Raw genomic sequence first — 72,089 nt, 5'->3', positions numbered from 1 at the left:
AAGGGACCACAAGAGCCAAGGCATGTGGGCAGCTTGTCTTTGTCTGGCTTACTTTACTTACTGTGATAATCTCTAGGCCTATCCATATTGCTGCAATTGGCATTATTTCATTCTAGAACCTGGAAAAGGCGAGAAAATGGATTCTCCTCAAGAGCCTCCAGAAATGAGAATGGCCCTGATAACATTGATTTTGACCCAGTGAGAGCTGTGTTAGACTTTAAGATAATAAGCTAATACTGTAATATAATAAATTTAGAATTTTTAAATTGTAGTTGATTCACAATGTTGTATTAGTTGAAGGTATACAGCAAAGTGATTCAGTTATACATACATGTATATTTATTTTTTTTAGATTCTTTTCCTTTATAGGTTATTACAAAATATTGAGTATAGTTCCCTGTGCTATACAGTTGGTTCTTGTTGGTTATCTATTTTATATATAAAGTGTGTATACGTAAATCCCAAACTCCTAATTTATCCCTGCTCCCTTTCCCTTTGGTAACTGTAAGTTTGTTTTCTGTGTCTGTGGGTCTATTTCTGTTTTGTAAATAAGTTCATTTGTATCATTTTCTTTTTAGATTCCACATATAAGCGATGTTATGTGATATTTGTCTTTGTCTGGCTTACTTTACTTACTATGTTAATCTCTAGGTCCATCTGTATTGCTGCAAATGGCATTATTTCATTTTTTTATGGCTGAGTAGTATTCCACTGTATAAATATACCACATCTTCTTTATCCATTCATCTGTCGATGGACATTTAGGTTGCTTCCATGTCTTGGCTATTGTAAATAGTGCTGCAATGAATATTAGGGTGCATGTTTCTTTTGGAATTATGGTTTTCTGTGGATTTATGCCCAGGAGTGGGATTGCAAGATCATATGGTAGCTCTATTTTTGTTTTTTAAAGGAACCTCTATACTGTTCTTCATAGTGGGAGAAAATGGAACCCTCCTACACTGTTGATGGGTATAAATTTGGATTTTTTTAGCCACTATTTGTAATAATTTGTTATAGCAGCCATAGAAAACTAATGTACTTGACAACACCCAAAAGGGCTGGATGGCACAAGTCAGTGTGAAGGTATTGATGCCCCGTGGGGTAGATTTTGGTGAACATAGGAGGGGAGCCAATGGATAAATTCTTTCCTGCCCTTCACAGTTTGTTCTGACACATAGGATTTTTATGATCTTTTGAAGCACACTGTGAGACAGAGAAGTCAGGTGTGTTTTACACAAAGCTGCAGAGAGCTGTACCCTTGTATTTGTTCTTACTCCTTACTCCCGTTTTGCTCGCTCATGCTTCTCTGAGGTTGTACTTCCTAAGGAAGTAACAGTGTGTAAGGATGGGTCTCACTCAGGCTGATTTCTAAGAAACCTGGGAAGGTAGTGACTGCTCTCATGCAACTGGGTGAGTCCAGCCAGAAAGTGTGTACAGAGCAATCAGAAGGAGGGTCAGGAATAGGTTCCTGGGGAACCAGTGTTTAAGAACCAGATGAACCACAAGGATGTTGAAGGGAAGCCAAAGGTGGGCACAGAGGAAGAAGAACTAGGAGCGGTCAGTGTTTTAAACACAAGGGAAGGGAAAGTCTGAGAAAAGAGAAGTGGCCAATGGAATTAGAGGTGTAGTGGTGATCGGTGAGCTCAAATGATGGAATAACTGACATTTTTAAATTAATACCTGGGAGTTCATTGCCAGCCTTGGCTAAAGTTACAGACAAAGCCAGGTTTCTGGGGATTTAGGAATGAACCAGAAGAGATGAAATATAGGCAGCAGGCGTAGACAGCTCTTTAAGTGTGTTGGTTGTGAAGATAAGAAGAGAGTGCTGTAGCTAGCAAACCGTATTGGGTGGAAGGAGGATTTTTAATTTCTGTATCCTTTTGTTTTTGTTTTAAGATTGGAGACACCTGAACATGTTTATAGCCTAAAGGAAATGAGCCAGCGGAGAGGACAGCTTAAAGATTCACACAATAGGGAAGCCGCACAGACAGACACCTACTAACAGAATGCAGCATTTTTCTGCTACTTCCCTTGTATGCTGTCACAAATGCAGAAATGTGTTTTTCCTCTCCCCAATCTAGCATCAGAAAGTTGGCCACAGAGTCTGTTTGAAGAGGCTGGCAGCTCTGTTTTTAAGTGAGTCAGACAGGACAGCAGTGTGAGTTGGGCCTCTCTGAATTGTTCGGGAGAGCAGTGTGAAGTCAGTGGACTTGCTCCTTTAGCCTCCTGGCTTGAAACAAAGTTAGATCTCAGCACCCAACAGAGTAACTTAAAACCAGCGAAAGTTAAGGTACACATATGCTTCTAGAAAGGAAAGGGATTCTTGTGTGTGAGCCCTTCTGAATTCTCCTGTGGATTCTCCCAGAGGAATGCAGTCACTGAGTTTGATGAATACTAGGCTAAGACAACTCAGGAACCTTCTTTCCATTAATGTTCTCTGAAACATACACACACGCACGCACGCACGCACACACACACTCTAAATAAGAATCAAATGAAAGAGAAAGGCTGTACAACTCTTGCTTTTTAAGAATCACAGATTTTTAGTGCTTAGAGGACATTTTAAGAATGATTTAGTTCAATACTCTCATTTTACAGTTGAAGAAATTGAGGCATAATAAAAACTTATAATAATAATAGCATAGCAATAGCAAATTTTAGTTATAATGTGCTCTCACATAAATTAACTCATTTGATCCTCAGAAAGACTTTGGAAGAAAGAGAACAAAACAAACCAAAAACAATTGAAATTGTACCCTAAAAGCACTCTGATTTTTTAATACTAACACTTCTATAAAACAGGAGTATTTCTCTTCCCCTTTATCCTGCTACAGGTTAAATATATTATTTTCATTTTACAGGTAAGGAAATAAAATTGAGATAGAAAAGGATATGCTTGATGTCTGGCAAATATCCTGGGTCTAAAACTCATGTCAGAATCCACAAGAGAACTCAGGATTCTTCGATTTCAGAGACTGTTTTCATATCTTTTTCATTTTATATTTTTACAGCATTCTATGCTTATGAGGGTAGTTTCACTTACATGGTTTAATTAATCTCTATGACAACTGTGTATGATGGATGAAACCGCAAAGAAACTGAAAGAAAAATGAAGGATTCGGTGAAAGTCTCATAAGTAGCTAACAAGGTGCTAGCACTTCAGCAACAATTGGGTTCTGAAGTTTCTTTCCCACATACCAGTTGTTCTCAGTCCTGCCTGCAAATTGGAATTATCTCAGGAGCTTTTAAAAAAATACAAGTGACTGGACCCCACCCCAGACTAACTGAATCAGCCTCTCCGATGGATGGACCCTGAGTATCTTCAGTTTTTAAATCTTTCCAGGTGATTCTTATAGCCTCTGTTGAGAATCACTACAATATATAACACATTTAACATTTAAAGTTCTTAATTTTTGTACCACACAGTCCGATTCCCTCTTTACAATAATAGCTAACATTTTGGTAACATTCTGGAAGGGATGGGAGATTCATGCATTTTAGCTCTCCGCTGAACAGAAACAGTGCCACTGTGTATACAAGCATCTTGTAATACAGGTTACCAAAGTCCTATGGAATTGCCCACTCTAACAGCAGAAAGAAAGTCTTCAACATTATGCTCCTCTAAAGCAGTCAAACATTTTCTCTATTCATGTGGCTCTGGATGACTAACATCATATTGCAGGGGTAAAATACAGAGGAATAAATACTAGAAACATAATACCTTTGTTTTAATTGCTGACCATGGTGGCTACAGCGTGAGCAGAAACTCCGTTGCAGGATGAGGCTCAGAATGCAGATGAGCGCAGAGCTTGCTTGTCTCTTCTGCCGGAGCCCCCCCGTGTATTATTGCTGGTATCCATGTGTAACAGATAGTATTGTGCACTGAGCTGGAAGATAATAAATACATGTGAGATGATGATTTACAGAAGCGTGCTTAGAACTACTTGAACCAGCAGGAGAAGAAAACAGTGCTGGTACAAGGTTGTACTGTCAAACTCAAAATCCTTTTCTTCCTTTCTCTCCAGAGGGCAATTTCTCCAAGACATAACTTGCTTTCTGCATTATCATCTGGAAATTCGGTGGTTAATTACTGAAATGCCTGATCCACAAATCTCTAACTGTCATATTTTTTTCTCCCTTTTGGTTGACTTTTTTAAAAGAATGTCTCATTTTTAATGAAATAACTCTCATTAAAACTACCTGCTGTTTAGGAGTTTTTGTATAACTCTTTTTACTTCCTTTTAAAAACTTCCCTTATTTAAGCTACTGTGGCTTAATGAAATTGTACCTCTAACTAAAATCAGTATGATTTGAAATCTTAACAACAGCAACAAAAGAAATTAAATGAAAACCGAAAATGCCAGTGAGTTGTTTGCATGATTTCTTATGACACAGTTGTTTTATTTCATATTTCTCCTTGACAGAGAAAGAAAAAATTCTAGAGAAAGTGATGGTGATAGATATATTAAGGTGATTAATAATATTGTCATCTTGATGACTCATCTGCATCTGTATCATATGAAAAATAGATTGTTGATTTATCCAAGACTATAATCTTTTTTATCATTCTAATATTAAATGTAATCACAAGAGGAAAGCACTAACATTGCCAAAAAAGGAAAGTGATTGATTTAAGTGTTCATCTTATACCAGATGCTCTATGGAAACATGAGTTGCTATTAAAGGTGTTATATATAGAGGCCAAGTAAACTAGCCTTCACCTCTATATCATAGGCCCATCAGTTTAACATAGTGATTAACACACTGCCTTTGCAGTCACACTAGTGAGTACAAATCCCAGCTCCGCCATGTGCTAGCTGTGTAACCTTGGGCAAGTTATTAAACTCCATCATGCCTCAGTTTCCTCATTTATAAAAATGAGAATAAAAGCAGTACCTACTTCACAGAGTTGTCATGAAGGTTCAAGTGACTTAGTATGTGCTCCATAAATGTAAACTTTTATTACGATCATCCATCTGATGTGTCCCCTGGTCAGTTATTTTGTATTCAGAAAGCTTCTGATAAGATATATACCTTGATCAGAAAACATGAGCATGATCTACCTGACTAATTTCTCTGGTAATTCAATCAGTTCATCACCCAGGATAAGGGATGATACCAAGGTAGAGAAAAAGTGAGTCAAACTGTGTTGAAGCAAGAGTATGAGTCACTGGCTGCAGGGGCTTTGATGTGTAGAAAGCAGCATGGTGCAGGAGACAGCATGAGTGTCAGACCAACATGCATTTGAGAATATGCTCTGCCTCTCAAGATGAGATCTTCAACAACTTACTTAATCTCTCTAATTCTCAGTGCACCCTAAAGTAAAAAGTTCTAAAGATTTAAGTGTGATCGTGTATATAAAATACTTAGCTACATGTTACGCTAACTCATTATTACCGCTATTATTGTTTTTAATCCTGTGAGAGAAGATAGAGTAGGGACACTGGGTAGCTGGGTGGGGAGAGATCAGGAGCCATAGTATGAGGGCAGGGGAGAGAATTGGGACAGTTTACAAAAAGGGAAGTAGTCAGGGTCTTTGAACACCAGCTGGGCCCTTCCTACTCTCTGTGCCTCCTGGTAAATTGCCAACTACCATATTCATTCATTCGGTCAACAAGTATAAGCGAATCCTATGGGCTGGGCACTTTTCTAGGTGCCAAAGGCAATGGTCTTACTGTTAGGGAGCTTATATTCTGTAGGGACTCTATAATAAACAGGTAAACAAATAAATGAGGCAGATAATTTCAGATTGTAAAAAGACAATAGATCAGAGAATGCGGTGGGAGAGGACATCTTAGCTAAAAAAGGCCCACTGAAGAGGTAAAATTTAACTGGAGTAGAAGAAAGAGGAGCCAGCCACATAAAGCTCTGGAAAAGAACATTCCACTCAGCGGGTCCTGCACACAAAAGACCTTGAAGTAGAAATGATCTTGGCCTATGCCCAGGCTAGTGTGACTGTGGCCCATATTGGCTCATACTGAAGGGAGCAGTAGAGCCCTGGTCGTGGAGAGACTTGCAAGCCATGCGAGGGCTGGATACCCAGTGCTACGTGAAGCCGTGGGAGGCTTCCATAGGAAGCAGAGGAATGAAGTCATGGTTTTACCACACACGCTCTTGCCAAGAACTCAAAAAATCATCAACAGGTAGCCATGTTGAGCTTACAAGACTCAACCCTGTTCATTTGTTCATGACAACCAACTAGTGAGGTGGCAAGGTAGAGATTTTACTCTCTGAATTTTAGAGATAAGAATACTGAGGTTCAGAGTGCCCAACCTCCGCCAACCAGATGCCTCATTAAGACAGAGTAAAATCAGTTAGTGGCAGAGCCATGGGGTCTAGTCTAGGTTTTGCGATTCCAGTCCTGAGCTTTATCTCTTACAAGAAATTCAGATCACACTTGGCTTAGCAATCAGATTTATTCTATTAAACATAGTTTTTTAAGTTTTGATTATTTTTAATCCTGCTTGTTTTTCACACCTTGTGATTTCTATTTGATTTCCCATTAGGTTCTACCAACTAAAGGTAAATTCCTTGGGTGTATGTTAGGCTTCTGTGAGTGGTGATAACCACAGTGCTACAAGAATCACTAAACGCATAAATATGACATGACTCCCTTCTTGCCATTCCCTTCGTGGCAGTGCGGACTGAGTGTAACAAGAAGCCTAGTGAGGAGTTCAGATGGGCAATGGAGATGGAACAATATCACCAACATCTACTAAGGTTTCATAGGCCCTTCCAGACCGTCCTCACAAACTGTGCCTCTCATTAAAATAATCAGCACAACAATTTGTACTATATGCTAATTCCAGCATTTGGGATTCAATATTTGAAGTATTTACAGTTTTCCACATTACCAGACAAAAAAAATACACATGGCCCAGAATGACAGCAGTCAAAGACAGCTTTACGTACATGCTCTGACCAGGAAAATAAAAGAAACTTCTTAGAATTTAATGAGAGGCAGAAAGAAACACCGGTTCCTTTCAAAACTGTAGGATCAACAATGGTAGTGATGGTACTTATAGAGATTGAGCAACAGAAGGTCGATATACTTGGCATAATGGTAAAGAGTTAAGAAATTGAGCTGTATTAATCAGAGTAAAGAAAATTTTTATTAAGTGCATAGTTTGTAAGCACCACATGTTTTTTTACTGTTTGTTAGGAAGATGGAGGCATGCACTGGAAACACTAATTCTAATTATTACTGTATGTGGGAGTTTTTGGCATGAGGTCAAGAAATAATAGGAGAATGTGTGAATCTCACTATTGAGCTGCAGAAAGCCTAATCATTTGAATAAAGCCAGTTGTTTTTTCTTGGACCGTCTCTGGGCTGTTCAGTGTTCTGGATGAATCTAACACAATCAGGCTGTTCTCTGGTGTATAACCACTTCCTGCTGACTCAGGGCAACTTGCTTCCTCTGCTGTTTATTAAAATGAAACATTCATATTAAAACCCCATTTTTTAGTGATGACCAAATATACATTAGTAATGACATTATTAAAACTATTTTGTTTAAAATGAACTTTCACACTAGTGTGTTGCAAAGCGGCACAAACAAATCTAATTTCACTGGAGATGGTTTTAAAAGGCTTGCAGATCTTTCTGGCACTATTACAGAAGGGGATTTGATGTGTGTTTCAGGAGACAATCTAAGTTTTTATGGCTGTAAAAAATGAATACTGTTTCCACTACTCCACACAGCAAATAATGTATAATTCATGATTTTTCATTAACATGCAAATGTGAAATAGTGTCTTCTATGTTTGCATCTACTAATAATCTATTAAATATTTAGAAGCATAATAAAGAATACTAAAAATATTTGGTCTGGGTACTGTTTAAGTAGTTTTTCCCCTCATTTTTTATTTGTCCCTATATTTACACATGTAAAAACGTAGGAGAAACAGACAAACAAATAATCAATTCAGCATCTGGCATTTGTAAAATAAGACAATAACCCTAGTATTTATACAGTTCTTGGTACTTTCAATAGCATTTTCACAGAAAGGGTCTTGGCCATCCATGTAACAACAATATTAGTCTGTTGTTAGCCCCATTTCATAGATCAAGAAACCAAGACAGTGATTTACTGGCCAGGACAACATCCCAAGTGTCTTGATTTATAATTTATTGCACCTCAGGAGCACAATAGAAACTCAGGTATAAGATCATAGAATTCCAAGTGTTTGATAAATATATTTTTCTAAGACCATCACCTATAGCTTGTACTGGCTGAGGATCTGAAATTTTCAGTACTCCTTCTAAGGTGCCAAGATTCCTCACTGGTTCATTCTACAAATATTCATTGAGCAAAGCCCTATCCTCCTATGTGCTCGGCATTCTTCCAGGGACCTGATGGAAGCTAGAGATGAATCAGACACAGACATGTCATCAAGGGTAGAACTGTAGAGTCTAAAAGACAAGCTATAAGAGAAAATTGCTGTAATAAAAGGAATATTGCATCAAATGCCATTAGAAGAGTATAGAAAATGTTTAAAGGAGAGAAAGAATGCATTTCTCTGGGCAGAGAGAATCTGGGCAGACCTCATGGAGGAGTGATGGATCTAGGATGCAGTGGGTTAAAGAAGTCATTGAAGATCTAAAGCCCAATCATGTGGTGTTTTAAGTTTAATCTTGGAGGGCATGTGAGAAACTAGGGGGAATGAGGCCTATAAAGTATTTCAGAATAAGAAAATAAAGTCTCCAAAAAAAAAAGAGTAATGGAAATGAATGTAAAAGAAAAGAAAAACATAATCCAACATTTTGGAAAGATTCTTAGAATCTGGCTATTCTCAATAAGACATCAGTGGGGCAGCAATAGAAAGTCAGAGTTCAGTCAAGATATGACAGAATATTGATTCCTTCTCTTTCCTTAGTATGTTCTGGGTTCTAAAAATTTCTTTATGGTCACAATTTTACTATTATTATCTTCAGTATTAATTCTAGGGAGTCAGTCTGGTTGCATTAAGACATTTGGAAGACACAAATCTACTTAGAAACAAAATTATCCTTTCAGTTCATATTAATGACTTGATACAGTCCATGCCTTCAAGAAATTTGTCTTCAGTCACTGTACTAGGATCTCCATTCAGGAGAAGTGAAACTAAGGACTGGGTTACCTTTCTACTGTTGGTACCACTCTGTGCACAAACCTGGTCAATCACTCCTTCAACCAACCCAGGAGACTGACCTTAGTTAACACATTTTAAGCATGTTTAAACAATCTATCAAATGAAGTTGTGATAAAAGAATAGAGAAATAGCTACAAAGATCATACAAACAAAAACAATCACAATGGTCTAAAGTCCTCCCAGATGATATTATGAGTCTGCTTCAAAGACAGAGTACTCGGGCAAGGTTGGAAACCACAGGCATTGGTCATATAATCCTTGCTACCCAGATGGTGTTGTCATTCCAGCAGGTCCAGTCTCCTGTCTTGGGGATCCTCTCTAGTAGAGCTCTGGCTCTAAGGATGCTGTTTTCCCTTTACTGGTGAATAATTCTGTGCCCCAAGTACATTTTTGCTGAGTACATCATTTCTTATCCAGGTCTCAGGGAAGCTTCCATGCTGCATTACTCCCTCAGATATTGTATCACATCCACAGGCACCACGTGGTATTTTGCATGGAGGTTTAGGAATTCCTCCTGAGTCTGGCCAGTGTTTGTTTTCTTCAGTGGCCTGAGTATAGTTAAGTAGGCTCTTTGAATCTATATGTAAGTAGACTTTTTTTTCCCCTTCTGGGGTCATTTCCCATCCAGACACTGTGACTGACTCCTTTTGTGTATTACCAGTCTCTCTCCCTGTTGAAGTGAGCTCTCAACCTCTACAGGATTCTCTAGAGGACCATACTCTATTTATCTGGGGGTCAAATATGTTACAGTGAAGGGTTTACTGGAAGAAGCTATTTTCATACTTTATAAAATGGATTTTTGTACTTTGCTAATTTGATAATGATATCAAGAACTTCTGCACAGTTCATTCAAATAATCCAATTAGTTTTGCTTTGGGGTTTATTTGTTTCACTAATTCTCCATTATACATGACACTAGGTGAACAATTCAGTGTTCAACCAGAGAAGCAGAACACCTATAAGGTGCCTGGTATAGAGTGAGCTCCTGGCTAATAACAATTTAAAATAAATAAATGGTTCTCTGATACCTAAAAAACAAAACAGATTGCTAATTTCTGTGACCAAAGAAATAGCAGGAAAACCATCACAAAATGAATTTGTGGGTGTAATTACCATATGATATATCCATGTCAAACATATCAGATCTCTTTTCATGACAAAGTCCTACAAAATGAGCAGGAAGCACAGTGATGAGCTACCTTGACTTTACCAGAGGACTGACATCTTGTCCTGTACAATTTCCTTTTCTTTCAAACAGAAGAAATATAGCTGAAACAATAGTTCTCAAATGCCAATCAGGCTAGGGCTGGACTGGTTAGAAAGGGAATTTGTTAAAAAACTTTTAAAAATAATAATAACTTTCTGATCTGAGAGCCATTTCTCATATCACTGCCATGAAGATTCTAATTCAGTAGGTATGGAATAGGATATGAGAATCAGCATTTTAACATGATTCTCCTGATAATTCTGTCTCACAGCCGGGCTTAGAAATCAGGGGCCTTCAGCACATTCAGCTGGCTAATTAGGATCATGCGTGGCTAGCAGTGGATCCGTGGCAATCTGAGGCGGGGGAGAATCTGGCGAATCCATGGGATAGATCAGACCCATAAGAGACTTTTGCGTGTGTGTTGTAAATCAGAGTTGGGCACAAGAAACTATTGCTGCTGTAGCCACATTAACAATGCACTGTTTTTACAGACCAATTAGAGTTCATGAAAAAAGCTTTTTATGTGGGGCCTTTAGCATCACAGTATTTCTGTCGTGGAGTGACTTGTCAGCCCCGGACACATGGAGAGATCTCACAGAGGAGGTCACGGGATCTCAGGAGAACTAGGACAAGCGGGAGAACCTGCTCAGTAGCTAGGGGAATCAGCAAATGTTCTTAAATAACATTTAACCCTGATTCTGATAACATTTTAGAGACTCTTCAGTGTGGAAGCATGAGGGATGTGACAACTAGTGCTTCCAAGGATAGCTATTTATACAAATGTATAAATAGGTATAAAAGACGGAAGTGATAACTCAACAATGACTGGTAATTAGAGTAGATTTTGCAGTACGACACATTAACACCAGAAAAATGAATATTTGTTCATTTTTTAATAGACTGCTCAGAGGCTAAAAATGATTCCCTGCTTGGCCAAAACAAAACCATAATAGAAGGTAGTTGTTGGCATAAAGGAGAGAATGGCTGCAGGAATTCAGGTATTCACCTATCCCTCTGCGAAGTCTGTATTGTACGCAGGATTCATACAGTGAAGAGAGGGGGCACAGCTCAGGGTATTCCACAACAGTTTCAAGACCTCAGAAAGCTGAGAAAGCTGGAATATATAGCCCAGGATGACTTAGAGCAGTATGATGAAGTTGTGAATACCAGAGAACAGTATATGGAGAGTCTCAGGGAAGAATCTCAAAGCCAGATAATTTCCCTCCTGTGTAGACACAGTGAGTGAGGTGAAGGATATCTTAACTATTGGCTGTGGGGCGCATGCAGTGGGACAAGAGACAGCCTTGCCTAGCAGCCTTGACCTAACTTACTGTCAGGATATAGTGTTTTCTGTATTTAACTCCATTATATAACACTGTGCTGAAGTGTACTTCCAAGAGGATGGAAAAAGAACACTGCATGGTCCGGGATGTAGCTCCTACTCATTAAACATAAAGAGGGTGATGTCCCTAAGAATCACAATCTTAGCCCTTTGTGGCAGTGAAATGATCACAGTGATTGTTTGAAATTTACTAATGACCATTAAGATATAGGGATACCAGATACCAAAAGCTATTTCATCAACAGACTTTATCAGATGAGGTGAACAACCTAGTAGATAGGTTGAAAAAATATTTCCACTCTCTCTCTAGGCTTTCTTGTCATGCATTTCTATGATGACCTACCTAATAATCATAATTACCAGTAGTGCAACATGGATGCTTGGAATTACAATGTTGTTTAAACTCTTAAAGAGCGTAATATCTGCCAGACCTGACCTGATTTATTTATTTATTTTTAATTAATTAATTTATTTTTTATTTATTTATGGCTGTGTTGGGTCTTCGTTTCTGTGCGAGGGCTTTCTCTAGTTGTGGCAAGTGGGGACCACTCTTCATCGCGGTGCGCAGGCCTCTCACTATCGCGGCCTCTCTTGTTGCGGAGCACAGGCTCCAGACGCGCAGGCTCAGTAATTGTGGCTCACGGGCCTAGTTGCTCTGCGGCATGTGGGATCTTCCCAGACCAGGGCTCGAACCCGTGTCCCCTGCATTAGCAGGCAGATTCTCAACCACTGCGCCACCAGGGAAGCCCTGATTTATTTTTATTTGTTTATTATCATTATTTTTTTAGCTCTCAGCCCATGGACTTGTGAAGATTTACATATCTCTATTAGCTGAATCACATCTGTTCCTTAGGTCTAATTTTCAAATTCCAAGCATTAGCAGTGTGACCACAAAGATCTATGATCTTATGCTTTGATTTTTGTGTGTTTGTTTTAATGGAAGGTAGAAAGGGAGGGAAGAAGGGAGGGGAATATTTGATTTGCTGTCTAGCCAACACAATTCTAAAAAGCATTAAGCTGAAACTGCTACAAGTGTTTATTTTCTAACTCTTTCTTGTATAACGGGAACAGTCAAGATCTGAACATGAGTCGATATAAGGTTTGTGGTTTTATGATAAGCATATCAGCCAGTGGATGGAGTAAACCCCAGTGACAGCTATGATGGTTCTTGGAATAAGACATCCTTCAATAACATGTTCCCCCAAAGCTTATAGATACTGTTGTAAAATAGGGTCAAGGCTTATGGCAGATGTTGAATATCTGCGAGCTATGTGAAATTTCTCTCTGTGGATCCGTACCTAACAACCATTACATCAAACCACAGGTACAGTGAAGCCTATTTCCCTCTCTGACATGATAGTTTTGTTACTCTAGAGGCAAAGCCTTATGCTATTGCCAGCTGAAAAAAGACACCTCTCTAACAGCTGAAAGAGTGCAGACACAGAATTGGGAACAGTTGGGCTATTCCAAACATCAGAATATAAAGCAATGATTTTATCCAGCACCAACCACATAGCTCATTATAGTATGGTGTCTTGGAATGAGGATACCTGAAATAACAATGGCAATACCAAAAAATAAGTAAATAAATATTGTGCAAATTAATGTTACCAGGCCTCATAGATGTGATTCTTCCCAACTCTAATCGTTGTTATAACAGTAACTACTTGTTCTTGTCATAGAGAAAACTGATTGCTTCATCGATTGATTCACTGAATAAAATCTTGTCATTGAGCAATCAGGCTAGGTTTTCTATAAACATCTGATAAAAGAAAGTTAAGAAGCCTGTAAATAGTGTAGGTCAGATGGATTCCAAATATCAGTGAATTTCCATAATACCTGTTTTTTTATGTTTTTTTTAATAGAAGTATAGTTGATTTACAATGTGGTATTAATTACTGCTGTACAGCAAGGTGACTCAGTTATACATGTATAACATTCTTTTTCACATTCTTTTCCATTATAGTTTATTACAGGATACTGAATACAGTTCCCTGTGCTATACAGTAAGACCTCGTTGTTTATCCATTCTGTATATACCAGTTTGCATCTGCTAATCCCAAACTCCCAATTCATCCCTCTCCTACCCCCCCACACCCCGGCTTGGCAACCACCCATAATATCTGTTGAACTACTTACAATTCACCAAGAATGCTAGGTGAGTAGAAATTCTCTAGGTGCTCTGGAGAAAGCTAAAGGAAGAAAAAGTAAAATTTCTGTATTCACTAGGTATGCTGGAGAAATGAAATATATTTTAAGAATAGTGGCAAGAAAAATACAAGAGAACGCTAAGAAACCAAAATTACAGGGGTGATCCAAATTACTAATAATTTTAATATGTGAAGCTAGCACCTTAATTTTACAAAGAATATTACACTTAAGTGGTTCATTAAGGATCACTTCAAGGAGGAAATAGAACTTTCCTGAAAAACTGGCTAGTGGCCCCCAATCCACAGAAGAAGACTCTGCAGGTTGGCCTCCTTGTCTCCTTCAAGGAAGGAAATTATCTTGATGTGTTTTCAAACTGCCATCTTATCACTTTACAAGATGCATCATAACAGTATCAAGAGAAAAGAAATGGATATCCAAGAAGCTGCTAAAGAATAGATTTCTTGAAAATGCAAAAACGTATTTTGCATGATATATTTTTGTTTTACTTTATCTTGACGCCATGGTTTGTTTTTTGTTCTGCAGATACACAAGACACACACACTCCTGTGTCTATTCTTACTGGCCAGAAGTTTTTTTTTTTTTTTTTAATTCAGTTCTTTCTGAGCATAAAGGAATTTTTAGTTTCCTTTACAATCTGTGGTATGTTATTTCTCACACACAAAAAAAGGTCTATATAATAGTTTACATTTTTATTTTTCTTTGTACTTCATTTTTTAAGTATTTGTCATTCTGGATATGGGAATGAATAATTACTCAGCACTACATTTGAATAGTTTAGCAACATTAATCAGTTATCTCAAAATATTATTATAAACTGAACTTTTATGTGACCATTTATAGAAGAACAATGCATTTAAGCTACTTACCTGAGGAACTCTAGTTTGGTCTGCTGTATTCCCATGAGCAAAATTTTCTGATTCTAGAGATTAATAGACTTAGAAAATAGCCTAACATTTTACTCCCTTTTAAACACATGATATTATATATATATATATTTTTCTTTTATCATAGTTCATCTGATTAAGCTGGATATTTTAATATTAATTGTGTTCTCATGACTTGTAGCATGATAATTTGGGGTAGAACTAGCAGTCAGTTTTAAATCCAAATGTTTCCTTTCCTTGCTTTGTTTCATTTTAAATTTTTTCCCAGTATTATAACAAGACTCCCTTCATCTGAGGCATATTTTATATCTTCTTCCCAGTGATGATATTTCAGGAAAAAGATTCTCACCATTTAGACAATGTATACACAGAAAGTGAAGTGGAAGTTCAACACACATCTCAGTAAGTTGATCTATGTAGACAAGCTAAAAAGTGAACTCAATCTGAATATCCACAAAATTTCCACATATTTTGTTTCTTAAAGAAAAGTAAATATGAAGCCCAATGCCAGACAAAGTCACTTACCTCACCTACTGCAGGCATTAAATTATTTGGTTATCTACATTGATCCAATTAATGGTCAGACTGCCAAATCCACATTTCACTTTGTGTTGCATAGTCCTAGCCTTTGTTATGTGCCCTTGGGAGTTATAGTTGAAAATGAAAGCAATTAAAGAGTTGCTGGGAATTATTTTATTGTTAGGAATGGCATGCTCATCTGCCTGAAAGAGAAATGATGGTAGAAGTCTAAATAGTGGTGGCTGTAGGCATAGAGATAGAAATAAAAATAAAATGGAGAGAAGTGCAAGTTTGATTATCATTTAAACACATGCTATTTCCATTCATTCATTCAATAAATGTATATTGCATGCCTACCAGGGTCAGGCACTGGGCGTGAGAGTGCATGCTAGGCACTGGGAATACAGAAATGAAGAAGTCAAAGTCTCTATGATCATGGCACTCATATTAATAGAGGATTCCAGAAAAATCTGCGCTTATAATAGTGTTATGAGAGATGTAAAAGAAGTGTGCAATATAGGTATTATGGGAAAATCACAGAAACAAGTCCCTAAATGGCCTGGAGAACTTAGTAAATGCTTCCAAAAAAAGTAGTGCTTGCTCTGCTCATGAAAGACTGTGTTATTAGCTGGTTGCCTCTTACTGAAGAGAATTCCAGGCAGAGGGAATAAGCAATGTTTGTAAGGAGGAAGATACGTGCTAGAATGGCATATTTAGTGAAATGCTAATAAGATCTGTAAGGTAATTTTAATACAGGACACTGGTAATTCAAGAGGCAGATTATGAAGGAACATATATGCCAAGGTTTGAACTTTGTGCCAAAGGTAATGGGAGGCCATCAAATTATTTTAAGATGCAGACTGGCAGTTAGATTTCTGAATTAAAGTCTAGTGCATACACATAAATCCCTTAGTACTGAGTCTACTTTAGTGCTGCTGATGGGATTTTGTTTTACTGAATGATGAGAGTGACAGCACAGAATAGTAGGAAAGCCTTGCTTTGAACTACCTCGGGGAACCTAGACAAGAATCTCAAACTCTCCAGAGTAATTTTCTTCATTGTAAATGAAGAGGTTGACTAAGTGATCTTTAAGGTCTCTTTGGCTTGAAATTTCTGTGTTCCCTTTCTTCGTTTTGAGCTCTACCACTGTATAAACTGATGAGAGATTGCTTTTGCCCTACCTCAATACTGAAGAGACAGTGAATCACATGACTAAACTGAGCCGATCACCAAGTTAGATTTGGTGATATTATCCACTTAATGAGGCATTCTAGGAGGCAGAATTCTGGTTATAAAATCCCACAGTGTGCTGTTTTGTGACAGAAGCCACAAGAGGATGGTACACATGGGAGGAAAATAATTAATTTCCACACCTCCTACTTAAGCAGGAGTCCAGCTATGTAGAGTAAGAATAAAAGTGAAATATTATAAGTCCATCTGTAGATTTTGTTTTTTTTACTGAAGTGGGCCAATAAATTTTAACATCACTGCCAACTCCACTTTTACTTAAAAAAAAATAAAGTAAAACATTCACAATTCCAGCTTTGTGGTGGTTTCAATTTTAAAAAAAGATAAGGGAGGGATGGGGGAGTAAAGGACAGTTTCAGCCTCTGTGAGGGTGAGGTTTATTTAAATAGAATTAACAGTTTATCTGATTTAAAATTAAGATACAACAATGCAATGATAATGCAAGGTAATTTCAAATCTGCGTTCATGGGTGTATTCAGGGCACTTCTAACTATGGCTTGGCAATCTCACAGGGAGCCTTTTGAGGCTCCTATGCCAGCAGATAGCCATTTCACATTAATCGTAAAAGGTTTTCTGGAAAGTTAGGATCTTTGCTTTTTAAAGGACAATTTCAAAAGAGTTATGTACCACACTTAAACTATGAAGTGATCTAGTAAATTGAAATGGAAGCAGGACTATTGTCCACAGAGGGGCTAACATTTTAAAAGCAAAATAAAGTAAAATAAGATGCATTTGAATAGGTATTTAAGTTAGGACTAAGGAGAACTTCCAAATGCACGGAGTACATCATATGAGTTGCTCAGATACCCACACAAATAGCCAAAAGTGAACTAGGGTAGAAGAGGATGGACCAGTTAACTCTCAAACTACTTCACCTTATTCAGTCTAGAATGCTTTTATATATTAAAGTTAAATGCAAATGATAGTGCATATGTATGTCCTTTGGGTCATAAGGGTTGATACAGTGATGTAAGTCAAAATTAATTCTACTATCTGTTCATATTCAAATGAATGACAGAATTAGAAACTATAAAATAGCTAGAAAAAAATCCTTGAGATGACCCCAGCTAAATAAGATCAGCCTCATTTCAGAATTTTAGGTAATTTGCATATAGCCATATATTCCAGTCTTAATCCTCGTCTCAGTGACCCATCAGTTTAAAGAATTATCTTGACCATGGTGGGGTCAAAGGAATCAGTATAGTCGTTCTTATACCACTTTGCTTGTAACAAAGTGACTGATAGTTTCAAGTCCTACTACTAAGTAGCTGGACTCCAGACTCCCATTTGCTTCTGTCAAAATAATTCGGGAAAGTTCTGGTACCAAAAAAAAGTAGACTAAATTCTACTACAGTGATGTTCCAATTCTTTCTCTCTCTCACTCACCCCCCGGCCCCCCACATATATGATTAGCATTGAAAACTATGGAAGACGTATATATTTAAATACAATATTAGAATATACTATTAGAATTCTGTTATGATCAATTAACATAATCTTTTTCAGCATGCTGAAAGATTCATTTTTAGCTATGAACATGTCAAAGAAGTTGACTCCTTATGGAGCTGAATCTGTGATCCATTCATATACTCAGCAAATTTTATTGAGTGCCTACTATGTGCCAGACACTATTCTATCCCTTGGGTGTATTATAATAATAGATTGCATGCTTTTGTCATCATAAAGAGTTCAATAATAAGACCATATGATTGTAGCATAATAATCTGTGTAGAATATTTTTTAAATAGTCAATTAAAAACTAAGTTAATGAAGCTATTATCCCATCAACCTTACCCAACTCTCTCAGAAGCTGATCTGTGCACTGATGTTTACTCATGTATTTGTTATTTATCAGACAATTATTGAGTGCCCATTATGTGCTAGATATTGTTTTAGGCATGGGGGATGGGGTACATTTGTGAACAAATCCATCAAAGTCCCTTCCTTCACAGAGTTTATGTTCTAGTAGAAGAAAGAGTAAATTTTATAGTTGTGAATGGTGGCAGCGCTATGGGGAAAATTAGAGCAGGCTGAAGATGAGATGCAGGGAATGGGTATGAGGGTGGCAATTTAGCACAAGGGGTCAGATTGACATTTGAGCAGTAACAATATGACATTCACTTTCATTCCACTTATACTTGGTTAAGTGGTTAAAATAATTGATATTGAACAGTTGGCTAGATATTATTTGTGGTAGCCTTCCAAAGATTTCCACGTCCTAATCTCCAGAACCTGCGAATGATACCTCATAAAGTGAAGAACACTTTGTAAATGCAATTAGATTGATTAAATTAAGTATGTTGAGAAGGGCAAATTAACCTGGATTATCAAGGTGGGCCTAAATATAATCACAAGCATCCTTACAAGAGGGATATAGGAGGGTCAGCGTCACAAAAAGATGACGGAAGCAGAGGGAAGCAGAGTCAGAGACAGAAGATATTACCCACTGGTTCTGAATATGAAGGAAGGGGCTACAAACCAAGGAATACACTGGGCCTCTAGATGCTAGAAAAGACCGAAGAAGGCATTCTCTCCCGGAGAATTAAAAAGGAACGGGCCTTGCTGATTGCTTGATTTTAGTCCCATAAGATTCATTCTAGACTTCTGATCTCAGAACTGTTAGAGAATAAGTTTGTGTTGTTTTAAGTCACTAATTTGAGATAATCTATTATAGCAACCATAAGAAATGAATACATTATTTACAGTTGCTCAAATCTAAGCATCTTGCAGACAGACTGTATTTGTATAAATACAGCATAATGTATTGGTCAAGAACAAGAACACTAGAGCTCTAATACCTGGGTTTGAATCCAAGCTCTGCCCCTTGCTATTCTTGAGACATTGTACACTGATTTAATCTCTCTGTACTTCATTTTTCTCATCTATAAAATGATGATGATACTAGTACTTATGGCACAAAGGTTTTACAAGGAGCTAATATTTGTAAGTGTTAGTAGAGTTTTGATAGATAACAAATGTTAAACAAACTGGGTTTAGAGCGAAACACTGAACAGTATAGTTAGGCCATTTTATACCTCAGTAAATGTGGACAAATCATATAACTTCTCTGAGACCTCACTTTATCATCTGGCAATAATACTTACAGTACATTGCAAGGCTCTTCTGAGCATCACAAAAGAAAATGTATGAAAACGTCTTATCAGGTTTATTCATTTACAAATATTTAATGAGCATCTACCATGTGTCAGGCACTCTTACAAGTCCTAGAATGTAGTGAGAAGTATCACAGGCATATTCCTTTTCCTTATAGCAGCTTTATTTTAGTTATGGAGACAGGAAATAAGTAAGTGAATAAAGTAATTTCTGACTTTGACAAGTGTGTTAAGAAGAAAGTAAAAAGAGAAGGTATGACCTGATGCCTTGAATATTGAAGGATACCTGAATATTGAAATAAAGCCAATCATACCAAAATATGAGAAGGCAGGTTTTACTCAGTGAGAACAGTGAGGTAAATGACTTTGGTGTCAATCTTAATGTTTGAAAAATCACAAGGCCAGTTGAGCTGAAGTGTGGTGAATAAGAAAGAGAAAGGTAAAAGGTGAAATGAGAGAATTAAGCATGGTTCAAAACTGTAGTCTACTGGTAATGGCAAGCCTTAGGAGGGTTTTAATCATAGGAGGATCTGACTGGATTTGCATATTTTAAAGTTGTGCTGGCTGTGGTATGGAGATTATTTGGAGCAAAGATGTGTTCTTTATTTTTAATAGAAACCTATACTCCTTTATCATTCTCAGAGTGTATTTAGTTACAATCCGAGAAATAGGTATGTTGCTTATGAAGGGATAAAGATTTATACCTCTCTCTCTCTCTCTCCCCTTCTCTCCCATACCTAACCATCTACCCAGCAACTATCTGTATCTACCTTTCTATCTAAAGGAGTCATAGCCAAATTATAGCCTGCAGGTCAAATCCACCTGTTTCCTCTTTTTGTAAATAAAGTTTTACTGGAACACAGCTATCCCCACTTGTATATATAGTCTATGGCTGGCAGACTGCAGTACTTATGACAATGAACGTATAACCTTCAAAGCCCCAAGTATTTACTACCTAGCCCTTTGCTGAAAAAAAAATTGCCAGCCCCTGATCATATACTTTTCTCTTATACGTAGATTCTGATTTTCCACAACACGTAAGTCATCATTTCTCTTGTCCTAGTCCCTGGGTTGGGTCTCCTGGCCTGTCCTCTCCTTGTTACCCATTTACTGCCAAATTTGTCTTCAGCATATCCTCATCTTCCTTGCCAGTGGCTCCATTTTAGTTTCCATACCTTGAATTTTGGGGTAGCTGATATCCACCTTCTAGCTTTGCTTGATGATTCTTCTGACATATTCTAACTCACAGTTTACCCAGAAATAATAATATATACAAATACAAATATATATACACAGTGGGATTCCATTCTGCCATTTAACTTCATGGACTTTCAACATTTGGGTAGATTCAAAATGCAAACAAATTATCTCTCCCCGCGCCTTCATTTTCCACTATATTTTCCTTATCCATACTTTGAGGATAAGGAGACCCCATAGCCGGCAGGCATGTAGCTTCAAGCAGGGTTCTTTTTTACTGGCAGCCGTAGCATAATATGGTCTCAGAAAGAATAACTGTTTGCTGGTCCCTTCACTGATATGTCTTCTCTTCATATTCCTAATTTTAGAGAATTGACATCATGAGTCCCTTTGTTCTCTTACCAATCAGTCTGCTGCAAGGTTATGAAACAATAAATGTGTTACTTAATTTCTCTGGACTTTAGCTTCCTCTGTCACAAAATGAGGAGTAAAATCAAATTGTCTCTAAAATTCCTTTTGACTCACACATTCTCTAATATATTTCTAAGTCCTTTTAAAATTATGTCTTTTACCAAAAAATGATCCTTGAGCAAATACCTAGTGAATATTAAACTTGCTTACTTCTTTTCCAAATTCCCGTGCAAGATAAAATATCTGCACCACCCTCATGCCAGTGACACAAAGCTGCTGTTTTCACTGGTCGTTGTTGAATGTAGATTCACTATCTTGATCTCTTCCGCCTAGTTCTGTTAAGCATACATGCTCAGAAGTAGCTGGAATCACGTCTCATATTTGTGATTCTTTCAGAAATGAAAAATATTCACACCCTAAAAGAGCTCCTTTTTCTTCTTGACAGAACTGCTAGGTCTCTAAATTCAAGAGTGTGCCTGCCAAGAAATAGGAGATTTTGAAAATATTTTAAGTCAGATAATATTTTCTCACAAATATGGGAAATAAAACCCTTGGTTTATAATACGTTGTCTAGAATGGTAAAGGAAAAATAGAACCAAATGAAAAAGTGGCCTTTAAGAAAAAACAACACCAAAGCAGCCTTTAAGAAGCACTGGATTCATCTTTCTACTTTGTCATAGATTTCTTTAATCAGATGAATGTAACAAGTTGATTAGGCTTTACAAGCTTTAAGAAAAGTCAGAACCACTTATACTGAAAAACAGGACTCAGGATGTAAATTATTCACAGTTCATTAGACTAAGACAAGCATTTCTCAAACATTTCTCTATGCTTGAGAAAAGCGACATATTGAACTCTATTTTACTGTGAGGCTCAAAATGGCAATTAACAGTCTTAAGCTGCATATAAAACCCAATATGAACCACATTGACAAGAAAATTGTGTGGGAATCAAATTATGTTATCTTTGGTTTGAAGAACTAAGAAATAATTGCCAATAAGTATTCATGTATAGGACCAATTTTTTTGAAACAAGTTATTTTAATTACTACTAGTGTCAGGAGTACGTGAGGGTGATTTTATTAGATTTAATGTGTTTAGTGGAGCTGCCTGACTGTAGCTGCTATTCTTGACAAGACCTTAGAATTTATTTCATACTTGCCTTGTTCATTGCAGACCTACACTGAAATAAAACTATAAGTTAATCTCTCATTTTTGCAGTATTCTTAAAAACTTCTGCTAAAAAAATTAAGCTGAATGATGAATTGTATAGTATTATTTTTAAAAGCTGCAGAACTTATACTGATATCAGAAAGAAACAGATAAATGGATTTAAAAGCTCCTCCCTGTATCTGTATTAGATAATGCCTGTTTGTGTTAGGTCACTTGATGAAGAGTTTCCCTGTTGTTCTGTCCATATTCTCTGCTTTGATTATTTGAAACTTATGATCCTTTAATCACACTTCTCCCCCTTAAAGGCCCTACCCCCTACTTCCCAAACAAATGTTTAAAAAAATGTTTCTAAGAAAAATGAAATAAAAACAAAGTGTACATCAAGCTACTGAAAGCAAGCAAAGCAAATTGGAAACTCTCTTTCACCATATGCTGTGAGGAAGAAGTTCTCTGAAAAATCTCCCAGGAAGACACCATCATTCTCTGTGGTGGGCAGACTGAAAATTCAGTATATCTGAGGTTGACATATGTGGACTTCCTTTCACCCCATCTAAAAGTTAACTGCTTTCTCACTCAGGGCTATTTTCTCTTTTCAGTCCTTGTAAATTTTCTTCACTCTGAACACCTAAAGGCTTGGCAAACATATATCTAGATTAACATATTTATTTGCAGCTGTGAATAGAAAAAAATCAGAGGAGAATATATCTGAATGTTTATATTAATATCACGTGATATAAATTAACACTTTGCAAGGCTTCCATTGACTATTAATTGGCAGTTATTCTACAATGAAAGAGCTTTCGGATGGCCTGGCGAAAAAGAATCTGAAATAGAAGTGAACTTCAGTTATAAAAATAAATCTCTAGAAAGAAGAGGAAAGAAAGAAGAGGAATGTTCCAATCTTACCTTCATCATAATCTTATTAGCATTTCTAGTGAGTAGTTCAAGTATCAGTCTATAGTCTTCTGACTCGGTCTCATAAATATGTCAAGAGCAAAGTATAGTTATTTTAATAGTCTGTGTTGGTGAACCATCATGGATTTAATTAAGAGACAACTAGTGTATGAAATATGACACAAAAGCACAAGACTTAATGGAGAAATGTTTTACTGCAGATTTAAATCAGGGCCACAGACTTAATGATGATCCAGGCTCAGAAATCCTACTTAAATTTAATTAATGCAGACTAGTGCAGACCTGTTCATATAGGAGAAAAAAACACAGACATAAAAAACCATTAGTGATTTAAGATTCTCAGAGTACACTGCCTTATTTATAAGGTTATGTGAGCATGGGTTATTAATAGCTTATTCTTTTGGTTTTTATTATATGAGATATTTAGAATGTAAGCTGTATAAAAGTCTTTTAAAATATTATGTCGAGTCTCTTCATGTTCTATAACAAAACGTCACCTCCTTTGCTTCTTAGCAAAAACAGCAAAAGCACAGAATGCAACGTCAGCCATTTTGATCAGATAATGACTGATCAAATGTGATCTAATTCTATGTTTGCTCAAAAGGAGCATAGGTATTATTTCTCTAGCTTAGCCTCATAGGGACATGAATGGAGGATGGACAAAATAGTACATGATCTTCATATTTTATTAAGTATTCCCTGTTTTATTCATTAGAACTACTGAGCTGGAAAATCTGGATCTGTTCTACCTATAAATTTACTATTGATATTATCAAAGAGAGAAACCATCACCAAGAACTTTATAAATATATTGAAAAATATAATCCTTATCACTTTTAAGAATTTGAACTTACCACTTTTAAGAATTTATGAGGTAAAGACATAACATTTACTTCTTCTTAACAGACTTACACTAAGCCATACTCAGGATCATTTGTCTCAGTTAAGTCAGGTTCATATCTTCTGTTCTGTTTTTACTTTTTAATTCTTCTCAAACTTGTCTTGTTGTTAAGGATATCTTAAGAACAACTTTAAGGGACTCAATGCAAATGATTATAAATTCCATCTAGAGTCTTCATAGTCTGCAGCATCCGGTTTTGGAAATTAGTGCATGTTCACGTTGTCTCAATATTTTCTTAATGTGTCTTTTGTCAATGACCATTTTTTGAAGGGTCTGTACAATTCTCAGTGAATCAATTATTTCTTTCTTAATTCAGAACACTGACGATTAAGAGTATTCATTTATTTCATGCCCTGGTTTATTCATTAGTGATATATATTTTACCTTTTGCTAATTTCATCATTTCCCTTGCTGTATCTGGGAAAAAAAAGTCTCATTCACTTTAATTAATTTTTATACAATTAATCCATTCTGCTTTATGTCTTTGCTGATTTTATTTGTGCACTGTAGTTGAGACAACCTATGCTTAGTTGAGTGTCTTCATTTACTTCCAGTATAGATTTTTCTTTTCTGGCACACTATCTTTTGTGGAAAAAGAATGGGTCATTCCTTCTTTTCTTTTCATTTTTAAAAATCTATTCTTGTTGGCATATGCTTCTAGAATGGGTTTTACAATTTTCACATAGGGACATTCTGTTTTATTTTTAAAAATGAAAAGATGGTCTAATGGGACTTCATAAATAATATCTACATTCAAACCTTTAGCATTCATTTGCTTGTTCTTGAGCTGTTCTAAGATTCAAATGTCACTAGATATGTCAAGTTTTTGCTGTTGATTTGAGCAGCTTTTTGAGATTTTGATTAGAATAACCTTTAAGAGGTTTGTTGTTTTAAAAGGCAGTTAAACAAAATAATCATAATTTTTATTAACCTTTTATTACTTAAAAAAATAGTCATTGCAGTGGGACTTTAATAACTTGAAAGATTTTAGTAGCACTCACCTTCCTGGCATGAAACTACCTGAAATTAAGTGTTCTGCATCATCAATATCTAATCAAAGCTATAAAGTAACACAAGTGAGTTTGGATGAATATTTTTAAGTGATCTAAACATTTATAAGGCAACTATCAAATGGTCACAATTCAGATTTTTTTTTAAAAGTATGAAAGGAGTTTTATTATATGTTTTAAAATGCATTGATCAAAAGTACAGTAAGTCTACTTTAATATAACCCTGTTGTAGAAAACAGTCAAGCCGTGGGTTTCTAATATGTTTGTATGAGATCTATTTTTCATCTGTCACCTGCATAAATTATGTAGAAGTTCACTGTATTGTTATTTCATTTATTCATTTTTCTTTCTGCATGTATCATTAAAACTAATTAGAAGTCATTTAAAATGACTGAATTTCATTCCATATGAAAATGTTTGATTAAATCTATGTCAGTACAACTTTTTTTTATAGTATACAAATAATGCTTAATAGGTTGAGTTTACATATGAATACCAAGGATTATAAGACTCTCTTCCTTACATGGAGAAGAATTCTGTTTCCCACAACATAGTAGATTAAAACCTGCATACTACAAAACACTCGTGCTAGATAAAATATAAGATATCCTTCTAGATAAATATATGACATTATAAGAAATTATGAAATCATTTGTGGCCAGCAACAAATTGGGAGAATAAATTCCTAGAGCTAAGCCAGCACTGAAACCACTGAATAGCCACTGGTTCTGCAGTCCCTGACAGTCATAGTCTTGAGATTCAGTGTTGATTCTCAAACCAGCAGTACTGGCATCTCCTGAGTGCTTATTGGAGGTGCAGAATCTTGGGCTCCACCTGCTTATTGAGAATCTATCTTGTAAGATACTCAAGTGATTTATGTACCTACTAAATTTGAGAACTTAGGTTTGAGAAGTCTAAATTGGTTTTAATTCTGTAAGTAATTAATTAGATGGCAAAAAAAAAAAACCCATTGGGCTTTCCCAGAGTTGAGGGCCATATCAGAGACCTCTCCTACCAATAAAGGCAGGACTCAGAAAAGGATAAACTGGAGTCATGGAAGAGCATTTCTCCTCAGAGGTAGACATCGAAAGAGCTTATTGCTCTCAGCTCTGGTTTAGAGTGGAAAAGGGAAAAAAGCATCTCCATGAGAAATGATAGCCTTCAGTAGGCCCATATATGGTTTAAAAGCTTGAGTCCTTTCCAATTTTGCAACTTTAATTAGAATAATCACAGTTGAGAATTTTTATTAAAGACAACAAAGGTTGGTAGTGCCTCAGGTGATCTGGAAAAAGTACACAGAAATAATTTGTTTAAAGTAAACAAAGAGTGAATTAAAACTATAAATACATTGCAAGAGACTATCAAAATGACCAAGTAAACTTGAGGGGAAAAACATTAAATGCAACTTCTAAAAATAGAAAATGTCATAATTAAAAACTCAAAGGAAGGATTAAAGAACAGATTGGACACTGTGAAAGTAAATTAGTGAACTAAAAGATAGATATCAAGAAGTTACACAAAGTTGTCACCAGAGATACATCAGATGGGTAAGGTGAAGCCACGCATAAGAGACACGGAGGAAAGGAAGAGGCGTCGGATTTCCAGAAGGAGGTAATAGAGCTAATGGGGGAGTGACGTAACCAGAAAAATATGGAGTTGATGAAGCATAGCAATTCTTTTTTTTTTTTTTAATTTATTTTATTTATTTATTTATGGCTGCATTGGGTCTTCATTGCTGCACGCGGGCTTTCTCTAGTTGCGGTGAGCAGGGGCTACTTTTCGTTGTGGTGTGCAGGGTTCTCATTGCGGTGGCTTCTCTTGTTGCAGAGCACAGACTCTAGGCGCCCGGGCTTCAGGAGTTGTGGCACGTGGGCTCAGTAGTTGTAGCTCACGGACTCTGGAGCACAGGCTCAGTAGCTGTGGCTCGCAGGCTTAGTTGCTCTGTGGCATGTGGGATCCTCCTGGACCAGGGCTCATACCCGTGTCCCCTGCATTGGCAGGCAGATTCTTAACCACTGTGCCACCAGGGAAGTCCAAGCATAGCAATTTTTAAATTTAGGAAGCAAAGAAATCCTAGACATCAACAATAAAAGGACTATACATTAGAGTCAAAATATAGATTAACAAAGAGAATATAAGCAGAGAAAAAACAAATTACATAAAAAGGAATAATAATAATAATATAAATAGTTTGTAGAAATAAAAGTAGGAAACAGCAGAATATCTTCAAAGTACTAAGAGAATAAAACATTCAACTTACATTGGTATAATCACAGTGAAATAAAGACATTTTCAGTTAATTTTCTCATCTTAACCAAAACCTTGCCACTAAAGAACTTACAATATCCTTCAATAAGAAGAAAAATGATCTCAGAAAGGTCAGAGTTACAGAAAGACAAGTAAACTAAATAAACAATAGACATGTGGGTATACATAAATAAATAAAAATTGAGTATACAAATAGTAAAAAACAAAATCTAATTGGGGGGGTTAAACACACACACACAAACACAGATACACACACACAAAAATATAGGCAAAAGGCAGAAATAAACAATAATAAAAGGAAAAGGGTGCATAATAGAGTTGCAACTGAAAATATTGACTGTTGTATGTAACAAATAACTTTATGAAACAAAATAAAAGAATTTCTAGAAAGATACAATTTGCTGAAACTGACTCAAGGGGTAATTTAAAAATCTGTTTACTCATGTAACCATGAAAAAGAGTGCTGAATTGGACATTTGAATTTAAAAATAAATAGCAGGTCCCAGAGAATTTACATACGAGTTTTGCCAAGCATTAAAAGAATATATATTTTCAATTATATATAAATCATTTTTATAGAAAATAGGAAGGCAGTACCTTCTAACTCATTCTGTAAGGTTAGCATACATTTCTATATTTTTGGTGGAACTATACATTAAAGGAATACAAATAATGTGATGTTATACTTTGTTCATGGAAACATTTTGCAATCTAGAACCCAGCAACTTCCACTTGCTAGTTACATTGCATGAGAAACTTTTACAAATGTTTGTCAGGAAACATATCTGAAATAGCATGGTATGTTTATAACAACAAAACAAAAAACAAAGAAAAAATGTGTAGCACACATGGTATATTTTACCACAGAGAAAATGAATGAGCCTCAGCCTCAAACCCCTTGAGTCTGGGGTTTTCATAGTATTCCCAAAGTAGCACTTGACATTTTCCTCAGACAAAAATAAATTTAGAACTCCTGCACCAGGTATCAACCTGATGTATTCCATCTTTTTTACAGAGACCTTAAAAGCTACCTCATGACATGTTAGAAGCTAGAGTTTGGTGTCACACCAATCCCCTATTTGGAATCCTGGCTCTACCACTTGCTGGCTATGTAATCTTGGTCAACTTTAAAACTTTTCTTGCCTCAGTATTTTTCTCTCCAAGGTGAAAAAATAACAGCACCTGCTTTACTGATCAATGGCCGTCAATAGATTATAGGAACTACTTTAATTATAGTGATAGTTTCAACATATGCAGCTTTCTAGATTTCAAGGAGTATGCATACATGTTATCTTATTTCAGCTGCACAAGAAGCATCAATATGCTTATATTTTCCTGTTTATGACTTCTGTTTGGACCATCATTTTGCTTATCAGTTATTTCAAGGATTATATTTGCCTAATATAATTATGATCATTTGTACCATGTATTGGATGATTACTATGTGCCAGGTACTGAGATAAGCACTTTACTTTTTTAATGTCATCTACTTTCTTTATCCCCTTTAATTCTCACCATAACTCAGGGCCAGTCCTGACAACAGAGGAGCAGTTGTACTTGGTAAAGCACTTTCAAAGATGATGAAATCAGGAAATTATGTTGAATCTTCCACCAGAAGTGGGAGAGCCATCTTTTTGGACTATCATAAGATCCTAAGGAATTAATAGTTCTGTCCAGCAAAGAGGACATAAGAAGCATTTTATAATTTTTTAAAATGAACAAATAATAAACATAATAAATAATTTAACTTCCTGGTAATCAAGTTAAAACATTAAATAAAATTATTTGTCACCTTCAGAGTGACCAAATTTTTTAAAGTAATAAAATCTAACGTTAATAAGGGTACTTAGATATTTTCAAACACTACTTAGGACATATAAATTGTAAAACATTTTAGATGGAAATCTTGCAAAAAAACTTGAGTATATTTATATTTTGAGCTAGCAAGTTTATTTCTAGAAATGTATGCTAAGGGAACAGTAAAAAAAGTGTGCAAAGTTCTAAATATGAGAATTTTATCCAACATTGTTTATAATATGAAACCATTGAAAATAGCCTAAAAGTCCAAAAATACGCAAATGGTTAGACATATAATATATACATTCATTTCAACACTATGTGTCTATTTAAAGTTCAGTTTTAATGAAAATTAATAGTACAAAAATTATTAATGATTTAAGTTCAAAAAGAGGTTACAAAATGAAATATACATTATAATACTTTTTGTAAATATGTATAATTATAAGATTGAAAGGAAGTATACAATTATGTCATCTATTGCAGAATAACAAGAAAAATTGACTTACCTATTACTTTTCTAAAATGTTCAGTTTTCAAAATTAAGCATATACGATCTTTGGGATAAGAATTAAAATCACAAAAGCTAGAAAAAAGATTGGATAGAGGTAAGCCAAGTTATTTTAAGGAAGGCCGAAGTCCTCTCAAATGAATTGTTACAACAGTCAATGAAAATAGTTATACATTGAAATAAGTCAGGAGACCATTCATAGGGCAAAGATCCAAACTACTGTATCCCTCTTCAGGATTTCATTGGGAAACAAAAAAGGACACTGTTTAGAATCAGCGTGCAAATTCAGAACACAAACAAACGGGGTGCTTGAGTTATAGAAATTATGGCCACTCCCATGTAAGATAATATTTTCAAATTACAGTAAATTATTTGTTCCAAACCACAACACAGTTTAGCTTTGCAAAACTACATTAGATCCTCACTGTGAATCAAGCATTCTGCTCACTACTGAAAACCCAGTGAGGTCCCTGCTTTCAAGAAGCTCCTTGTTATAGTAGGCATGAGTTCAATGTATCTAAAAGTGTGGCCCAGTGGCAACTTCATCAGAATCACCTGGGGGTGGTGATTCTTAAAAATGCAATGTCTAACTCCAGAGATTTGCTGTTTGAGACAGGAACCTACATTCATAAGAATTTCTCTAGAAGCTTCATATGCATACGTACTAACATCTGAAAGCTGCTAGCTTGGAAGAAAAACTGGGAGCTTTTCAAATCAAACAGATCCAAATTTGAATCTTGACTACTTCTTTGTACACTGCTTTTTAAAAATAATATAATTTAGATTCTGCCAGCAACACCAGACTAAAGCTATACAATGATAATTATTGCTCTATCTTAGCTATTATATTTCTTGCTTTGATTTTCTTGACTATCCTCTCCTTGGAATTCTCTTTTCTTTTGACCTCTGAGACCAAATACTGTTCATGGTTCTTCTCTTGTCTCTCTGATCATACGTTCTTGGTCTTTGTTATTTATTAACTAACTTACTGTGGGTAAATTAATTAACTCACGAATCTCAGTATCTTCATTTATCAAACAAACAAAACGACACCACCAACAAAAAAATTGTCTCACAGAGTTGTTGAAGATGAAATTAGATAATGTATGACAAAAGCTGGGACTCAATAAATATTAACACTTGTAATTAAAGGAGCCATAACAGAGATAACACAAGACACTATTGGAACCCTTGGGGGAACTGGGAGTAAAATGATAAGAAGGTCAGATCCAAGGTCTCCTGAATGATGTCACCCTTTGGTTGAGTCTTGATGAATAAGTAAAAGTCAGGCAAAAGAAAGATTTCTATAAAACAATTTGGATTAATATTTTAACTAAATTGACCAACAAATTTTATCAAATAATTGGTTGATTTGTAGAAACAATTAGTTGACCCAGTTAAATCATTTAACTGATTTATTATTCCATATTTTTTTCTCTTGATTTAAATTTGTTTTCTTTTGATTTAAATTTTCAGCTTTAGATTCATAGACTCACTTTCCTGTGAAAAGAAAATGATATGAACTGTAATATTACATTTAACCGAATATAAAAATAGCTGTTTTTAAACAACTGAATACATTAAATTGGTGTAGATGGAAAATAGTGGAAATTGCTTTACAAAGAACATTTTATCTCAAACCACTATCAGCTACTGGGAGCATTCTTGCACTGCATTGTAAATAACAATCATACAAAGAATTGCAATAAAATGTTTATATGGTGTTTTATACTCCTTTCTACATATAGTAGAACAAAATATTTCTATTACCTTTGAAAATTCTGGAGAAATAGTTTCTTCACTTGATTTTCATGTACAGCTGTACGTAGTGATCTCCTGATGACCTATTAGCTTCTATCCATGGTTTAGTCTTACCACTTGGCAACTGCAGGCTAAGGGTCACTTTCCTGTTACTATTTGGGACTATTTAGGATACTTGAGATGTGTTTAGAAGCACAAAGTACTTCAAATGAAGTTTAGCTTGGGTTGGTTATACAACAAATCTGGACAATTGTGGAAATCCTACTGTTAAAATCATAGCCTAACATGAATTTTGTATCATGCATTAATTTTTAAAATTTATTTTATTGAAGTATAGTTGATTTACAATGTTGTGTTAATTTCTACTGTACAGCAAAGTGATTCAGTTATATATATATATATATATATATATATATATATATATATATACATTCTTTTTCATATTCTTTTCCATTATGGTTTATCACAGGATATTGAATATAGTTCCTTGTGCTATACAGTAGGACCTTGTTGTTTATCCATTCTATATAAAATAGTTTGCATCTGCTAATCCCAAACTCCCAATCCACCCTTCCCCCATGCCCCTCCCCCCTGGCAACCTGTTCGCTCAACTGAGATGTATCAAAATAACTCATTTCAGGTAAGGGGTGATCTAGCAGCTTAATTACTTTAACTTTATGCTTTAATATACATGGAAGACAAACTGAAAGATAAAGCTTTATGTCATTTTAATTTTCCAAATAATCCATAATAAACACCTGTATGCACTATTTCTAAGAAAAATCACCAAATGGAACCAATAATCCCTCTAATCCTACTATGTAATATACATTTTTTCTTCTAATTGGAAGAAAAGATACTAATATTACAATCCCTATTCTTGGTTGCCTTTCCTTAATACAAGCAGAATGAACATAGGCCCCTATCAAAATCCTGCCCAGGTATAAAAGGATTCTTATTTAAAACTTCTAGGTTTTGTTGTTCAATCCAAATAGAACATAGTAATGAATTATGGTTTATGGATATTAAGACTAAGAATTTTTGTGAATAGATTTTGTCATCCAGTCGTTCCAGGAGAATTTGTTGAAAAATAGTAAAATCAAGAATTCTCAAAAAAAAAAAAAAAAAAAGAATTCTCCCCTGTTTGCTGAAGCAATTGTATGGAGATTTATGCAAGAACTTTGGCAATAGGTGTCAGTCAGTCATTCTGATATCAGGCTCTTGCCAATTTAGGGGTATGAACCCCTTGAAAGTGGAAGGGTCCTATCTATGGATAGAGAGCTGAAAGAGCTTAAGTCATAGCTAAATATAGTTTGAATGTTGTATTTATTCAAACAAATTTATATTGTATGTATAAAAAGGATGTGAGGGGCTTCCCTGGTGGCACAGTGGTTAAGAATCCACCTGCCAATGCAGGGGACACGGGTTCAAGCCCTGGTCTGGGAAGATCCCACATGCCGCGGAGAAACTAAGCCTGTGCACAACAACTACTGAACCTCCACTCTAGAGCCTGCGAGCCACAACTACTGAAGCCTGCGTGCCTAGAGCTGGTGCTCCGCAACAAGAGAAGCCACCGCAATGAGAAGCCCGCGCACCGCAACAAAGAGTAGCCGCCGCTTGCCGCAACTAGAGAAAGCCTGTGCGCAGCAACGAAGACCCAACGCAGCCAAAAATAAATAAATAAAATTTTTTTAAAAAAAGGATGTGAACCTTTTGCACAAATTTCTATTTCTTTGTGAGAAGAGAATGAGGGTATTTAAACTTTTGAAAATCAGAGGAAGTTATTAGAGGTATTAGGGGAAGAGTCAATAAATCATTCTAAAATAGATATGGAAGAGTAAGAATCTACAAATACTCTGGTTAACTTTCAAAAAGGCCTGGACATCTGGACATTCATTCTATTAGATGTTAGGACATGTCAGAAATATATAGGAATATGAACAGAATGATTCTAGGACAGGTAGTAACAATTATACCATATCAAGTGACACACCGTTACTTCTGCCACATTCTATTCTTTAGAAGTCCAGCCCACACTCAAGATGAGGAGAATTGAGAAACACCTCTTGAAAGGAGGAGTACATAATAATTTGTGGAGATATTTTTTAACTTACTAAAAAGGAAACACGAAGAAAGCGGACATAGAAAATGAACAGGGAATTTACATGAGTGAGAGGTATGTGAAAAGGTAGCCAAACTTACTAGTCATTTGAGAAATACAAATTAAAACAAAGAAATATCACTTTACATGCATCAAAATGGCAAAAAATAGTAACTCAGATAATACCAAGTGCTGACAAAGCTGGGCAAAAAAAAAAAAAACCTCTCATAAACAACTAATGTGACTGTAAACTATTTCAGGTATTCTGGAAAGCAAAATGTCAGTATTTAGCAACATTCCTGGAAGACCATATGTGCTCTTTATCCCAGAGGTCCCATTTCTGATTATAAGTTTCAAGGAAATTCTCACCAGGTATGGAAGTGGACATGTATGAGAATGTTTAACCCAGTGTTGCTTGTGCTGGTGGAGAATGGGAAGTAAAATAGTTTTCAATGTTCTATACACTGGGCAACAGTAAGAAAAAACAGATTATATGTACATACAGCAGAATGCATAATCCTCAGAAAAGAAAAAGTCTCTGTTTTAAGATGCTGGAAATTCTAAAACATTATACCATTTGCTAGAAAATCATGTAAACATAAAATATATCATATTTTAAAAGGATACCTGCATGTTTCAGGATATACATCAAACACATTAAACTTGGGACCTATAATTGATAAGAATGGCAATATACATCATGGAAAATGAGAAAAAACAAAAGAGGACTTGCATGTACTGATGCTAAAAATATGGAAAAAACTGAGGCGCATGATTGACTAGGCCCTGGCCATCTGAGAACCAATGAAGCATATGAGCATATGCATACACACATGCATACACACATATTCACATACACAAACACAAAACAATTTTAGTAGCCACTAATAAGATGGCATAATGAATTAAAGAACATCCCCATGATGAATATTATCCATCCATTAGAATAATTTTTATGAATAATTCCTCATGATTTTTATGATGGTAAGTGAAAAATTTTAGAAATGAAATAGGCTTAGAGGGAAAATGCAAACAAAATATGTACATGCATAAATACTGAAATTCATAAAAATCTTAGTAGAAATTACTAAGGTGCCTAATTTTTGTTAAATTATCATCTTTAATCTTATTTGTTTTTCTTTTTCTTTAATTAGTTACCTTTCTTATACATATTAGTGTATGTAAGTCAATCCCAATCTCCCAATTCATCACCACCTTCACTCCAACCCCCTTTTCCCCCTTGGTGTCCATACATTTGTTCTCTACATCTGTGTCTCTATTTCTACCTTGCAAACTGGTTCATCTGTACCATTTTTCTAGATTCCACATATATGCATTAATATACAATATTTGTTTTGCTCTTTCTGACTTACTTCACTCTGTATGACAGTCTCTAGGTCCATCCACCTCTCTACAAATGACCCAATTTCGTTCCTTTTTATGGCTGAGTAATATTCCATTGTATATATGTACAACATCTTCTTTATCCATTCGTCTGTTCATGGGCATTTAGGTTGCTTACATGACCTGGCTATTGTAAATAGTGCTGCAATGAACATTGGGGTGCATGTATCTTTTTAAAGTATGGTTTTCCCTGGGTATATGCCCAGTAGTGGGATTGCTGAGTCATATGGTAATCCTATTTTTATTTTCTTAAGGACCCTCCATACTGTTCTCCATAGTGGCTGTGTCAATTTACATTCCCACCAACAGTGCAAGAAGGTTCCCTTTTCTCCACACCCTCTCCAGCATTTGCTCTTTGTAGATTTTCTGATGATGCCCATTCTAACTGGTGTGAGGTGATACCTCATTGTAGTTTTGATTTGCATTTCTCTAATAATTAGTGGTGTTGAGCAGCTTTTCATGTGCCTATTGGCCATCTGTATGTCTTCTTTAGAGAAATGTCTATTTAAGTCTTCTGCCCATTTTTTAATTGGGTTGTTTGTTTTTTTTTTTAATATTGAGCTGCATGAGCTGTTTATATATTTTGGAGATTAATCCTTTGTCCATTGATTCACTTGCAAATATTTTCTCCCATTCTGAGGGTTGTCTTTTCATCTTGTTTATAGTTTCCTTTGCTGTGCAAAAGCTTTTAAGTTTCATTAGATACCATTTGTTTATTTTTGTTTTTATTTCCATTACTATAGGAGGTGGGTAAAAAAAGATCTTGCTGTGATTTATGTCAAAAAGTGTTCTTCCTATGTTTTCCTCTAAGAGTTTTATAGTGTCCAGTCTTACATTTAGGTCTTTAATCCATTTTGAGTTTATTTTTGTGTATGGTGTTAGGGAGTGTTCTAATTTCATTCTTTTACATGTAGCTGTCCAGTTTTCCCAGCACCATGTATTGAAGAGAGTGTCTTTTCTCCATTGTATATCCTTGCCTCCTTTATCAAAGATTAGTTGACCATAGGTGTGTGGGTTTATCTCTGGGCTTTCAATCCTGTTCCATTGATCTGTATTTCTGTTTTTGTGCAGTACCATATTGTCTTGATTACGGTAACTTTGTAGTATAATCTGAAGTCAGGGAGTCTGATTCCTCCAGCTGTGTTTTTTTCCCTCAAGATTGCTTTGGCTATTTGGGGTCTTTTGTGTCTCCATACAAATTTTAAGATTTTTTGTTCTAGTTCTATAAAAAACGCCATTGGTAATTTGATAGGGATAGCCTTGAATCTGTAGATTGCTTTGGGTAGTATAGTCATTTTCACAATATTGATTCTTCCAATCCAAGAACATGGTATATCTCTCTATCCGTATGTGTCATCTTTAATTTTTTTCATCAGTGTCTTATAGTTTTCTGAGTACAGGTCTTTTACCTCCTTAGGTAGGTTTATTCCTAGGTATTTTATTCTTTTTGTTGTAATGGTGAATGGGATTGTTTCCTCAATTTCTCTTTCTGATCTTTCATTGTATATCTCTCCATTTGTTTGTGTCATCTTTAATTTCTTTCATCAGTGTCTTATAATTTTCTGCATACAGGTCTTTTGTCTCCCTAGGTAGGTTTATTCCTAGGTATTTTATTCTTTTTTTTGCAATGGTAAATGGGAGTGTTTCCTTAATTTCTCTTTCAGATTTTTCATCATTAGTGTATAGGAATGCAAGTGATTTCTGTGCATTAATATTGTATCCTGCAACTTTACCAAATTCATTGATTAGCTCTAGTAGTTTTCTGGTGACATCTTTAGGATTATCTATGTATAGTATCATGTCATCTGCAAACAGTGACAGTTTTACTTCTTCTCTTCTAATTTGTATTCTTTTTATTTCTTTTTCTTTTCTGATTGCCATGGCTAGGGCTTCCAAAACTATGTTGAATAATAGTGGCAAGAGTGGACATCCTTGTCTTGTTCCTGATCTTAGAGGAAATGCTTTCAGTTTTTCACCATCGAATATGGTGTTTGCTGTGGGTTTGTCATATATGGGCTTTATTATGTTGAGGTAGGTTCCCACACTGCCCACTTTCTGGAGAGTTTTTATCGTAAATGGGTGTTAAATTTTGTCAAAAGCTTTTTCTGAATCTATTGAGATGATCATATGGTTTTTATTCTTCAGTTTGTTAATATGGTATATCACATTGATTGATTTGTGTATAATGAAGAATCCTTGCAACCCTGGGATAAATCTACACTTGATCATGGTGTATGATCCTTTTAATGTGTTGTTGGATTCTGTTTGCTAGTATTTTGTTGAGGATTTTTGCATCTATATTCATCAGTGATATTGGTCTGTAATTTTCTTTCTTTGTAGTATCTTTGTCTGGTTTTGGTGTCAGGGTCATGGTGGCCTCATAGAATGAGTTTGGGTGTGTTCCTTCCTCTGCAATTCTTTGGAAGAGTTTGAGAAAAATGGGTGTTAGCTCTTCTCTAAATGTTTGATAGAATTCACCTGTGAAGCCCTCTGGTCCTGGACCTTTGTTTGCTGGAAGATTTTTAATCACAGTTTCAATTTCATTACTTGTGATTGGTCTGTTCATATTTTCTACTTCTTCCTGGTTCAGTTTTGGAAGGTTATACCTTTCTAAAAATTTGTCCATTCTTCCAGGTTGTCCATTTTATTGGCATAGAGTTGCTTGTAGTGGTCTCTTATGCTGCTTTGTATTTCTGTGGTGTGTGTTGTAACTTCTCCTTTTTCATTTCTAATTTTATTGATTTGAGTCCTCTCCCCCTTTTTCTTGATGAGTCTGGCTAAAGGTTTATCAATTTTGTTTACCTTCTCAAAGAACCAGCTTTTAGTTTTATTGATCTTTGCTTTTGTTTTCTTTGCTTCTATTTCATTTATTTCTGATCTTATTTTATGATTTCTTTCCTTCTACTAACTTTAGGTTTTGTTTGTTCTTCTTTCTCTAGTTCCTTTTGGGGTAAGATTAGATTGTTTGTTTGATATTTTTCTTGTTTCTTGAGGTTGGATTGTACTGCTATAAATGGTCCTCTTAGAACTGCTTTTGCTGCATCCCATAGGTTTTGGATAGTCGTGTTTTCATTGTCATTTGTCTCTAGGTATTTTTTGATTTCCTCTTTGATTTCTTCAATGATGTTTTGGTTATTTAGTAATGTATTGTTTAGCCTCTATGTGTTTGTGTTTTTTCATTTTTTTCCCTGTAATTTATTTCTAATCTCATAGCATTATGGTCAGAAAAGATGCTTGATATGAATTCAATTTTCTTAAATTTACCAAGACTTGATTTGTGACCCACAATGTGATCTATCCTGGAGAATGTTCCCTGTGCACTTGAGAAGAAAGGGTAATCTGCTGTTTTTGGATGGAATGTCCTATAAATATCAATTAAATCTATCTGGTCTATTGTGTTGTTTAAAGCTTGTGCTTCCTTATTAATTTTGTGTCTGGATGATCTGTCCATTGCTGTAAGTGAGGTGTTAGTTTTTGATTATAATCTCTTCAAATATTTTCTCGGGTCCTTTCTCTCTCTCTTCTCCTTCTGGGACCCCTATAATGCGAATGTTGGTTTGTTTAATGTTGTCCCAGAGGTCTCTTAGGCTGTCTTCATTTCTTTTCATTCTGTTTTCTTTATTCTGTTCTGTGGTAGTGATTTCCATCATTGTGTCTTCCAGGTCACTTATCCATTTTTCTGCCTCAGTAATTCTGCTATTGATTCCTTCTAGTGTATTCTTCATTTCAGTTATTGTATTGTTCATCTCTGTTTGTTTGTTCTTTAATTCTTCTAGGTCTTTGTTAAACATTTCTTGCATCTTCTTGTTCTTTGCCTCCATTCTTTTTCTGAGGTCCTGGATCATCTTCACTATCATTATTCTGAATTCTTTTTCTGGAAGGTTGCCTATCTTCACTTCATTTAGTTGTTTTTCTGGGGTTTTATCTTGTTCCTTCATCTGGTACATAGTCCTCTGCCTTTTCATTTTGTCTATCTTTCTGTGAATGTGGTTTTTGTTCCACAGGCTGCAGGATTGTAGTTCTTCTTGCTTCTGCTCTCTTATTTGTTTTTTTAATGTTTTTTTGTAATGAGTATAACAAATTCATAATCTTGAAAACATATTCCTTCTAGGTCAAATATCCCTTTTAAAAATTAATTAATCAACTATCAACGAAGGGAAAAAAGACAACCTATGAATGGGAAAACATTGGCAAACTATATCTGAAGTCAATTATAATATTCATGAGCAAGTTCATCATATTTTTGTGTGCTAGCCTGAATTTTGTTTCAATCAATAGGCTTAGGAAAAGCTACTGTAATTGTTGAGTGGAGTTCTCCAGCGACTGTTCTAGCCTTTTGCCAAAAGTTAGGGGTTTGTTTTTCTAAATCCCTTTCAATATGTTCCCATCAGGCAAATTTCATCCAATGTTTGCTTGACCCTCACCAAGAGGCATGTGAACTAACTGATATATCTAAAAAAACAGGTTGGTAAGTTTGAGTAACTATGTTAAAATTTTCAGCAAACCTATGGAGGTCCTCAGTTATTTTAGGTAACTCTTTAACTATGGCTCATAGTTCAGGTTGAGTCCAGGGAACGTAAGAAACTTGGTTTTGTTTGGTTCCAGTACAAAGAAATTGTCTGAAAGTGGAGGGAATGAAAGTGTCCAGGTTGGAACTCCTTCCCTACTCTTTTGCTTAAACCTGCTGATTAATTCTACTAGCTCAGTGGAGAAATATTTCTGTACAGTTGTCTTCTGACTCACAGGATCTTCTTTGCATTATCTTCTATTTCTCTTGTGGCCTGCGTTTTTACTTTGGGGCAGAGTCTGTGCACACAGGTCCTCTTCCTCCTCTATAATTATGTCCTCATCTTCTTTTTTTTGGCTGCATTGGGTCTTTGTTGCTGCACACGGGCTTTCTCTAGTTGCGGCGAGCGAGGGCTGCTCTTCGTTGTGGTGCGCAGGCTTCTCATTGCGGTGGCTTCTCTTGTTGCGGATCATGGGCTCTAGGCACACAGGCTTCAGTAGTTGTGGCTCGAGGGCTCTAGAGCACAGGCTCAGTAGTTGTGGCGCACAAGATTAGTTGCTCCGTGGCACATGTGATCTTCCTGGACCAGGGCTCAAACCCGTGTCCCCTGCATTGGCAGGTGGATTCTGAACCACTGTGGCACCAGGGAAGTCCCTGTCCTCATCTTCTGATGAGTCATTATCCTAAGGATCCCACCTCTTGGGGTCCAGGTTCTCCTGTAAAATAATCATGCACACCTTTGATTGGGGCAGACAACAGCCTGGCATTTTAGTCATCTTACATGCCATCACTTCAATATGCTCTTCTTTTTGTTGTGTTTTCTTTAACATAATGTCCAAATTGGCGGAGCATGCCCTCTGTACTTCTGTAACACCAGAGTCTCTTCAGACTTTTCTGATTCCCTGCTGAGCCGTAATTACTTTTCTGTGCTAATCCTTAGCGTGCATAACAAGGGCCATGCTATAGCCTCAATAGCTTGCTCACTTTCTTTTCTCCACTTTTACTTTCCTACCCCTTCAGTTAATATATCTAATAAGCCCTTTGGTGTTTGGGGAGCTTCCTTATACTCATGCACCAGCCCAAAGCATTCCACAGACCTAGCCAGTTCACCCACATGGAAGTGGCTAGCCAGACTGGTGTTTCTCCCACCAAAAACGAGCTTTCCCCCAGCACAACCCCTCTACCCATTCCTGTGTTTTCAGTCTCCTGGCTGGCTTGCCAATTGTCCCAGATTGGAGGGAATAAAAAATGCCCACTGAACTGACAAGGTATCTTGAGACTGAAAAATGAAGCAGGTAGCTCCATATAGCCAATGGATCAGTTTACTATAGGGTAACTTACATACAGGGTAGGATTGGACAGATGGTGATCCAGAAGCATTTGCAGCTGCACTCCATCTTCACTGACAAAGGACCATTAGGACAATTTTAAAGTTAACCTAGGGTATGGGGGTACGTGCTTGGAAATAGGGAATGCATTCCTAAGTCAAGATTATTGATGATTAACTAGTCTTGTTGGTGCCAGGAATGTGTCAGTGAAGGTTTTTACCATTATTTGGAGACTAACAGAGCATGGAGGCCATGCTTCATAGAACTAATGATCATCAAACAATATCTATTCACTGCAAAGCCCTTAATGATGAAAGAAGAAGTTTACTATACAGTAAAGTCCTTGGTAGGGTCAGTGGAAAGACAGAAGGAACAGAACAGGCCCAAATGGCATTAGTTATGCTAATGGCTATTCATATCCTCAGAAGACAACTTTAAAGGGCAGGTTCTGATAGGTTCAGAGAAAGAGGGAATGGGGAGAGGTTTAGAGAAAAAGGGAAGTTCGGGGAGAGAATTAAAATGGGAAAGTGGGGGATACAGAGGAAGTAGAGGCAGTGTAGAGGGAAGGAAGAAGATGGCACCAGAGGTAGGACCTAAGCACAAGCTGGCTGCCTTGCTTCCAGGGACAAAGGAGATGGAGGACAGGAAAGAGAGGCCTCAGAAGCCATTTTGTCTTTCTTCAATTGCTTGCCTCAGTTAATTTAAAAATGGTATTTTGTACAGAGGCAATTTTAGACTCTTGAAAATATTTGGAAGCCTCAAAATGCTAGTCAAAATAGGCATCCAATTCACTTTTGACAATTTTCAAGCCATAGCTGTCCAATACCATTTTAAGAAAAGTAATTTTGGGGAGTTCAGAAGTTCGCAATAATGTCCTTCACTGTTCTAAGTTACTTCTGGTTAAGTCAGTCCATTTAGTTAGAAATGCTCATGAGGAAGGACCATGGTTTTTAAACATAAAACCAGCCAGGGTCCCTGAAGGGGGAGTGCCCTCAAAACATTTAGATGACTGAGATCTTATTTCTTAGAGGTTTTTTCTCTAGATCTAAGAAGGAAAAATAATTCTAAATAGCCCAGTTCCAATAGAAACAGGCCAGTTCCAAAACAATTGGACCAAAATCTTAGCAGCACAGTTCCAATAGGAACAGCCTGGTTCCAAAAGAGTCAGGCCAAAGTGCCAAATGAGTACTCACAGAAAGGACAAACCTTCAAAAAAAAGCAGTTCCTGAATAAAGTCTGGAGACGTTAGAATACAAAAGGAGCAGAGCTCAAATCCAGGAAAAACTTACCCTCAAACTCCAAGGTCAGCAAGAAAGCAGTGAGCTCAGTGGGCTCTGTGGCTCCCAGCACCTGTTTGCTCACCAGCCTCAGAGTTATTGGGGGTCTTCTCTGGATCCCACTTCTCTGACACCCAATACTGCTGACCTAAAACAATAAAACAGCCAGTTATTTTACCAGCAAAATGGGTTAATTCGAGAACAGCAAAGAATTGCAATTTGGGACCTGCAATCTGTGGTGAACCACAGGCAAGTCAGGAGAACATAAGAGATGACAGTTTCTTTTATAGAGGAGAAGGGGGAGTTGGGAGTGACTCATGTAAACAAAGAGTCCTTTGGAGGAAACTGGAAGTTTGCAGTATAGCGGCTTTTCATAGGCTGAGTTGTGACAGTCTTTAATTGGCTGGGCTGTTATCAGGCAAGGAAAAATTTTTTCTTCCTCCTGCTGGGTAGTAAAGTAGTAACCTTCTTCCTGTTGGAGATGCTAAAATACATTTCTTCCTGTTGGTTCTGCAATTGAGTGGTAGGGCATGACAGCTTTCCTTTCTGTCCTCCCAATTCCATTTTAAATGAGATTTCTGTTTATTAATTTTTACAATTTTAAAAGATATACCATACGTGTAATTGTAATATTAAAAGAAGAAGAAAGAGAAAATGGAGTAGAAGAAATATATGGAGTAATAATGAGTTTTAAAAATTCAGGAAAGACACAAAACCATAGATCTAGGAATCTCAGAGACTATGAAGCATTAAAAAGTACCAAAAAAAGAAAAGACAATTCATTGAGGCATATCACACTCAAATTGCACAAAATAAAAGACAAATAGCACATCTTATAAGAAAACAGCAATAAGTCAAATTGATATTATGTACCTTTGAAGTCACGTGATTGAGAATAGCACTTCACCACTGTGATCTTCCTGTCATAAACACATTACTTATTCTAATCACAAGAAAAACATCAGACAAATCCCAATTAAGGGACAGTTTACAAAATACCTAACCGGTAATCCTCAAAGTTGTCAAGGTCATCAAAAACAAGGAAAATCTGAGAAACTGTCATACCAAGAGGTACATAAGGAGACATGACTGCTAAATGTAATGTGGTATCTTGGATGGGGTTCTTGAACAGAAAAAAGGACTTTTGAACAACCTGGGGAAACCAAATAAAGTATTGACTTTAGTTAATAACAATTTACCAATATTGGTTCATTAATTGTCATAAAGGTACCATATGAATATAAGGGTGTGGAGTATATGAGAGCCCTCCACACTATTTTTGCAGTAATTCTTTAAATCTAAAACTGTTCTAAAATAAAAAGTTTAATTTAAAAATTAACTAATATTTCTGGAATTTTTAAATCATTCATTATTTTTAAAACCTTGAATGATCAAAATACTAAAACATTGTTTAAAATAGTTTAGGTTTTATTACATGAGGTTAAAGGGAATATTGTTTCAGAACTTACGGTTTGCATGTAAGAAAAGTTTTACAGTGATTGGCAGAAGTTTTCTCAGTATTCACAGTGTGGTATATGGAAAGGAGAGAAGAATGGCTGCAAGATGAAATGAAGCATAGGAAGAAAAAGTAAGAGAATATTAAGGTACACCTTAAGAATAAGAAATAATATAGTGAAACATCATTGATTGAAGTTTGGAATTTGTGATCTGACTGTAACAAAGATTATAGCTATACAGCTTTGCACAAGAAATGCTGTTTCACGGGCCTGAGATTTCTTGGCACCATGATCTTTATATCAAAAAACTGATACTGTCAAATGAAGTACTACTAATGAAGCACTGAAGTAATGATTATAATAACATTAGCAGGAACAGCTACTATTACAATAATACATAGTAAATGCTGGCTGTATTCCTTTCTTTTATTCTCACAAGCTTCCTTGCTCCCATTTTTTGTATTGTTATTAGTATTATTGCTCCCATTTTTTGATGGGAACAATGAGGCTTAAAAAGTATCACAGTCACATAGTTAGCAAATGTAAAGCCAAAAAAGATCTGTCTGGCTTCCAAATATTAGCACTTTTCATGATACTAGAAAGTCTATAAAAAAGTCAAGTATTAGGGCCCCAGATACAAGTCAGATACATAATGTAAGTGTTCATCGAAGAATAGTACGGGTTATCCTGTCTGGTGGATCACCTATATTATACTTCTGTTTGACTACATTACCTCAGTGTTTTTAGGGTATCTATATTTGTGACATATTTATAATATATATGTAAATATGTAATTTATCTTTTTCACAGATAAATGTTAAATTTTTTGAACATTCATCAACTAATGATGCCAGATTGGAGGAGGCAGCCCAGAAGTGTACTCACTGCTTACAGTGTAAAGATTTATACTTTATCATTTATTTATTTGCAAGTGGATAATTGAGAGGCTCTCAGTGCTAAATTGTTTGCACTCTGTTAAATGATTTGATGCTGATGGGCCCCAGATGTCCTGAAAATGTTCCCACACCCTTGATGGCTCCCTCCATACACTCATTACTGCTTTAGCATGGCTGAACATATTTACAAATTCTAGGTCACCATCTGCAAAAGATGCTATGTTGTGTCTATTTCAAATAAAAAGTGGGCTTTTATATATTATGAATAATATTATGCCCCTTGAAAAATATGATAGTATTAGAGTATAATGATCACCTGTGTATCTTTGTGGTTATCACAAGCTGAAACACCAGGGTATTAGATGGAATGCTAAAGTCAGCAAAATGAGAGTAGGCATAGTTTGTTGGAATGAACGCCCCTGTCCCTACTTCTGTATGGAAACCAGCACCTTGATTTTCCCCATCCAATATTTCCTGTTGCTAAGTTTTACAAAAACAAAGAGATGAGATAAGAATTATGTCAAGGGTCCAGTGCTGAACACTTAGTAAGTGATTAATAAATGACTAGATGTGTTAGGAAACTAGCATAGTAATTTTGCAAATGTTAGTCAACTGCATTTTAATTTCTCTACAAACCACATTTTCCTTAAACTGCTCATCTCTGAGATCAATTCATTTCCCTAAGAAAAAGATGGATGCGAAGTTAGAAATTATGCAGAAATGATTTCTCACTGAGAAAGAATTTCCAGCTCAGCTTTTTGGACTGACCTGTGGTATGGATGGGACTTAGAGGTTGCCACTGCCTCTTCTGAGTTGAAAGCCAGTGGGCATATTATGGGAAGAAGCCAGGTGACCCTGAAGCAGAGGCTGGGGTTATTGTGCCCGTTGAAGGGGCTGAATGGAAGATGAGACAAAAAAGATTCAGGAGGTCCAAAAGCTGAAAAAGGGGCTGAGTTAGTGCCCCAGCTAAGACAAGAGGCATTATAGCATCAGAAATGACAGACTTCTGTCACTAGTACCCATAGGATAATTGGCAACCAGGTAGGCCTTTCATAGCCTTTGGCAATAGGACAGAGTTTTTAATCTCAAACAACTCAACAAAACTTTCTAGTTCAAAATGGATCAAAGCCGGATACTTGGTCTCCTTAACACTAGGTACTAACCAACTGAGCTAACTATAACTGTAGGAAATTCAGACAAATTCCTAACCAACCTGTGAGGACTTTCAAATACCATTATTGATGTTTCTGACTACTCACCTTTGCAGGGGTATTGAAAAACGCCTGTGCTTTTAGTGTTTTTTGTTTTTTTTTTTAGATTGCTAAAGAGTAAGAGAACACTATTTAACAAACAAACATAAAGAGGCTTCCGTGCATGTGCAATAAATTTTGGTCATAGCATGAGAAGCCTCATTTACAGCTATCAAGCTACATGGAAACTCCAATGCATATAAAAGTGAGGGAGCAACCAACATGCAAAGTCTAAGAGGATTCTTTATTAAATGAAGTGGGCATAGTTAAAAGCATGGATTTTCGCATGCCAGCTGGGCTGCTACAGGTCTGATTATGCAATTTGCACATTAAATTGCCCGGCCCCTTTCTATGCTTTCTTCATTCAAGTTTTGCAAGTGTGTTAGTGAAGTAATCTGATTTTGACATCGAGAATCTTCTAGGTACAGGCTTATCTAATGTCTAAAGTTTTTGGAAATCAATAAGAGATGTTTCAGCCTGTCAAAGTTGTATTGGTTCCACCTAAATGGAGTAGCACTCAATTCAGTAAGGAAAGCTAACAAAATGCAAGCATTAACTTCATATCACTTCTGCATATTAATATAAGAATATAATATAAAATATGTAATAAAATATTAATACATAATATGTTCTATAACATACACGCTATAAGATATATAATAATATTATTTAGTACAATCTCCCTGCCCAAATTTCTTCATTATTTTCAAGTATATTATAAGAAATTCTGTCAAATGAGTTTCTGAAATCTTGACATAGTCTTTAACATAACTCTGAACCAATATCTGGGAATACTGTTAAAAATAATGTATTCATCTGGCATAACTTAATCACAAAATTTCATGCTGTCACTTCTTTAAATTTTTATAGATATGCCATTTTATCAGTTTATAATATTTTCTGTCACAACATCAAGCTCACTGGCTCATAGGTGTCACTAACTTTATCCTTCTTTGAAAATCAGGACAATATATGCTAATCTTTATCATTCCCTCTAGCTGTATTTGACATAGTTTTTCATACATTACCAACATTGGTTTATCAATTTCATTTGAACTCAATAAAATATCAATAAAGTATCGATAAGCTCTTCATTTAACTCTATGGACAAACGTTTGAACAGGAAATGTTTGAGAATAGAGCCCTTTGATATCACCAGATCACAAACCCTTTGGGGATAGACTTAAATATCTAAATTCAATGAGTCAAATGTTCCAATTAACTAGGTTTCAAGTCATTGACTTTCAAACTTTTTGACAGTGAGTTACACTAAGAAATACACTTTACATTGACCTCTTTCCTGTTCTCTTTTACACACACTCCCCCCCCACACACAGAATATGTTTCATCTTACTGTATATTTTCCTTCTGTTGTATAAAAGCTGCACCCTAAACCCACCAAACTGACTTCACATCCCACTAATAAGCAAGTCACAATCTATGGTTAGAAAAACACTGCTCCTAAACATCAGTTTTGCATGTTTTTCTGACTGAACCTGTTATGAAACTAACTATCCCCGTAAAACTGGCTTGAATTTCTCTCAGTCAAGTTTGGCTAGATTAATCCTCTGGGTTTGGGACACAAGGCTTTTTGAGGCAGGAGCCTGCTGCGTCCCCCTTTGCCTGGCAAAGAAATAAAGCTATTCTTTTCTACTTAAAAAAAAAAAAAAAAAAGATTGGCTAGACTATGCTGCAGTAATAAACAACTTCAAAATCTCACTGACTTAAAATTACAGTGATTTGCTTTTCAGTCTTCATGTACTTGGAAAGTTTCTAGGTCATCCTCATATAAGGACCCAAGCTAAAGCAGGTTCTATCTCTGTGTTACCATTATTGCCAAGAAGGAAAAAGAAATAGGACATATTTCTCTAAGTTCTCTAAGTTTCCAGTTGGAATTGACACTGTGAGTCATGTCCACTCCCATTTTATTTGCAAAGGAAATCATGTGGACACCCTCATATCAAAGAGATCAGAAATATTTTAATTTACCATATGTCCAAATGGAGGAGAAATCGAATAATCATGAATAGTCCTAATGACTACCACAATCCTTGTAATTACTACTGAGTACAAATGCTCACTTCAGTCAATATATGTCTCCCATCCAATCAAGACATCAAGCTCAAAGGCTAGGATGCTTAGGTAATGCTCAGTGATGCCTGTGGAATCTGACTGTGCCTTCCATGTTTTGCCTTCTCTGTTTTCCCTTTTGGTCACCTCTGAAATAGGTGTTAAAGATTATAACTTGGGGGTTGGAAAGTCAGTGGTCAACATATGTCAGATTCTCTTTTAATGGAGACTGTCTTTTTGACAGTATGAGTTTCTCAAAATAATTGTTTCTTACCTATATTATGTTCAGAGGTATATACAAATCAACACATCTATTGTTTTATTTTTAACATAATTTTCATTATTTCTGTATATATATTTTTGCTTTCTCCATATCCCCCCCACCATATGTCGCACTCTCTTTAAACACATAGTGACTTTTAATCTCTTTTCTCTAATCAATGTTCTTTCTCCAATTAAAAGGATTTACTGGTTGCCAGTATTGTAATTGGGTCTTTGTTCTGAGATTAACTTAATTCATGGGCTTTAAAAATGGGTGTGAGAGCCGTATTCTTGATTTGATCCTCCTCACAAGGCTTAGTGTTAATCGGTCTTTATTGCTCAAGAGCTTCTTCAGTTTCATCTGTTTCCACTGGGGTTGAAAAGCATGTATATTTCTAACGCTATGAAAATGCTAAAGTCTGGGCTCTAACCTCCTTCACTTCTGCTTGTGAACTAGCCAGTGCTTTGTTATGCTTCTTTCATTTTTGGTAATGCCTTGTCAAACGCAACCAAGATTAACTCTAACACATGCTGGCATTTTGTTTTTCAATCTCTTCTCCTAGAATTCCAAGTTCATTAGGTACTTGTTTGCCTTCCAAATTATTGCAGGCAACAGGTTGAACAAATATTTTGTGACTTCATAATGTCGGTCACCAGCTTTCCACCTTGCAATAATAGTTTCTTTACTGTCAACTGAACAGTAAGCAAATTCTATGTATGTAAGTGCAATTTAGGTTCATGTTGTGGCAGAACTCTAATGCTGGTACCAATTTCTGAATCATTCACTAATGACCACATTAGGCTACAGTGGCTTAGAACCAAAATGGTTCATTTTTCACTCATGCTACACATCCAGTGCACATCAGCTGGGGACTCTGCTCTGGTTGTCCTCTTCCAAGTACCAGGGCAAATGGGATCCATTTCATGTTTCACAATTGCTAAGGTAGGAAAAGGGAGACGTGAAAATTGTGTACTGGCTCTTAAAACTTTTGCCTAGGTCACATGACAGCTCCTAATTTCAAAAGAGGTAGGGAATTGAAATCACGTATATGCTCAGAAGGTAGACTCATAAAATGTTAGTGACCAGGCTTAATGACTTTAATGACTTTATATGTGTGCTTCTGGGTAGGTACTGTGTTAAACACTGCATATACCTTCTCATTTAATTTTCAAAATAATTGGGCAAATTGAAATCATTATCCATTTTTTTTGTCACGTGGCAACTGAGACTTGGCCAAGGAGAAGACACATTAGTAACTGTCCAAGCCAAACACTGAAACTGGGTTTATTTGTCTCCAATACTGTTGCTATAAGTTACTTAGATAGAGTGAAAAAAGCAAAACTAAATTTTAGAACCATCAGACCCTGGCTCTTCTCTCTGGAGATACCTACTGCTTATCTCCTTCAAGTGTTTGATGCTCTTTAGTCATTCTCTTCATTCTTTTCCAAATATCTTTCCAAATGTTATTGCTCACATCCCCTCGCCCAATATAGTATTAATGAGATTAGGCTAAAAAGTAATGTAACAAATAGATCCTAAGATATTTCTCAATATAATAGATGTTTATTTCTCATTCATATAATAGTACAGGTTTTTATTTCTGTTTATAAAGTGGCTGTCCTCTAGACGTCAACTTAGGGGTCAAAGTTTTATACTGTGGCCCCAGAGGACTTGGGGTCATCCGTATTTTGTGGGAGAAGCCTCAGCCAGAAGTTTTAGATCTCAATTCTGCTCAGAGGCTGTTGGCAAATATTAATGATATGGCCATATCCAACTATAAGAGAAGCTAGGAAATGTAGTCCTTAGCTGGGCAGCTGCTTGCTAGCTACGACTCTATAACTATAGAAGAGAATAATTGATTTTTTGGATAGCTTATGCTCTCTAACACTCACACACACACACACACACACACACACACACATGCAAACACACATACACGTGCTCACATATTCTGTACCATCAAAATATGCCTGACATTAATCATTATTACCTTAATGTATATTTTACTCAATATCTCTTCTGAAAAGTTTTCCATGGGAAGTTCTTACATTCAAATTTTAGATGCATTTTGCAAAACCTCTGTTAAATGAGGCCCATGGTCAAGAAATTTGGGAGGTGCTAGTTTAAAGAAAGGAAAACAGATTTTTTTTCCCCAGAGGATTTTTTGCAGCTTTTAAACGTGTTAATACAAATTATATATACTTAAGCAATGAATATGATATTTAGTTTTTCCCCAAAATAACTGAACACGAAACTCCTAGAATCACTTTTGTCATTTAGAGTTACTAGGGTACCTAGGGTACCCAGTTTTGGAAACACTGGTTTAGAGGGATTTAAAACTCCAGTTTGAGCTTGAATAAATCAAGACTTGAGAGGGTTCTCAGCCCTGAAATGCTAATGTATAGAAAGATACGTCTCTTCCTATATGTAAAACTAGTATTCTGTAAACTTGTGTCTGCTGTCTTGCATTAGATCACTCTGGAAAGAGGTACCTCAGAGCCCTGACTCTCTGAACTGCAGAATACCTTCTGTTCTGACAGATGGGGGCCTGACAAGCTCTTGTTGCCATCAGTACAATGCTAATGTGAATTCTCTTTACAGCTTTGAACAGTGTTCTTTTATAGCACTGAAGGACTGGTCTTAGACCCTCAGGAGCGCTACCAAAGAAGTGGATGTCCTCATTTCTGTGAGGTCTCCACCGGGTTCTGTCCTCCCTGTCTGGAGCCAGATAATAAAAATAATCCCAAAAACAAACAAAAGGATTTTTCTTGCTGGCCAAATTTCAGATCAATATTGCAGTTGGGAAGGAGCCAAGATTCAGTAGCTTGCCTGGTGAGAGAGGCTGCAGATCATTAAAGATGAACAGAGCCGTAAAACACCAACACAATTGGTACAACCGATTGCAGTGCTTTTGGCAGGCTCTGCACAGAGGCCACAGATTGAATGTTCCTGGAAACTAGCACAACGCACTCCACAAACATTGTGGGTGAGGCCCTCTTAAGTCGCCTGCAAGGTAGGCTGGGAAGCCAAGCAGGGAAGCGCTGTTGGCCCCTCTGGATGACTGAGGCTATATGTCGCATAGTGCTTGGGAGCTGTGGGCTTGTCGAAAACAATCCATTTCCATAGCAGCACTTAAACACAAAGGCCTAGGGTCCGTTCATACTTATGCCTGAAAAGAGTTGGCAAATATCAGTTTAACGTCTTGAAGCAATTGTTAGAAATCATAGCTTATAGCTTATCCTAGTGTTTAACACATGTTATTGTCAATTTGCTAGAAAATGGTAGTCTCCAGGTGAGGACTGGTTATTTCTCAAATCTCAAAATAAATGTATGAATGAATATATAAATGAATGAGTAAAATCTATTCTGAAGCTGAACTTGTATAGAGGGATAGATTGAAAATTCATACCTGTTAGGTCTGGTTGGTACCCCTGACTTTAAGCAAACATTGAATTTCAAAATTAATTATTAATATACAAAAAAGGGTGGAAGTTGCTTATAAACAGGTTGTTTTCTTTACAAAGGGATTTACCAGAAGATTACTTTTTAAAAATTGAAGTATAATTTATATACAGGAAAACACGCAGATCTTAAGTGACCAAATTGATGAGTTTTGACAAAAGTATATATCCATGTAGCCAACACACAAATCAAGATATAGCCCACTTCCATCATCCCAAAAAGTTTTCTCATGCCCCTTTAGAGTCATTTTACCCTCACCCTACCATAGACAATCACTGTTCTGGTTTCTATCCCTGTACGTTGTCTGTTTTAACCTTAATGTATTGAAATCATATAGTATGCACTCTTTCATATCTGGCTTCTTTAGTTCTTTAGTTTTATGAGATTTGTTAATACTACTGAGTGTTATCAGTATTTCTTTCTTTTTTATTGTTGTGTAGTATTCCACTGTATGACTATATCTCCTATTGATGGACACTTGAATTGTTTCCTGGTTTGATTTATTAAAAACAAAGTTGTTAAAGTTATTTTATTTATTTTTTATTAAAAGATAATCGACATATAATGTTGTATTCATTTTAGGTATATGAAATAATGATTTGATATATGTCTATACTGTGAAATGATTACTGCATAAGTTTAGCTAACATCCACCACCACACATAGTTACCTTTTTTTTTTAACTTGTGATGAGAACTTTTGAAAACATTCTAATACAAATCTTCTTGCTAACATATGTTTTTATTTCTCTTAGGTAAAAACCTAGGAGTAGAATTCCTGCCTCAGAGGGTAGGTATGTGTTTAACTTTCAAAGAAAACAAATAGTTTTCTAAAGTGGTTGGATATATGAGAGTTCACATTGATACATAATCTCACCAATGTTTCTAGTAGTCAATTCTAGCAATTCCAGCAAGTGTGAAGTTTAATATGCATTTTTCTGACAACTAAAGATATTGAATACTTTTTATGTGCTTATTGATCATTCATGTATTTTCTTTTTACTGTAGAGTTTTCTTTAAAAGACATATAAGAAATATAATCATTTCAGTATCTCTACCACATATTAGGTACTCTAGAAATGTTCACTGAATTAAATAGAAAGCTCTTCTAGTATTTTCAAAACATGGTATGATTTTGAAATTTTATTTGTATAAATATTTATCAACATATACACTAAGACATATTGATGAGTGAGTTTAGCAGTAGGTATGCTCTCTGCCATTCATTCCCCATCAAAATGGATTCACTCAGTATATTGATTGGTCCAAGTAATATATGGCACAAATAAATTCACATGTATGACTCACAGCAAAACTCTCACTGGGGCAATGGAGGAGTCAATAGATATTCAACATAGAATAGAGCAGAAAGAGAATGAAGTTCATTATGGAAGATCTAAATCCAAGCCCAGGCTCTGCAATTTGCTAACTGTGTGAATCACTTAACCTCCCTGAGTTCCAGCTAATCATCTGTATAATTAATATGAAAATATCATCTCTCTCAGAGATCTGTTGCATAAATGTGAAGAAGCATAATCCTTCTGCTTAGAAGAAAGGTTGTCCTGAAATACAAAGTATATAAAGAACTCTCATACCTATCTGACTACATATTTCTGGAAAGCAAAAAGACTGAGAGACTCCAAAATTATCTAGAGTGCCTCACATAGCATCATACTTTTATTTATGTTTATTTTTTTATTATATAAGTCTCAGGTGTCCAGCATTATAGTTCAACATCTTCATATACTACCGAGTGATCTCCACCACAAGTCTAGATACCATCCGTCACCATACAGTTGGCCCCCTTTACCCATTTCACCCACCCCCAATCCCCTTCCCCTCTGGTAACCACTAATCTGTTCTCTGTATCTATGAGTTTGTTTTATTTTAATTTGTTTGTTCCTTTTTTTTTTTTTTAGATTCCACACATGAGTAAAATCATACAGTATTTATATTTCTCTGTCTGGCTTATTTCACTTAGCATAATGCCCTCAAGGTCATGTTGAGGGCATTATATTGTTGCAAATGGAAGGATTTCATTCTTTTTTATAGCTGAATAGTATTCCATTTTATATACATACCACAACTTCTTTATACATTCATCCATTGATAAACACTTAGGTTGTTTCCATATCTTGGCTATCATAAATAATGTTATACTGAACAAAGGGGTGCATGTATCTTTTCGAATTAGTGTTTTCATGTTCTTTGGATAAATGCCCAGAAGTGAAACAACTGGATCATATGGCAGTTCGATTCTTAATTTTTTGAGGAATCTCCATACTGTTTTTCATAGTGGCTACACCAATTTACAGTCCCACCCACAGTGTATGAGGGTTCCCTTTTCTCCATATCCTCTCCAACATTTGTTATTCCTTGTCTTTTTGATAAGAACCAGTCTAACAGGTGTGAGGTAATATCTCATTGCGCTTTTGATTTATATTTCCCTGATAATTAGTAATGTTGAAAACTTTTCATGTGCCTGTGGGCCATCTGTATGTCTTCTCTGGAAAAACATCTTTTCAGATACTCTGTTCATTTTTAAAATCAGGTTGTTTGGTCTTTTGTTATTGAGTTGTATGAGTCTTTTTAAATATATTTTGGATATTAACCCCTTATCAGATATATCATTTGCAAATATCTTCTCCTATTCAGTATGTTGTCTTTTCTTTTTGATGAAGGTTTCCTTTACTGTGTAGAAGCTTTTTTGGTTTGGTGTAATCTCCTTTTTTTATTTTTGCTTTTCTTTCCCTTGCCTTTGACTCAGATCCACAAAACATTGCTAAGTCCACTGTCAATGACTTTGTCTATGTTTCCTTCTAGTAATTTTAAGGTTTTAAGTCTTGTAATCAGTTCTTTCATCCATTTTGAGTTAATTTTTGTGTATGGTGTGAGATAGTGGTCCAGTTTCATTCTTTTGCATGTGGTTGTCTAGTTTTCCCAACATAATTTATTAAAGAGACTGTCCTTTCTCCATTGTATGTTCTTTGCTCCTTTGTCATAGATTGTCTATATATATATATGTTGGCTTATTTCTAGGCTCTCAATTCTGTTCCATTGATCTATGTGCCTTTTCTTGTGCCAGTATCATACTGTTTTGATTACTATAGTTTTGTAATATGGTTTGAAATCAGGGAGTTTGATACCTCCAGCTTTGTTCTTCTTTCTCAAGATTGTTTTTGCTGTTCAGGGCTTTTTGTGGCTCCATACAAATTTTAGAATTATTTGTTCTTGTTCCAGGAAATATGGCATTGGAATTTCAATAGGGATTGCATTAAATCTGTAGGTTGATTTGGATAATATGAATATTTTAACAATATTAATTCTTCCAATCCATGAGCATGGAATTCCTTTCTATTTTTTTGTGTCTTCCTCAATTTCTTTTATTAGTGTCATAGTTTTTAGTGCACAGCTCTTTTGCCTTCTTGGTTACATTTATTCCTAAGTATTTTATTCTTTTTGATGCAATTGTAACAAATGGGACTGTTTCCTTAATTTCTCTTTCTGATAGTTTGTTATTAGTGTATAGAAATGCCATAGATTTCTGTATGTCAATTTTGTTTCCTCCAACTTCACTGAATTCATTTATTAGTTCTAGCAGTTTTTTGTTGGAGTCTTTAGGGTTTTCTCTATGTAGTATTATGTCATCTGCAACTGGAAACAGTTTTACTTCTTTCTTCCTAATTTGGATTCCTTTTATTTCTTTTTCTTGTGTAATTGCTGTGGCTAGGACTTCCAATACAATGTTGAATAAAAGTGCTGAGAGTGAGTCAACTTGCCTTATTCCTGATCTTAGAGGAAAAGCTTTCAGCTTTTCACCATTGAGTATGAATTTAGCTGTGGGTTTGGTGTATATGGCTTTTATTATATTGAGGTACATTCCCTTTATGCCCACTTACTGAGAGATTTTTTTATCATAAATGAATGTTGAATTTTGCCAGATGCCTTCTCTGCATCTACTGAGGTGATCACGTGATTTTTATCTTTCATTTTGTTAACGTGATGTATCATATTGATTGATTTGCAGATGTTGAACCATCCTTGCATCCCTGGAATAAATCCCACCTGATAATGTTGTGTGATCCTTTTAATGTATTGTTGGATTTGGTTTGCTGCTATTTTGTTGAGGATTTTTGCATCTATGTTCATCCAGAATATCAGCCTGTCATGGCAGGGCTGCAGCTGCTGCTGCAGTGTGCTGGGGGGTGGGGCTAGCCCCTGGAATGCCTGGGGGGCAGCCACCACAGCCGCTGGATACTAGTGGGTGGGATTATCACCTGGCTAGCTGTGGTGGGGCTGGGCAGGGCTCTCAGCAGGGGATGGCCACTGATGCTAACAAGTTAGATTGAGATTTCCAAAATGGATCCCATCAGAGCTGGCATTAGCAAGGTAGTCTGAGATCGATAAAATGACTCCCACCAGTGTCTCAGTCCCCGGGGAGCATCCCAACTGGTTCCTGCCTCTCTAGCAGATGCTTCAAGGTTAGTAAGTGGGTCCCCTCCACATATAGTCCATCTGCTTTTCAGTCTGGTGTTTTTGTGCTTCTTTTCAGGTCAAGTAAGTTGATGCATGAGACCTTTAAGAGTGGGTTTTCCATTCTCTATAGTTCTACATGTTCTCTGGTGGTTTTCAAAACCAGGTGTTTGGAGGGGGGCTCATCTCTCCTGTGCAGGATCCAAGGGTTGCGGTGCCTGATGTGGAATTCAAATACCTCACTCTTCAGCAAAATAACCCTACCTTTGTGAGCCTCCCCAGTTTTGGATCACTGACTGAGGTGTGGTTTTTCCCTTAGTGAGCTCATATCTCTGTTTCTCCTATCTGTCTCAATGCTGTCCTTTGTTGTGGAGACTCTATTTATCCAATTTTCAGAGGAAATTATTCCATATGTAGCTGTAGATCTGTTGTGTCCATGGGAGGAGGTGAGTTCAGGATCTTCTTTTCTACCTTCTTAAACCCTCCAGTGTCATACTTTTAAAAACAGGTCAGTGAAGATCATTCACTACCAATGATAAGACTATATTAGATCTTCAAGTACAAGTTGTTTTTGGTGAATCAAACAGGGCTATTTAATTAAAAACAAGCATTTCTAAAACTAACAAAGCCTACAAAAAACATAAGTAATTAGTACACAAAACCTATATATGATGAAGCCCAAATAAACATAAATAATACATAAATACACCAAATATAATTATAGTCACTGATTCAAATCTTGTTTTTGCATGAATAGGTATACCCTCTTGAATCACCACTTAAAAGCCCCCCCCCCGCTAAAAAAAATATTTTCAAACTTGCTTCACAGGCTGGAAAAAGATGTTGATCCCAATTAATTTCCACAGTGTTATTGTTGCAAATCATAATCCACATTTTAGCATCCATCTTAAAATAAGGCCCCTTTTTATAATTTCTGTCCAGAGAGTTCACCTATATTTATATAACAAAGCAACGATACAATAATGAGAAGATAAATTTTTTATGATTTATTTACTGAAGGCAAATTTATATCAATCACAACCTTGATTTAACATTTTGATCATTTTAGTATTACCACAAATGTTCTTTCTCAGATTATGAACATTTCTTCTTTTAATAAATGTATTTAGATGAAGCTCTAAACTATTGTTTTTTTCTGTGGGTAAGATTTATTTTTCAGATTTTTTGTTCATATAAATAACCAAAAAACACAGGAAAGTGATTTAATTATATTATAACCAGATCAGAATTTAGATATTTATATTATATACAAATACACATTATAAAGTTAAAATATACCGTCATAAATTCTATTTCTTTAAGATATATGTCTCTAGATGTTTTTATTTGTTTTCATGTTTTTCCTACTACAAGAGATAATCTTCTAGCAAAACCTTAGCCATGAACTTGAATGCAAACAAAACAAAACAAAATTCTGTGTGCATGCATTTTTTTCACCTATTATAAAGAATTAAGAGACAACCGTAGGGGAGTAAATCAGGTACAGTAAGTCCCCTACATATGAACCTTCAAGTTGCGAACTTTCAAAGATGCGAATGTGCTTTCCATCAATGTCAGGCATTAGTGAAATTGCAACTTGACCTCTGTCTCCTATTGCTGATGATACTTCGGCTCTACCATCTCCCATCTCCTCTCCCTCCTCCAGTCAGTAACGCTTGTTGCCTGTTCACTCAATGCCAGCACCTGTATGCCAGCTGTGGTACTGTACTACTGCACTTTTCAGGGTACTGTACTGTAAGATTTAAAACGTTTTCTTTACTTTTTGTGTTTGTTTGTTTTTTATGTATTATTTGTGTGAAAAGTATTATAAACCTGTGACAGTACAGTACTATATAGACAATTGTGTTAGTTGGGTACCTAGGCTAACTGTTGGACTTAACAAATTGGACTTAACGAATGCACTCTCAGAACGGAACTCATTCGTATGTAGGGAACTTACTGTAATTGTCTCTGTTCTGAAAGTAGATAATACAGTCTGACTGAAAAGTTGATGTAACTTAATGGTAAATTTGAATTTTCATTGTGTATCTGATATTCAAGGAGTTCTATTCATAGTTATATAATGTTTTTAGTGTATTAGGCTATTTAAACCATTGTTATATTGCTGAAAAAATACATATTGATGTTTGGAAATCAAAACCATACTTTACATTCATTTAGGTGGTTTACTGTTTTAAAGAACTCTGCTGAATTCTGTCATAAATCACATCAATTTTTTGAAATCTAAATTATTTCTCCCTAATTTATCTTACATTTGGAAACTTGAGTTCTTATAAAATTCTTATGAATGCTACCTCTAGATCTTCCTTCCTCCATGTTGTCTAATAAGCTATGATTTGTATTATAGTCATATGCAACACTGTGTAATTTTTTTATATTAATCGAGTAATATAGTATCCATTAGCTGCTGTATACATTTGTGATTGCTCTTCTAAAATTGGATTTTTATCTTGTATTTCAGGGAGGAAGAGCCAGAGTAGTATAATTAGCATAGGTTTGGGGGAAAATTATATTTATTTAAGCCATGCTTAATCTTATTGACATGTTTCAAAATATGCAGAAAAGATCATTTGAAAATTTAGTCACATTGGATCCTCAACTTCTAAATGTAGCCCAGAATTAAAGAATTAGGATGAGAAGGCAGAATGAGGCCTCCATAACTTTCATTGAATTCCCTTTTATATTCTCAGTTACTCAAGGGAAAGGAGAAAGAGGTAATTTATGGGGCACTTTGGGAATATGGGAAAGATATTACAATTAAGAAATCCAAATATCAAGAGATGGCTTAGGCTAGGTTAATCCAACCACTTAAAGGCATTTGTTGACCCAGGTGAGGAACAGTAATATGTAAAAAGAGTAATTAACACTTCCATCTTAAATAACAGGTGTTAGCCTGAAAGAGATACGGCTGGAAGCAATGCAAAGGGCCTGGGACATTAATCCATGGTCAGAAGGAGAATCAAGTCAGGATTTCTTAAAAGACAGATCCATTGAGGAAGATGCTCACCAGGGCGGTCAGCAGGAATCCACAGAAGCAAATACAAATAAACAATGGGCGTCAGGAAGCCTGAGCTCTTCCAGCTAGATAGTTATCTCGGCCTGAGCCTGGGGCCAGAATCAGACAACAGGTGGACGTACAAGAAAGCTGGCTAGCTGGTCTCTGGGCTGCAACCATAAAGAATAGGACTCTGGGCCAGAATTATATACCAATTAGAGTAGAAGTTAGCCATGTCTGACCTTACTGCCAGGCTGTTTTCCTAGATATGCGAACGCTACCTTCACCTCAAGATTCCTATAAAAAGCTGCTCCTATTTAACCAGAGTATTTCTCTAACTTTGCCGTTTTTATATCTGCCCTAACTTTCCATACACCCACTCTTTGTGCTACTAGAACTTGGCTTTGTCCCTTGATTTTGCTCCTTTGCCTTGCCTTAATTTAGATTCAGTTTCTTAGCTCCAGCTTGTCTATTTCATGACTGACTCAGAATTCCTAGAGGGTGCTTTCTCTTGTCCCTAGACTCTATGCCAAGAAACTGCAACTGAAGTATTACACATCTATGCTCAGATCTAGCACTGGATACCACCAACCCACCCAGCCTTTTATTTAAGGAAAAAAATTGATGGTGGATTTGCCAGCTTGGTTAGAACTGGCTCAGTTAACCTGAAGTGTAAATACATCAACTAAATACCGAGCAAAACTTCAAAAGGCAGAGATGAGAGTTTCTGTGGTACAAAGAGCGTTTTATATATTATAATGTATAATACCTAAAACAGTAACAAGAGGAATTATTATGTCTGTTTTGCAGAAGTGGAAATTTAAGATCAGAGAAAATAAGTAGTTGAATGTAGGTTGTGAAGCTGCTAAGTTGTGAAGCTGGGTATAAAACCCAAATAATCATTTTCTTTCTACTTCTCTGTGGAGATGAGTTTCCTCCAATAGGCCCTTTGCTTTGGATTCTGGTAAACAATGAAATGAATTCTCCTAGATTAGGATAGAGGGATGATCTGACATGTCCTAATCCTTTATCATGTCTCCTCTATTCTCTACCCTCAAGCTGGTAGGAAGTTTGAGCAGAATGAAGAAATAAGAGGTCTCAAAACCAGCACTCCCACTTCTGGATATATATCCAAAGGAAATAAAATCAGTATCTTGAAGAGATATTTGCACTCCCATGTTCATCGCAGCATTATTTACAATAGTCAAGATATGGAAACAACCTGTTTGTCAGTGAATAAATGGATAAAGAAAATGCAATACACACACACACACACACACACACACACACACAAACACACAGAGGAATATTATTCAGCCATAAAAAAGAAGGAATTCCTGACACTTGTAATAACATGGAAGAACCTGGAAGACATTATGCTAAGGAAATAAGTGAGACACAGAAAGACAAATACTGTATGATCTCACTTTTGTGTAGAATCTAAAAAAGTCAAATTTATAGAAGGAGAGATTAGAATGATGACTATCAGGGGCAAGGGGGGAGGGGAAATGGGGAGATATTGGTCAAAGGATACAAAGTTTCAATTATAAGAGGAATAAGTTCTGGGGATCTGATGTACAACATGGTGACTGTGGTTAATCACTGTATACAAGAAAGTTGCTGAAAGTGTGGATCTTAAGTGTTCTTACCACACACATCAAAAAAGGTAAGTATGTGAGGAGATGGATGTGTTAATTAGCTTGATTGTGATAATAATTTCAAAGTATATACATACATCAAATCATCACATTGTATACCAAATATATATATACATTTTTTTGTCAATTATACCTCAATAAAGCTTGAGAAAACCTATATATAAAGAAAGCAGTGTTCTCATGCTAACTGGGTCCTATTCTACAGTATACCTGAAGAGGAAGCCAGGAGAAGGGAATAAAATCCATGGTTACTGAATTTAGCTACTTAGTTCAGGGAAGTAAGGATGTGTATCAAGATGATTAAGAACAGGCATTACCATCAAAGTCATTTGGTTTATAAAAAGTGATCTGAATTTACCAGTTTAAGGCAGGGGATACAAACTGTCATGTCTGATTTGATGAGCAGATAGGTTTTGTTTGGCCCACAGTGATTTTTTTTATGTATATAAAAGTGTCTTTAGTAGGGTGTACATTTCTCCAGTTCACCACAGTTTCTATAATTTTCTATTGTCATACCCTGACTGCATAGCCCATTTATATTACCCATGGGCCTGGTTTTAAAGGTATTTGAGATTGCCTCTCTGGAATGGAGACTGGGTGAGGAAATGAATATAAGATCAATAAAGAGATGGAGGAAAGAAAGCCTGGCACTTGTATTTCTATTTAATCCCCTCAGTGAATTTGCGAGGGAGTGACTACCACCATTTTACAGAGCAGAAAACTGAGGGTCAAAGAAGTAAAATTATTTTTCTTAAACACACAGTCCAGAAAGAAGTGGACAGGAGTCCAACTCAAGTCTGCTTCATCCAAAATCAACAGTCTTGGCAATACACTGTGCTGCCTGCCTGCCCCCATGTCATACCTGACCAACGCGTTATAGTTCTTCAAATCAAAGCATATGGTCTCTGGAGGATGCAATATATATATATTTTTTACAACACTTGCCCAACAATTTCAAACACTTTTTAGCAGTGGTTCTCAACTGTATGCTACATAAATATCACCTGAGAAATTTATGGAAAATGCAGATTCACTGCGTGACCAACTAGGAGAAACTGCAGTAGGGAAGTTGAAGTATGGAGTAGAGTGAAGTATCATCATAGGGTCATAGGCATAATGAAGCAATAAGAAAATCTACTGTGCATATTGATGCCAGCCCCTTTTCTATGTGGGTGGTTAATATTTCCAGACTTCTAGTGAGATATATTATAAACTATGTTGAGTTCGGTGAACCTAGAATTCTTTCTTCAGCGGTACATTATGAGATTATAGAAGTTCCTCTATTCAGCTGAATTCTTTTGTTAGTGTATATAATTGCAAATTAAGACAGTGAGAGTCATGCCTAAATGCTTCAGAATTGATATAAAAAAATAATTAGAAGAGTCCAAAACTTGAGCCAAATAGTGCCTTTAACTGATTTTAATGAGAAAATATGTGGTCACATCAAGTTAGTATACATTGTAATGAAATCTAGTTTATAATAAATTTATCAGAACATGTACAGTTGAATCCTATTCATCAAAGTACCCTCTAGGTTAATGCCTGACAAACAGTGAAATCTCTATGCATTTTTGTCGAATGAATACATAAAAGTATTGAATCAAAAAGGTCACTCACTTCTTCCAACAGTTTTCAAATAACAAACATTTGGGGACTCACTTTTTAGAGTGTATTTTTGTGCCAGTAAATAAATCTTCTCTAGAAAACATTGTTTTATGCCAAAGGATTATCTACCAGCTTGCCTTTTTCATATGATTCAAAATAACTTTTCTCAATTTCCAAACATAATTTAAACAAGAAAGCTTAGATATGTGTGCATGCACACGTATGTGTATGGGTGTATGGGTGTGTGTGTGGTAAATCCACCCATCTTTGAGGGTGAACTTAAGAGAAGGACATTCCTAAAGCATTTTAAGCAACTGAGCCAAAATTGGAATAATTTTATAACATTTCAAAGAGACAATTGTGAAAAAGACAATACTTTTATGAACAAGTTCAGTTTCCTTCCTTCCTTCCTTCCTTCCTCTCTTTCTTTCTTTTTCTTTCTTTCTTTCTTTCTTTCTTTCTTTCTTTCTTTCTTTCTTTCTTTCTTTCTTTCTTTCTTTCTTTCTTTCTTTCTTTCTTTCTTCCTTTCTTCCTTCCTTCCTTCCTTCCTCCCTCCCTTTCTTTCTTTCTTTCTTTCTTTCTTTCTTTCTTTCTTTCTTTCTTTCTTTCTTTCTTTCTTTCTTTCTTCTTTCTTTTCTTTCTTTTTTCTGGTTTCAGAGGCTCATGTTATCCTATTCAAGGCTAGTTACCATTTATGTGCTTTATCCCTGCTAGGATCTTGCTTCTCCAGCAAGTCTTTCTCCTGAATATTTAGTTTTTACTTCTTTCTGGCTACTTGCCCATGGGATCCCTCTTTATCCCTTTTTCCCATCTTAGTCAAGATTCTTGATAAAAGGATCTATAGAAACTGTGTCCACTTTCTCATCTCCCATTCACACTTCAAGCAGCTGCAGTCTGAGTTTATTTATAGCATCAGTTGACAAAACCAATGGACTTTGGCAGTCTTCTCCTACTTGATTGCCTTCTTGCATTTGACTCTTCTGACAGTGCCTGTTTTCTTTAATATTTCACTTCCTTGGTTTCAGTGACACTGCTTACATGTGGCTCTCCTCCCAACAATTTGATGTCTCTTTTCTGTTTCCTTCTTGCTCCTTTTACTCTCATTTCCACTAAACCATGATATTTTCCAAGGTGATGTCCTTGACTCCTTGACTTGACTTTTTCTCTTTTTACTCTATACATTTCCCCTGGATTATTTCATCCTAATGACTGCCAAGTCTGTATTTTAAGACTCAGATTCTCCCTTGAGAAGTGTGTGTGCATATAAATACACACACTTTGGTTTACATAATCTTCTATCTCAAGGAACAGTATATTACCAATCACCAAGCAATTTAAATCCAGGGATTGATAATGCTAACCTCTTTGATAACTTCTTGCTCATACATTAATCTGAACATGTGTGTAATCATATATTAATGTATGGAATATAATCATACATTAACTGAACTTGTATTGCCTTTGTGTCCTTGATGTATCCCAAACTGAAACCTTCTTCTCCATCTTCCTTAATACTGCCAAGAGGTGAAAAATAATGATAGTTCAAAGTCAAGCATTGGCACGCCTTTCCTCCTCCAGCTGCCCCCAGCACTCTACAATCTTCTTCTCCCTAACATGAAATCTTTTCAGATTCCCAGCTCCTTACAACTCATATGGTAGAATTGATTGTCCTCTGCTTTGCGTTTCCCCAAACTCTTTATAAACCCCTATGTTTGCAGCTCTTGTTTACAAATTTGTCTCCTTTTTTTTTTTTTTTAGATTATCATCTTCTCGAGTGAAGGGGTTATGTTTTATTTTTCTACGTCTACCATAGAGCACTTTTTAGAGTCCCTATAAATGTCTATTTAATACATGTTAAACAAGTGAATGTAAAAAATAATTTTATCGAGAATTAAACACTAGAATTTGAATAAGGTATAAAAGTATAATCAATGATAAAACAAGCACTCAGTCTATTTGATGACATTTATTGAACACTCAATGTGTGCCATGAATACTGTACATAGGAACTAGACTGAGTAATAAGTCATTGCATCTATGCAACCAGATTTACCACCGAAATAATTTGGGAGCTAATGCCAAGTCAAAAATAAGGCACATAGCTACATAGAAGAGATGTTCCAGTGAATTCTGAATCTGAAATATGCCCCTTGAAAATGAAAGAGAATTTGTTTCAATAAAATAAAAACCAAAACTTTCCCCCAGAACCCAATTTCCTTGATGCTTATGTTCACTTCAATGGATAAGTCTCCCTTCATTTCATATTCTGATAAATAAAATATGGATTTTATATTTTCTTCAAAGATTCACATCATTTTAAAGTTCATTTAAATTTCAGTCAAGGAAAATATTTTTAACAAAGTGGTAAAGTCCAATACTATGAACAATTTATTTGTGTGAGGAATATTTCAAGTATCATTTACACTAATAATGAATTTAATTGAACATAGTAATTTTTTTTAATCCAGAAAGACTTCTGGTTCCAGAAAAGATGGGGTAAACTCATGCCAGTGTAGTTCTTCTTTTTTTTAACTTTTTATTTTATACTGAGTATAGTTGATTAAAACTGTTGTGTTAGTTTCAGGTGTACAGCAAAGTGATTCAGTTATACATATACATGTATCTATTCTTTTTCAACTTCTTTTCCATTTAGGTTGTTACATAACATGGAGCAGAGTTCCCTGTGCTATACAGTAGGTCCTTGTTGGTTAACCATTTTAAATATAGCAGTGTGTACATGTCAATCCCAAACTCCCTAACCATCCCTCCCCACCTCCCCACCACCCTTCCCCCGCCAACCATAAGTTCTAGTTCTCTAAGTCTGTGAGTCTGTTTCTGTTTTGTAAATAAATTCATTTGAAATGCAAATCAAAACTACAATGAGTTATCACCTCACACCAGTCAGAATGGCTATCATCAAAAAATCCACAAACAATAAATGCTGGAGAGGGTGTGGAGAGAAGGGAACCCTCCTACACTGTTGGTGGGAATGTAAATTGGTACAGCCACTGTGGAGAATAGTATGGATGTTCCTTAAAAACTAAAAATAGAGCTACCATATGATCCACTATATTTCTTCTTGAAACTAACACTCTAGACAAAATATAAATGGCAACTCTCAGAAGACTCTGAAATGTGGAGAGAAGAAGGCAGGCTGGCTGAGGACTGAAGGTGAGTTCCCTGGGCTTGTTTTTGTTTTATTTTGTATGACCCCCTGGATTCTAGAGAAGCCCCAAATCCAAAAACGACATAGTCACAGCCAAAAGAAAAAAGAAGAAAAGAAAAGACATGATCTTTGTAGCCAAAGGACCAGAAAAAAGAACAGAACCATGTTGACTAAACTTGGCCTACTCCAGGTAGAAACCATGAAATGGCCGCCTATGCTACTTTTCTTCCCTACCAGGCATTGCATTCAAAGAGACTGTGGGCAAAGTATTGATCATGCCTACTTTGCACTGAGTGGTGCCTCTCACCTCTCCCTCTAGGTGCTGTAGACATGGAGAGTGTAAAGTGTTTCCATGTTGACCATCCATAATTATGTTAAATATAAATGTTCTAAACACATAATTAAGAGACAGAGGATGACAGAATGTATATAAAAACATGACCCAGCTATATATTGTCTACATGAAAATCATTTGAAATATTATAGGTAGGTTAAATGTAAAAGGATGGAAAAAGATATGCCATGCAAACACTAATCAAAAGAAAGCTGCGGTGGCTATAGTAATATCAGATAAAGTAGACTTCAGAGTAAAGAAAGTTACCAGGGACAAAAAGGGTCATTACATAATTATAAAATGGCCAATTCACCAAGAAGATACAAAAATCATAAGTGTGTATGCACCAACAATAGAGTTTTAAAATATGAAAGCAAAACTAACAAAATTGAAAAGAGAAATAAGTAGAGCCACAATTACAGTTGGAGAGTTGAACACCCCTTTCTCAGTAATTGATAGAACCATTAGACATAAAATTAGCAAGTATGTAGAAGGACTGAACACCATGAATCAATGGGACCTAATAGATATTTAAGGAATGTGTCATTCTACAAAAAGAACTGCACGTTCTTTTAAAGCAACCTTGGAATATTCACCAAGATAGACATATCATGGGTCATAAAACAAACTTTAACAAATTTTACAAAATTAAGATCATAGAAAAATGTTCTCTGACCATAATGGAATCAAACTAGATATCAAAAATTAAAAAAAATACTGAGGGAATTTCTATAGGTTTGGAAATTAGACACACACTTCAAAATAATCCATGAGTCAAAGAGGATGTCTCAAGTGAAACTTAAAAATATGTTGAAATAAGCATATGAAAGATGCTCAACACCATATGTCACTAGGGAATTGTAAATTTAAACAATGATGAAATGCCACTACAAACTTATTAGAATGGTGAAATCCAAAAACACTGACAAGACCAATTGCTGGTAAGGATGTGAAACAACAGAAACTCTAATCCATTGGTGGTGGAAATGCAAATGGTACAGCCTCTTTGGAAAATAGTTTGGCAGTTTCTTAAAAAACTAAACATACTCTTACCATGTGATCCAGCGTTCATACTCTTTGGTATTTATCCAAAGGAATTGACAATTTATGTCTACACAAAAGCCTGCACAAGTATGTTTGTAGTACCTTTATTCCTAATTTCCAAAACCCTAAAGCAATCATGATGTCCTTGGGTAAACTGTTTAGTGGGGGAGGGATGAATAGGCTGAGCATAGAGGATTTTTATACCCCAGAAACTACTCTGTATAGTACTATAATGGTAAATATATATCATTATACCTTTTTCACAACCCATAAAATGTACAACACCAAGAATGAACCCTAATTTAAATTATGGACTTTGGGTGGTAATGATGCATCACTGTAGGCTCATTGATTATAACAAATATACCACTCTGGTGTAGGACGTTGATAGTGGAGGATACTGTGCATAACGAGGGGTATATGAGAAATCTCTGTACCTTCTGCTCAATTTTGCTATGAACCTAAAACTACTCTAAAAACTAAAACTTATTTTTTTTAATAAAAATAAATAAAATAACTTTGTGTTTAAAACTAATTTTCTAAGAAATTAGAAAATGAATCAAATTAATCAACCCAAACTTGGAAACATATAAGTAATAAAAATAAAAGCTGGGGTCTTCCGTGGTGGTCCAGGGGTAAAGAATCTGCCTTCCAATGCAGGGGCCACGGGTTCGATCCCTGGTCAGGGAACTAAGATCACACATGCCGTGGGGCAACTAAGCCTGTGCACCACAACTACTGAGCTTGCGTGCCTCAATGAGAGAGCCCGCATGCTGCGAACTACAGAGCCGACGCGCTCTGGAACCTGCGTGCCACAACTAGAAGCCCACATGCCACAACAAAAGATCCCGCATGCCTCAACGAAGAGATCCCGTGCACTGCAACTAAGACCCAATGCAGCCAAAAAAAATAATAAAAGCTGAAATGAATAAAAGAAAAAATTCATTAGAAAGAATAAATAAATCCAAACACTTATTCTCTAAAAATAACAATATTTCAAACGGCAGTTTCTCAAAAGATTTAATATAGAACTACCATATGATGTGACAATTCCGCTTCTGAGTACTTATGTGAAGAAAACAAAAACACTAACTTGAAAAGATACATGCACCTTCATGTTCATTGCAGCTTTATTTACAATAGCCAAGACATGGAAACCACCTAAGTGTCCACTAACAGATGAATGGATAAATAAAATGTGATATATAGGATAGATATATATATACCATCAAATATTATTCAGCCATAAAAAGGAATGAAATCTTTCCATTTGCAACAACACAGATGGACCTTCAGGACATTGGGATAAGAAAAATAAGTCAGACAGAGAAAGACAAAAACTGTATGATCTTACGTATATGTGGAATCTAGAAAAAAATGAAAAAACAAGATCATAGAAACAGGAACAGATTGGTGGTTGCTAGAGGCAGTGGGGGTGGGGAGGGCATGTGAAACGGGTGGAGGGGGGTCAAAGGGTACAAAATTCCAGTTGTAAACTAAATCATAGGGCTGCATTGTACAGCATGGCGACTATGGTTATTAATACTGTTTTGCACATTTGAAAGTTGTTGAGAGAATAAATCTTAAAAGTTCTCATCATGAGAAAAAAAATTCTGTAACCATGTATGGTGGCAGGTGTTAACTAGACCTATTGTGGTGATCATTTTGCAATATATACAAATATTGAATCATTATGTTGTAACCTGAAACTAATATGTTTTATGTCAATTATACCTCAATTAAAAATATATTTAAGTAACCTCCTGGTGCACTTGATTAAAGAGAAAAAGAAGTGAAAAATATGCACAATCAGGAAAGAGAAATGAAATATAATCACAGATTACATTAATTAAAAGCATTATACAAAAGTACTATGTTCAACGCTATAACAGTACATTTTAAAATCTAGATGAAATGGATGGTTCCTTAGAAAAATGTGAATTACTAACAGTTAACCAAGGAAAAATATAAAAACTTAAGTCAATTATTTACCATTGAAAAGATTGGAAAGGTAATTAAAAATCAATCATTTTATAAGGTATTAGGGTGGGATGGGTTCACAGATGAATTCTACATCACCTTTAAAAAACAGACAATTCTAATATAATTCAAACTAACATGCACAAAAAGAAGAAAATGTCCTAATTTCATTTTATGAGTCCATCATAACCTTAATAAAATCTGAATAAAAAAGAAAATTATATTTTTTTAAAAACTGGTGGTTGCCAGAAGTTGGAGGAGAGGGAAGGATGAATAGGCAGAGCACAGAGGATTTTTAGGACAGTGAAACTATTCTGAATGACACTGTAATGGTGGGTATGTGTCATTTTTAAAAAAAAACTCATGAAGGATTGAAGTAAATGAAAACACAGCATACCAAGATCTGTGGGATGTAGCTAAAGCAGTCCTTTCAGAAAGAAATTTATTGCACTAAATGCTTATATTAAAAAAGAAGAAAGGCTTAAATCATTCATTAAACTTCCACCTCAATAAACTGAAAAAAGGACAAAATAAACCTAAAGCAAGCAGGAGCAGGACAAAATTAAAATAAGATAAAAAAATCAATAAAATTGCGCTTCTCTGATGGTGCAGTGGTTAAGAATCCGCCTGCCAATGCAGGATACACGAATTCGAGCCCTTGTCCGGGAAGATCCCACATGCCACGGAGCAACTAAGCCTGTGCACCACAACTACTGAGCCTGTGCTCTAGAGCCGGTGAGCCACAACTACTGAAGCCCGCGCGCCTATTACCTGTGTTCAGCAACAAGAGAAGCCACCGCATTGAGAAGCCCGTTCACCGCCAAGGAGAGTAGCCCCTGCTCTCGGAAACTACAGAAAGACTGTGCGCAGCAACGAAGACCCAATGCAGCCAAAACTAAACAAATAAATTTTTAAAAAAATCAATGAAATTGAATACAAAAAAACAATAGAGGAAAAATCAAAGAAAGAAAAAACTTTTTCTTTGAAAAGATCAGTAAAATAAACTTCTAGAGCGACTGACAAAAAAAAAAAAGAGAGAAGATACAGATTATCAGTATCAGGAATGAAAGAGGAGATATCATTATGGATGCCACAAACATTAGAAGAATAATAAGGGAATATTATGAATAACTCTGCACACATTAATTTAACAACTTAGATATAATGGACCAATTTTTTGAAAGACATAAGCTAACAGCTCAGTTTCACAGAATTTTAGTACAAATTTTAGTACAAATACATTCAGATAAATGTGTGGCTTGGAATGCTTGTTTGCTTATCTAGGTTCAACCTATTCTTAGATCTAAATTTTTTCCAAATTATTTCTCAAAAATGTATATATTTTGTCTGTTTGTAAACAAAATATATATATTTACAAAAAATTACTATGCGCAACTCTATAGCAGTAAATTTTAAAATCTGTCATATATACATATACATATATACCTATATATATGAATATATATATAAAGAAGATGCTTTTATTATATGCCACCCAGAGTTTTTAGTTGGTCTTTGTAAGATTATTTGAATAACTTATTCTGCCATGAACAGATGCCACATCTTCTTGAGCACTTGACTCTGTTCTATTGTGGGTTCCTAAACTCAGTAAAGTCAAACACTATATAATGTTTATCTGTAAATCTGGGAACTAACTCAGGGTCCTGACCACACTGAATGAAGATATTTATGGGATTGAATTTTTTAATTTTTTTTGTTTTTTACAAATTCTTTAATTGTATTCCATAAGCACTGTACAAATTTACATTACAACTAGAAGTCTATAAAAGTTAACCTGTAACTGAATTTGCTCCAGCACTGGGCATTATCGTTATTGGAAATTGTTTTTGATCTAATGGGAGAAAAAAAACAATTTATTTTTCTTATTTCTTTCATTAGAAGTCATATTGAACATTTTTTCCTTATGTTCTTTGTACACATCTTTGTACATTTGTATATTTCTTCTTTGATAGAGGGCCTATTTATATATTTTTACCAGAAAGTATGTTGGACTGATGCCAAAACATTAAGAACAAAATTAAAAGGCCAGGGATGAACAGAGAAATACCATTTACAATACTTGACAGAGGTTAATGTTATTAGCATAAAATATTCTTATCAATGAATAAGAAAATGCACAAATTAATGGAGAAATATTTGTCAAGAATGTAAACAGTTTATTTTCAAAAGAATAAATATAATTTATAAATGAACATACCTAAAATGGTACTATTGAGACAGAAGTTTTCTTTCTTCCATTCTTTCTACCTCACCACATCTATGATTCCTTAATTCTTTTGTGTTTTCTTATCAATAATTTTAGGTTTCACCATCCTGAAATCATAGGGTATATCTGCGCTTGATACCAATATTTTATGCTTTCATTTTTTTTTCACTTCACTCTTTAATCTGAATGGAATTTTTTCTAGAATATAAAGTACAGTATTTTATAAATTTTATGTTTAGAGCTTTGTTTTCTTCTTTACAATGACATGATTATCAGTGTGCTTTTCTATCAAATAGACAGTATATAAATTAGAGCTGATGTATCAAAGTCAATGCTCTTTGAATTTATTTTAGTATCTACACTGTAATCCTAGAACTTAAGCATTCCAGTTAACCCTCATTTGTAAAAATTAGATTAAACAGTACTCACTATAGTAATAAATTAAATCACTTGGACCTCTTAAATAATCAGCACCTTTCTGAGAGTCAGAAGCATTTAATAGTAAGATCTAAGGGCAGGATATCTGGGTTCAAAGCCCAGCTTGCTCACTTATCAGTTGTGTGACCTTGGAAACTTATTTGTCTTCCCTGGGCCTCCATTTTCTCATCTTTTACTTGTAATATAACATATTGTAAGCTTTTTTTTTTTTTTTTTTTTAAGTTACAGGATCACTGACTTGCCATGACCTAGTACATCTGCACAGAAGCAGAAGTTTTATTTTTACTCTTTTATTTTTGCCAATATAATAAGTAAAAATGGGTATTTTCTTACTCCTTTAATTTGTATTTTATGACTAATAGTGAGATCAAAAATACTTTCTTAAATTTATTGTCCATTTAACTTCCTTTCATATCAATTATCTTTTACTATTATTTGCCCAATTTTCGATTGGGTTGTGTCCTCTTTTTAAAATTATTTTTCTTTCAAAATTAGATTTAGAGAGGATAGGAAGGAAAAAAGAGTTCTCATCTCACCCTTAGGTCATATGGATATGAAATACTTTCTCTAATCCA

The 72,089-nt window shown here is 35.7% G+C and overlaps 1 long non-coding RNA gene across 1 annotated transcript; it reads right to left on the bottom strand.

The window, feature by feature from the left end:
* Positions 1-24,179: 24,179 nt before the first annotated feature.
* LOC309636545 lies at positions 24,180-47,098 on the bottom strand. The gene is made up of 3 exons (XR_014250066.1): positions 31,570-47,098; positions 29,798-29,874; positions 24,180-27,296 (listed from the first exon to the last, which is right to left on the bottom strand). It is a non-coding gene; the product is annotated as an uncharacterized lncRNA (long non-coding RNA).
* Positions 47,099-72,089: the final 24,991 nt, after the last annotated feature.

This window comes from Balaenoptera physalus (genome assembly GCF_965194825.1).
Source record: "Balaenoptera physalus genome assembly, chromosome: 1".
NCBI classification, from domain to species: Eukaryota; Metazoa; Chordata; class Mammalia; order Artiodactyla; family Balaenopteridae; genus Balaenoptera; species Balaenoptera physalus.
The sequence above is the reverse complement of the archived record's forward strand: the minus strand, read 5'-3'. Positions and strand labels throughout refer to the sequence as shown.